Raw genomic sequence first — 63,767 nt, 5'->3', positions numbered from 1 at the left:
GGAAGAACCTAGTGCTAGGCCTGGTGGGCTAAACAGGTGGCCATGGAGGCGGGAAGGTCAATCCTTCTACATCTGTTCCCCAGCACCTCCAGGGCCAGCCTGGTTCCCTGAACTCAGCTAAGAGGTTAAGAAATCGAGCCGTGTTGCACGCCTTTAATCTCAGCACTCGTGAGACAAGAGGCAGGCGGATCTCTGTGAGTTCGAGGCCAGCCTGGTCTATAGAGCCAGTCCCAGAACAGTCAGAGCTACATAAAGAAACCCTGTCTCTAAAGACCAAACCAACACCAAAACAAACAAACAAAAAAAGGTTAAGGAGGATACTGAGGTACGAAATAGTGGGCCAGAATTAGGATTTGGACACTTTTGGAAGTCACGGTTCAAGGAACTAGAGACGCCACTCAGTGACCTCCATTACCAATCCTCAGACCCAGAGATGTTCTGTCTTCACTAGGACGTCCGCCTCTTTTTTTTTTTTCCACCTAAGCCCTGCCGGGCAGCCTCTGTCCTCTGCTCCTCCCTGAGCTCAGAGCCAGGTGGGTGGAAAAGTGACATCTGGTGTTGTTCCAGAGGCACTCAGGTCCCCGGCACCCTCCCTTGCACGCCCCCCCCGCCCCGCCCCGCGCGCCCGGCGGTGCCGCTGCCATGGCCAAGGCCTCTCTGCAGAAGCTTGGTTTCTGAGCCTGGGCGGGGGGGGGGGGGGGGGGGGCGCTCCGCCTCCATGAGTCAATATTTGCCCCGAGCAAACGGGCGCCCGGACAGGTGTGCGTGCGTGTGTGTGTGTGTGTGTGTGTGTGTGTGTGTGTGTGTGTAGGGGCGGGGACTGACCTGGCAGTATAAGAGTGCTCTGAACCCTGGCTAGGGCACAAGCTCCGGGGCGTGGGCTGGGGACGAAGCCAAGCTTGGCTGGTTTGGGCGGAGGGGCAGAAAAGCTGTGGAAGGTGGCCCGGGAGGGAGGGGCGAGCCAGGTGTGCTCCTGTGGCGTCCGCCGCTGCAGCCGACGTGTCAGCCACAGCGGTGCGCAGGTGAGAGCGGGCGGCTAGCGGAGCGGTGGCGCTGCGCTCGAGGAAGATCATCGACGAGACGTCGCTGAGGACCGCCGCCAGGCCCCGGGTCCTCCGCTCCGGCCCCGCGACGAGCCCCTCGCACAAACCGGACCTGAGCGTTTTGTTCGTTCGGCTCGCGTGAGGCAGGAGCGGCTATTCAGCATCAGCCCCGGGGCAGGCCAGATCGCCACGCAAGCACCTGCCAGTCGCCGCCACCGCCACCATATGGGTCGCAGAGACTGCGCACCGTGCCCGGGGGACATCCGGCTCCCGTCAGGCTCCGCCTGCCCTGCCCGCAGACTCTGAGCTGCCAGGGACAGCTCCCTGCCGGGTAATGCGGGCTGAGCAGGCTCCAGCGGGGTGACCGGAATGGGCTGAAGTCCAGAACAGAACCCCTTCTAAAGGTGGAAACTGGGATTCTAACCCTGATGTAACAAAGTGAATTCTGTGGCCTTGGGCAAGTGTTTTCCCAGCGTCTTGGTTCTCTCATTTGAAAAAAAAAAAAATGAGGCAGCGTTATTTCTCATAAGATTGAGGGCCTCCGCCAACCTCTCTATCCTAGTTTCTGGGCTCCTACTGAGTTCCTTTAACCTGGCCCTCTAAGAGCCGGTGCCCCAGCTGTGCGGCTGTAGAAAACCCGGGTGTGGTGAGCCGAGGCTTCTGTGCAGACTCAAATCTACCCCTCCAGCTCTCTTCCATGCTGCCTCGGCCACCCCGAAATTTCACTTCTGCCACCTCCCCGTCTGCCTGTCAATCCAATCATATCTGAGATCAGCAGACACCAAGGAGAACAAACACAGAATCTTCAGACACAGGACAGAGCTCACCACCTTTCTCAAACCCCATAATCCTGTCTTCTCTGCTGCAGCCCAGGCAGACAGGCTAGACTGAGTTTAGGTAGCGCTCAGCTCAGCCAGAGTTCCGCCATGGGTCATTAGCCACCACCCAGATCTGGGATGGGCCACCCCCTTTTCAGTTACTTAAAATGCCTGCAATGGCCTGCAAGAAGGGGATTGTCTTACACTCTGGCAGAGGAGCCCAAACCAAGAGCTGTACACAGGCCTGGAGGAGAGGCTAGGCCAGAGAGGGGTGATTTCAGGCGCCTCCATTCCTGCTTCTGAGGATGGGTGACAAAACCCAGCAGCAGACTGAACGCAGAAAGAGGCTCCTTGTACAGCAGCAAAGGCCCCGGGCTGGTTTGCTATTAGGGTCAAGAAGCAGTGGTGGAGAGTGGTACCCGCACAGATGCCAGGGAGAAGGAAAACAGGGTTGTAATTCAGAACTTCCTAGAAGCGCCGTCTTATCCCATCCGCTACCCCTTTCCCTAGCCCTGAGAGGCCCCCACAGGATCTGCGGAGTTTGCTCCTAAAAAATGGTTTTAAAGTGACTCTGATGAGGATCCCAAGGCCAGGCTGTGTCCACATAGCCCCATGAAATCCCCGTCCTGGCCTCTTTGACCAGGGTCTTCCCTCCTTGCCCTCAGTGGTACTGAGTGATTTACCCTCAGCAGTCTGGACCACCTTTCCCGTGTCTTTGATAGCACACACCCTCCCCCCGCCCCAGTTATAGCATGGAGCTAGCTAGCACTCCTTGGGGGTTCTAGGTCTTGAGTCTGCACACAGAGGTCTGTCCTTGGAATGGCCCCCACATATAAAAACAGCCCTTGGAAGTAGGGTGACAAAGAGAGACCACGCAGTGGGCTGAGGATCTAGCTTGGTGATGGGCATTAATTACTGCCTCTGCTAAAGCTTCCTTCCCACATCCCCACCCCCTGCCCATTTCCAAGATTCACTTTTCCAGGCCATCGTGGGGCATCTGGCCTCTCCTCTGGGCCCCTCCCTGACAGATCGAGGTGGAGTCTGACAGGCCTGCAGGTGCTGGGATAGAAGGGGGGTACCCAGCAGCTGGTGTGCGGGCTGCCCCTCCCCCTTCCTGCTCCAAGCCAAGCCAGAGCCTGCTTCCTGTCTTCCCTGTCAGCACTCCGGGCTGGGGGGAGGGAATAGGTAGGGGGAAGAGGAAAGGGACAGATCAGTTGAAGCGCTGCCCTGGGGGGGGGGGGGGAGACTGGGGAACAGCAGAGGGGAAAAGGCCAAGGGGACCACGGAGAGAGAAGAGGCCCGAGAACAGGGCAAAGACAAAGACAGAGTAGCTCAGAGCCAAGTCAGGTCAGAAGCAGAGCGGAGCGCTCAGGTAGAGAAGGGAGCGCTTGAGAACTTTCAGACGGTGGCGGAGGCTAGAGCTAGCTAGCGGGAAACCAGGGGCAGAAGCCGAGAGAAACCAGACACATGCAGGCGTGCACACACATGCATCCACACACACACACGCACACACATACACAAGGTGTGCGTGTGAAAGAACAAAAGACGGAAACCAGAGAGGAGTGGGATAAGAGGTCCAATGGATGAAAAGAAATAGAAAACCAGAGGTGTGGTGGAGGGAGAAGGGAGAGGGCGGCCTGTGGAAGTGACCCCAAGGGAGGACACAGAGGTGGGCCTCAAAAGGCAACAGCCAGGACTGGTAGGATGAACACCGCCTCATTAAAAAGTCAGAAGATGGACAGGTATGAAGCTCGTGCACGCAGTCCCTGAACAGTGCCGGGCATGACTCCATCTTTCCCTGTCAGGTCACTGTGGAGCAACTGCCCAGCCCCCACCCACTCCGGTGCATCTGGCTCAGCCTTGGAAGTTCTGGGCTCCGCAGCCTCTCAGGGTCCGTGTGAGAAGGGGGCTCACATCCAGGTGCTAATCCCTCTCCAGCCAGGTTAGCACCGGAGCCTTGGTGACCTTCTCGGAGATTAATCCCCATGGAGACGAGACTCGCCCCCTCACTCTGGCTAGGCCAGGTGGGGCAAGGCTGGGGCGGGATGGGGAGAGAAGGGCCTTCCTCAGACGTGGCAGGATCAAGGCTGGAGGACCCCTCCAGCAGCTCGCTTAATTTACAGGCAAAGCAAGGGGTGGGGCTGGGGGAGGCCAAGGAAACCAGAGGAAGCAGAGGTCAGGTCTTCAGCTCCACTCCCCACCCTTGTTCCCTTGCCAGCACAGGGGAACTTGGAACACCTCCCTGACCTGTCAAACTTGAGTGAGCAGAGTGGCTCCTGGAATATGGAAAGTGAAAGGCCTCTTGTGGAGTGTTCTGCTGGCTTCCCTAGAACCAGGATCAGGTTGGGAAAGGTGCTCGCTGCCTTGACCCCTCCTGGTCCAACCCCACCCCATCCTAGAGGAAGTGGGGAGAACCCTGAGACTACACCATTTGAGTGTGTGCCGCAGGGTGGCTCTGTGTTTTACATACATTTAAATCCCCACCGTAGTCAAGACAATGATTCCCATTTTACAGAGGAAAAATGGACTTTGAAACAGAAGAGCTGGCCCGGTGGTGGTGGCACACGCCTTTAATCCCAGCACTTGGGAGGCAGAGGCAGGCGGATCTCTGTGAGTTCGAGGCCAGCCTGGTCTACAAGAGCTAGTTCCAGGACAGGCTCCAAAACCACAGAGAAACCCTGTCTCGACAAACCAAAAAAAAAAAAGAAAAGAAACAGAAGAGCTGGGATTTGATCTCAGGAAGCAGCATGGCTTCAGTGCCTTCACAGACACAGCTAAACAGTGAAGAAGATGCCTCTCTGGGTTACTGCAGGGGGCATGTGTGCCCATCAAAGCATACAAGGGTGTGTTCCGATGTCAGCCCTCCCCCATGCTTGGCACATAATATTCTAATTGACAGAACAGCTGTCTCCCCACAGGACAGGGCAATCACACATCAGGTTGGTGGGATCGTTCCCCTGTACCTGTTACTGAGGATGACTCTACCAACACCTGACTGTGAATCTGTGTGTGTGTGCCCTTTCCCTGCCTCCTGCCATCCTAGAAGAGTGTCATGGCCTTGTGTGGAAGTGGGTGAGTAGGGGTGAAACTGCCTCTCACCCCTCTGGTGGAGGTCAGCTCTCCAGTCCTACTGAGGACATATAAGACAGGGTGGGTTAATGTGGGTGGGGCTCCCATCTGTCTGATGAACTGGGTTTGTCTCACATTGACTTATCTCTGTCTCCTGGGAGACAAGGCTTGTACAGCCCCAGGGAAAGAAGTCCTCGGCTTGTTCCAGACCAGAAGTGAGGTGGGAACCAGAGGAACCAGGCTGCCAAGGAAAGGCTGCCAATGGGACTCGGGTGCATGAGGGCACCACTCACAGAATTTGCATTTTTCAGTCCCCAAGGCCCTGGATAATTTCCCTGTGAAATTAGGGGAAGGGGTGGGATCAGGCCACCTTGAGGAGAAGACATTAGCCACCAGTACCTCTAAACTGTCCGGCAGTACTGAAAAATAGGGCTCTTCATGGATTCAGACTCTACACACAGGCAGTGTCTCTTCCCTAAGCGTTTTTTGGACCTTTACTGAAATGGGGGTGTGAATGAGAACTCAGAATTGGGTCTGGGCATTTATCTGCAGAGTCCACAAGTCCCCACATGGGATGGAGGATTTGGGTGGAGGGCAAGATCCTTGCGGAAACAATCGTGGATCTGAGGGTCAACGTGGAATGGGTATTTTCTTAAAATCATGAGTTGGGGCAGACAATAGAAGAGGCGATGTGGATAAGGTCTTAGGACTTCTGCAGTGTGTGTGTCGAAGGTCCCTGCGTGAGATGATTGCCTCAGTGGGCTCAGAGTGGAGATTGCCTCGTGAGATCTCCATGTGGTTTGGGGGTACAGATCTGAGGTTGCTGGGCTGTTTGTTTTGTTTTTTTTTCCTGACTGGTCCCTGAATGTCAAATCTGTGGATGTGGAGGAGGTAAAAGGGATGGTACTGAGCTGGCAAACAAAGCCACCTGGGCATCCATCCTTCAGGAAGCTCTAAGCTCAACTGGTCTGGGAAAGCAAACAGGAACAGCTGCCCGGGGTAGAAGGGGGCATGACGGAGAAACCAGGGGCTGGAACTGGACCAGCCTGGTGGAAAAGGGAGGATAATGGAGGAGTCTACAGCATGGAGACAGTTTGGTTCTGCCGCACCAGGAAGTAGCGGCTGCCCGAGAACCTTGAGGCCTCCATCCTTTAGGGGTACCTTCCCGTTCTTATTCTCTTGGGGGATACGGACCTCAGTTGCTGTAGGCGGTGCGAGCAGGTGTGGTGGTGACAGGCGCACCATTTAGCTGACTGCAGATGGAACTAAAAGCCGTGGATGTGTGGTGAGAGCTTTGCATTTTCCTGATGAGGAAACCCAGGTGCAAGCAGAGCTGGGGAGGCTGGCTGCTGTCAGGAGAACTTCCAACTGGAAAGGGTAGGCTTCTCTTATAGAGCACCACTCCCAAAACCAGGAGCTCATCTTTCCAAATCCTGAGGACTACTAACCATGGACTGGAAGCTACCCCCACCCCAGGCCAAGCTCCTGATAAACATAACATAATTTCAGAGGTAACACACGAGCCCACAGTCACAACAGCACAGTAGCTTACAGTTACCACCACAGCAATCACACACACACCTGGCTTTTTTTTTTTTTTTTTTTGTCAGTGCAGTCTGACTCTGCCCCCTGATGGCCACCTCTAGAATTGTCCAATGGAAGCAAAAAGATCTTTTATTATCTATCATTTTTTTCAAGCCTTCCTTCTTGTTGCAGCTAGGACTTGTGAAACAGAAAAGAAGCAAGAATAGTAAGCATCCAGGAGTAACTGCTGCCCTATAGGGAGTCTGAACTTTTCCCCATAGTCTGGGGAAAAAATCACAGGCCTGTTATGTGTGTCTAGCCCTCTCTCAGCAAGAGTCAAGCAGCCAAACAGTAATTCGGGCTCCACCCTCAATCAAACCTAGTCAGACTTGTCCCATTTTACCCCCATGTTCTCCTGGCTCGGAGTATAGTCTCATCTCCAGTTCATGTATGTCAATCCCAACAGTCATTTCTTACTGGTGAACGGAGAGGCCAAAGGGAGGTGCTGCCTACCCTGCCCAACCCCCAGAAGCCCAGAACTCCAGAAATGGGATTAGTAGGACAGGTAAACCATCACCCACTCCACTGGAGACTTTCTTGCCTTCCCCACAGACATTTGGCCCACAATTGGTCACCTTGTTAATTCACTCCATTTTAATTGAATTCCTGCTCTGTGTCCAGCACCATGCTAGGCTGGAAGATGACAACTGGGAACAAGGCAGACATAGCTCCTCCCCGTTTGTGTGGGGCTTACAGCCTAGTGAAGGAGGCATGGTGCCTTTGTGAACTGAGGAGGGCATCTTTAGACAGACACAAGCTAGATAGAAAATAGATGACGGGTGACTAGCATCGCCCACAGAGTGGCAGAGGAACTAGCCATGTCAAGAGCACGTGGTTAAAACTCTCCAGGGAGTGCGAAGGACAAATGGGACCAGGCTTAGCAGGTTAGATGAAAGAAGGTGCCTTAGGTAGCTTCCCTGGAGTTGGGGTAGGAGGCAACAGAGAAGAAAGCCTGGATTTTCTTAACTCTGAAACTGGCCAACTATGAGTTTGCACAAAGTTCCACACCAGACTGAGTTTCAATTTCCACGTTTGTGTTTGCAAGTTGAACCCACCAGGCTGCTGTTGAGTCTACAAGGAAGGAAGTTGGCAAACAGTAACAAATTAGTTCACCCTCACTGCCGACTCTCCTGCTGGGATAGCCTCTCACCACCAAGGAGTACTTGTTAAAACAACTGTCTTTTGACAGCTAACAGTGAGGCCCTTTCCTTCCTGCAACCGCCTCTTTGGGTCTCTAAGCCTTTTCTCCTTTCCCCCGCCCTTAACCGCTTCCCAGCCGGCAAATTCTAGGGCTCTGGCGGCCTTGGCACTCTGGCGGGGGCTGGGGAAAGGTTGAAATGCTCTTTCTACCTAGTACAGTCAGCCCCTCCCTTGGCACTTGTATTTCTGAATCCCAGGCAAACCTAAGCGCTCCCGGATTCTTTTCTGAGTTTAGTGCCGCCTGGCGGCGAGGCCTGGTCTCGACCTCGGGACGGGAGAAGATCAGTTGGTAAGCCCCGCACCGGAAGAAAAGGACAGCAATGGACAGATCTCCCAGAGAAAAGAGGCCTGGGGGCTTGACGCTAGAGAAGGGTCTGCTCCTCTCCGGCCTAGCGACGCCCAAAACAGAAATCTTCATTTAGGGAATTTTAACATTGGGAAGAACAGTGCTGTGCCAGGCTCACGTGGTCTTAGAAAGGCTAAACCCTAGGCTTAGCCTTCATGCCTGAGGGTCTGTGCCAGGATGTGCGTGTTCTGCCCTCAGGCTTGGAGTCTCTGCCAGGCTTAAGCCTCACTGAAAGAAAGCGCGGAGTCAGCCTGGGTTCCTGCGGACACGCGACGTGAGCCTCAGCACTTTCCGTTGTCATTCACTCGGGCTGGGACCAGATCGGTGGCTCCGCTGCCTATGCAGACCAGAGCTGACCAAAGCCGGCCAGCTGACTCAGCTTGCCCACCACGTCCGGATCCCCCAGGGAGAGGCAGCTAGACGGAGGTATAAAGCGGTGCACATCAGGCTCGCGCGCACCCTCTCCATTTTCCGTGCCTGCGGTGCTCAACCCTCCGGTGAGTACCTGGTCCTGGAGAAAGGGTGGGAGAAACGAGGGAAAAGCCCTGTCCCGGGGCAGCTTGTTTCTAGAGCCAGGAGGGATCCAGACCTAGGGACCCGCACTGCCTGCACTGCCTATCGAGGACGGGCGGCTTAGGCTAAGTACAGGACTCCTGAGAGCTTAGCCGGTGATCCCGCCCTTCCTAAACAGCAGCAGCATGAGCAGCGCCCCTGTGCCGGGCGCCGTGCCCCCCTGTCTCACGCTCTGGGATGAGGAGGACTTCCAGGGTCGTCGCTGTCGTCTGCTGAGCGACTGTGCGAACGTTTGTGAGCGAGGAGCCCTGCGCAGGGTGCGCTCGGTAAAGGTGGAAAACGGCGCGTGAGTGATCCTGCTGCATCTGTTTAGCTAACTTAAGGGGTATCCGGCTTCTCTCATTCCCACCCCAGCCAAAGTCAGAGCCTGGGACTTCATCCTACACTCCTCTATGCCCAGAGACAGACTCATCAACAAGATAAACCTTTGTTCTCTCCAAAACTCACAACCCTCCCCAAGACAAAGATCTATGGGGCCCGCCCTGAAACCCCAATGGTTTTCTTTGTGCGAAGTCAGGTAGCTTTGTGCAGACAGATCATTTCTGCTGGCCCCCATCTTAGTATCCAAGAAGCAGCTTGGGGACCTGGAGAGAGCTGAGGTCCCTTTGCAGGCCAGAGACTCGGTTGCATCCCTAGGAAGGCACATAAATCCCTGCAGATAGTCCTTGGTCTGGTGATCTTTGTAACCCAAAACATTCCTTCTAACCTGTGGGCCATGAGTGGGAGGCCTAGGCCCTTCCAACCCCAGAAAGCATTTAGTTTGGGGGCTTCATTCGCCAGAGGGACTGGGTGTGTCTGGGAAATGGTCTAGAGTTTGGGTCCCTGGGTTTTTTTCTTTAACCACAGCAAGAAAGTGATGACCCAGAGGGAGATTGCAAAGATACCTCCCAGTTCCCCTTCTCCTTTTTCAGATGGGTGGCCTTCGAGTACCCCGATTTCCAGGGGCAGCAGTTCATTCTAGAGAAGGGAGATTATCCTTGTTGGAGCGCCTGGAGCGGCAGCAGCAGCCACCACAGCAACCAACTTCTGTCTTTCAGGCCAGTGCTCTGTGCGGTGAGCAAGGCCCACTTCCCCTCCTCCCCTGTCGCCTACCTTCAGGCTCCAGCAAAAGCGTAGTGCCTTGGAAAACCTGTCTCCCCCGAACAGTAAATGTGAACAAAATTTTAATGGGGCGGGGGTGGGGGTGGTCTTGGCATTACTCCAGAACCAAGAACCGTTTGAAAATTGGGATTATGGAGACACGGGTGTGGATCAGCACCATGGACAGCATCAAAGAGCCGCTAGTTGTGAGTATGCCCGGGCCCTTCAGCTTTCAAGCCACCACAGGTGTAAGGGAACCTTTGTCAGCACACACAGTCCCGGGAAGCTGAGATGGATGCTGTTAGCCCCATACACAGTCTTAGAAATGAGGTTCAGAGGCATAATGTGACGTCACAAGGTCAAACGTGTTAACATGCCGATGACACTCAAATTCAGTCCAGGGATCGGACTGAGAACAGGGTCAGTGTCAAGGTGTCTCTGAGTGCTGGAATGGTGCGTGTATGTGCGCACGTGTGTGTGTGCGCGCGGGTGTGTGTGCGCGCGTGCGTGTGTGTGTGTGTGCATGTGCACATGTGCATGTAATAATGAGCCAAATGTCCCAAAGAGGACTCGCTCTCCTGCTCACTTATGTATTGCTGAGTCCTGGGGCTAGTGGTGAAGGTCAGAGGACCCAGTCCAGTCCAATTTCTCTGTTCCAAGAGGCTGGAAGGGAGATAACTCTGTAGGAGGAAGACCCTTGTGGTAGGCCAGATGCAGCCAACACCATCATGCCCACCTGTATGTTCTGACTGTTCCATCCAATACCCCTTAGCTGGGTCCCAATCTGAGAGAGGCAGTGATGGGGAATTGAGCAAGGGACTGAGTAGTCAATGAGACCGTTAATGAAATATCCTGGTTAGTGGGCCAGATTTTTTTTTCTCAGAGCCTGTGATTTCCTTCTGAAAAGGAGGTACACGGGGGACAGTGGTACATGCCTATAATTCCAGCTGCTTTGGAGGCTGAAGCAGAAGGATCACAAATTGAAGGTCGACCTAGTATACTCAACAGGGTTTGATCCCTGTTACCACAAATATAACAAAGAGATGACAACAGCAAAGGATTCTGTCACAGAAGTCTCTAGCCTTGAGCTCAAAGAATCTCTGGGAATTGTCTGGCCTTGGCACATAACTCCAAGTCTTGATAGGGCCCAGGTGGAGCCCCTGAGCATCCCAGCGGGCCAGACCCACTAGGAGCTGATGGGGGGTGAACTCCTGAAATGTCTAAGAGGTGGCATGATATGTGCCAAACAGGAACTGGGTGACTAGGGTTAAAATTATATCCATGAACAGGGCCTGACATCCCTGTAACCCCACCCCCTATTTCTGTGCCTCAGAACCACGGGGACAGCCGCATGACACTGTTTGAAGGGGGAAACTTCCAGGGTTGCAAGTTTGAACTCAGTGATGACTACCCATCACTGCCTTCCATGGGCTGGACCAGCAAAGATGTGGGCTCCATCAAAGTCAGCTCTGGAGCGTGAGTCCTGGGGGCTGGAACAGGGGAGGCAGGAAGAGTGGGCAGTCCAAGAGAAGATGGAGAGGTGATGGAGGATGCTAGAAGCCAACAGAGACTAGGGGAGGGGGGAGAGGAAGAGAAAGAGTAGGAAAAGGCAATAAAGACCAGAATCCAGGGATTTGTGTGGGAATGTTGGGGTTTGAAAACTTGGGTAAAGAGGAAATGAAGGGTGGGCGTAGGAGACAGGCTAAAACAGATCACAGGAAGACCCAGAGCAAAAAGCAGGGTTGAAGTGTGGCTTTGGAGCTGGCTCCTGGCAGCTGGGACTATTGAGGGGACCACACAGGTGGGAGCAATGCAAAACCTACTCACTACCATTTTCTTCACTCTCGTAGGTGGGTGGCCTACCAGTACCCAGGTTACCGAGGCTACCAGTATGTCTTAGAGCGGGACAGGCACAGTGGGGAGTTCCGTACCTACAGCGACTTTGGCACACAGGCCCATACTGGGCAGCTGCAGTCCATTCGAAGAGTCCAGCACTAGGCTCTACACTAAGTCATCATCACCCTGAAGATTCTAATAAAAGCTCTTGACTCTACCTCTCCTCTTGCCTCTTTCCTTCTTGCTCTCTCTCTCTTTCTGTTTCTCTCTCTCTCTCTCTCTCTCTCTCTCTCTGTGTGTGTGTGTGTGTGTGTGTGTGTGTGTGTGTGATATGGAACCTAGGACTTGATACATTTGTGTAAATGAGAAGTAATCTCTCCTCCTCCTCCTCCTCTTCCTCCTCCTCCTTCTCTTTCTTCTTTCGACAAGATTTATTTGTGTAGCCTTGACTATCCTGGAACTCTTTCTGTAGTACAGTCTGCAGGTTGCCTCGATCTCAGACATCCTATGGGCCTCTGTCTCTCAGATTAAAAGTGTGTGCCACCACTGCCCAGCAGGCAGGTAATTTCCATTCTTATTTTTTTTTTGAGGATTGTTTCTTCCAATAAGGCTCCAGAACCTTTACCTATCACTTATAACCTAGCGAGGAGCATGGGTGTGCTCTGGGAAGCTAGGGAAACAGCCAGCAAGAGTTGTGGGATCCAATCAGATACAGCCAGCTCCAGATCTTGACTTGGGGCAGGGTCACACATCCGTGTAGGTCAAAGCATTGAAAGCCCAGATGGTGCCTTGGCCATTCTATAGATGGATCAACAATCCCATCATGAATTAGGGTCCAAAACTGAATTTCAACCACCACATACTCCTTGGGTCAGCAACCACCATGCAGGACAAAAATTCTGGACCATACACAAAAGCATTTCTTGATCCTGTATCCCTCCCACCCCAGGCCATCTTCAGTTTGCATCTTCACCCTGGTCTTCAGACAGCCAGGGGAACCTGCCAGTGTCTTTCAAAAGTCACCTTTCTTTTGTTCCCAGAAGAATTCATGGGAAGCCCCCCTGTCCACTATGCCCTTCTACAGAGTATACTTTATCACTTTGAACCCAGGCCCAAGACTATAGCAGCAATCATTTGTACCTCCCATGATATTAAACTTTGCTATCTACCCCAGAATGGAAGTTATTCATGCTTCGCGTGTGTCCAGGGGTGGTTGTGAGGATTTAATAACGGCCGCAGAAGGATATGTGTTGTGCTGTGAAAAGCATTGAAGCAGTGGATGTAGGACCCTCCACCTGCCCTGTCACGGGTCTCAGAACCAAGGGTCCGAGCTCTCAGTGGGTATGAATTCTGCTTCAGTTCTGAATGGGTTCTAGAGTCCACGGCTCCTGTTGCATTTGATCCTCATTCTTCATCTATCTCATTAACAAAGAAACTGGGGTTAAGCCCAATCAGTAACTAAGCCAGGGTTTGAAAACAGGGTCCCAGGTGCCAAATTCAGGATCAATTAAGGCTAAGCTGAGCTGTGGCTAAAACCTCAGGTTTCAACAGAGCCTGAAACATGTGGGTTCCTGGCTGGCCGTCTCTTTGCAGGACAGTAGTATTAACAAAACTAAATGCATACAACTTGGTCCTTGTCCTTATGTACTTACCATGTGCTATCTTATGAAAAGCTCACGATATGCAGATGATGCTTACACCATCAGTTCTAAGACAATAAGACTAAGTACAATACTTCCTCGGCGTCACACAGTTGGGATATAGGCAAGATTTCTGAACCAGAGCTGAATCCAAGCCCCAGGACATCTTGGCTTTAGGCCCCATCTTCTCACTACCTGTTTCCAGAAATAGGCAATGTGTGTGTGTGTGTGTGTGTGTGTGTGAGAGAGAGAGAGAGAGAGAGAGAGAGAGAGAGAGAGAGAGAGAGAGAGCTCTCCCTGGTACCTTCTCTTGGACACACAATTGATCATCCCCCTTCTAGGAGCATCTGTGGTCACCTCTAGGACCTGGCAGAGAGACCCTGGATAGGTTGCTGCTGCTCTTGGGTTTGTTTGGTCCAACTTCTGCCTGCACGGATCTTTTTAGGTTTTTCTGGATCCAGAAGTCACATTCTGCTTCCCACACCTATCAGCCCCTGGCAGCTTGTAAGGAGAGGTTGAAGTTGTCACAACTGAGGGTTTTAGTCTCTGGTTCTCCCATTCTGGACAGGCTGGTGGTCTGTAGACTCAGGAGGAACCATGATACACGGCTTGACAGGGAGACAATGGAGGGGAAGCGACCAAGGAATCTCACCCCTTCAGCACCTGAGTTCTCTTCAGACTGGGCACAAAGTCTGAGCTGTTGATGCTTGCCCAGCAGACAGCTGTTGTGTAGGAACACATCCACAATTCTCCCTTCTGCCTCAGTCTCCTGCTGACAGTACGAAGTGGGTAAACCTCCATGCCCTCCAGCTCTTCCTGTTCTTACCTTCTTGCTGTTGCCTTCTGTCCGTAGTTGTTGGAAGGAGCCATAAGAGGGCACAGGAGGAGGACTGAGATCTTGGCAGTCCCTTAAGGCCCTTTCCTGCGGTGTCCTAAGCTTGCTTCCCCAAAACATCCCAACCTCTGCTTTTGCTTGATTAGATCCCGTATCTGCATCCTAAAGTCTCCATCCCTGTCTCGATAGGATTCTCTTGACTGTCTCATCTTCCATTCTCTCACCTGTGTACCTTTGCCTAGCAAAGATGAACTCTCCCGTGATTGACAGCAAGTGAGGGTGGACAGGGTCCCTGCAGAACCCAAGTAGGATTTTTGCAGCAGTCTTTATACAGGCACCCTGGGAACAAGAACCCTGCAGGAGGCTTGTCCATTTCCAGCTCTCCTAGCTCCTGTGTTTAAGCAAGAGAGAGGAGGACACAGAAAATAGCAATTCTGACAGCAGCTACCCCCTGCCATGTGTGTCAAGTATCACATACCCAAGTGTCAGAGGGTTGTAGAAAAAGCATTGCTGACCCAGGGTACCAACTTCAGTCTCAGGGCTAGGAAGTCTCACAGGTACCCAGACACCCTGCTCTACCTGGAAGCCACATTAGGAAAGACACATGTACAGAGCCTATTGGGATCCCTGTAACCCTGCAGCTGCAGCATGGTTCATACATAACCAGAATGGGAGTGTTTGTGAGAGTGGGGAAGGGAGGCAGAGAAATAGTTGTAGTGAGAACTGGGAAGAGGAATAGGACTCTACAGGAGAGAAATCAGCTTACATCTATTCTGTCTCGGGCTAGACAGAGAGGCTCCAACAGGCAACCAATGTACAGGAACTGAACAGATGAAAAGAGGGGAGGAAGAAAGGATAAAAGAGGAGAAAAACAACAGTCACAAGGCAGCAAGGAGACCTAAGAAGGAGGTGAGGCGAATAAGGAAACGACCAACTCAGAAGTTGCTAGGGGAGATGCCCCAGTGTCCTGCCTGAGGCGTGGGGCCAGGCGAAGACAGGAAACCAATGAAAGGGGAGACCGAGAAGGAGATCGGGTCTCCAGGGACCAACAGAGAGGGAGAAGGCACGAGGGTGGGCAAAGATAAAGGGAGCCACGGCAGCAGGCCGGGAGCGCAGCGACAGGCGAGAGGGAGGGAAGCGGAAATTTAAAAGTGAAGATGCAGATAACGCAGCCTGGAGACGGGGACGGGGGGGGGGCGGGGGGGAGAAAGAGGGTGGAGAGTAAGCAGTGAGGGAGGGGAGGGAGAGGTTGGAAAGAAGGCTCTGGGGAGGGGGCCTGAGGCTATGGTCCGAATTGGGGCCAGCATTCCCACCCAACGATGTTTGCCGAAGAGTCGGGGTGACAGAAAAGAAGCGCGCTCCAGGCTCCCCGTCTGAGCGCGGAGCTGGGGGCCCATCCCCCGCGTGTTTCCCGGGCTGCGGAGCGCAGGGGGCTGCCGGGTGCGCTTGGCTGAGGCGCTGCGCGTTGGAGACTTTATTGCGATGGGAAGATAAGAGGGGCGGGGGCGGGGTCTGGGGGGCCGAGGCGGCCGCACTTTAATTAAAACGGAAATTGCGGCCCCTGCCCGTGCGGGGCCGGAGGGCTGCAAGCCGCCCTGTAGCTAGGAGCATCGCTCCAGGACCCCCTCCCTCCTCGCCACACCCTGGCTGCCCGCTCCCGCCAGGCCTTGCCGGACCCGCTGGCGTCTACTCTTTCCTGTCACCCACAGTCGCCTCGGGCGGGGATCGGCACCCCAAGCGCAAAGCTGACGTGCCCCCCCAGTACTGGTCCCCCCATCTCCCACCGCCCAGTCCCCGGCAGCGATGAGACAGAGCGGCGCCTCCCAGCCCCTGCTGATCAACATGTACCTGCCAGGTACCAGGGACCAGCCGGGGGCTGGAGGCACCAAGACCCTGGGCGGGAAGTCTAGCTTGGGGCAAGGGCCAAGTTCGATGGATCAAAGGAAAGGAATGATTCCAGAGAGTCGCTTTGTGGGTGTGTGAAAGGGACTGATGGTTGCATATTGGGGCATTCAAGGTAGATAGCGAGCTCCGGGGTTTCATTGTGGGTCTAGATAGGACTCGCAGATTCCGGATCCTAGGAGGCTGAAAGCAGGGATCTTTGGCGTGGTGGTCTCCGGGCTCCAGCTTTGCCCGAAAGCTGTTATCCACTGGGCGTCACCTCTGCGCCCACAAGGGTCCTCACCTTCGTCCGTCCTCCGAGCGTTCACACCGGCCCAGCCTTCCAAGCGCCCCCTTCCTCTTTACGAAGGGCTCTGCTAGCTCAGACTCAGCTGGCGCGATCCCCTCTGGGTTTTATAACGCTCCAGCCGGCCCCTTCGGAAAGCGGATTTCCTTTTTCCTGGACGCGTTTCCTGACTTGGGCGCTATGGAGGGGCTCTGCGCAGCCTAGCTTGGGGAGGAGGAGCTGGGTGGCCCGGACCCCAGAGCACTGCAGCCCGGGGCCCTTTCTTCGGCCAAATCCGCAACTTCCGCCTAGGTCTGCTTGACTGTTTTCTTCTGCGCTGCAGATCCCGTCGGAGATGGTCTTTTTAAGGAAGGGAAGAGCCCGAGCTGGGGGCCACTGAGCCCCGCGGTGCAGAAAGGTGAGCTGAATGATACACTGGGCTGATGGAGACACCATAGTAGATGGGGGGCAGGGTTATGAACCCAATAGGACGGGTACCCCTGCCACTAGACAGGGGGCAGAGAGGTGTGCACCCACATTCTGGAAAATTACAAGGCTGTGGGTAGTTTGTGCAGAGGCCCTGGGAAAACACTGATTTGATCTTTGACTCCTGCATTTTTTTGAGTCCTTGCTCTAGGTTTACGGAACAGGTCAGATGAAGGAAGGGGATCTTGGCCCCCAGATCCTTTTTGTCAAGGGTGGATGGTTTTCCAAGCTTTCAAGCAGCAGCTCTGGTGCTTAGCATCTTTTGGGGGAAGGCTCTCTTTGGAGCAAAGTCTGAATACTTCCTGTCGGGGGTGGGTGTGGGGGTCAATAACTACTTTCTAAGCCATCCTAGGCTAGCAGAGGCCTAAACTGCTGGCAGGCACTTCCTGCTATCCCTGCTGAACTTTCTGACTCGCCAGCCACGCCAGCCTTGTGTTTGCTACCCAGGTTCGCTGTGGCAGACATCAGGCCTGTCAGTCAATCATCCTTCTGATGGCTGGCGTTTCAACTCTTTTCTGTAGCTCCTGCCCCAGCCAGTGACCTAATCTTACAAGAAGCCACAAAAGATGAGATGGGCAACTGCTTTTCTTTTCCTGAAGGAAGGGGATGTAACACCCAGCACGGATGGGGGCCCAAGTCTCTGTTGTTCCCACTTGGGGCTGGATGCATCTTTTAGGCCAAAGCTTCCCTTACTACTGCTCTAAAACCAAACCCTGACCTCCCGGAAAACCAACCAGCTCTTCATCAGTCTGGTCTAGAGGAATTGGGGTTGAAACTCTGGAAGAAAGACCTTTTTTTTTGGGGGGGGGGGAGTTCCCACTGAGTGACATGGAAGGAGGAGAGACCCACCAGGCTCCAACTGAGGCAAGTCCGTTTTATTCTCTAAAAGGACTGGGGACAGTTTGCTAAGATTTTTGTCGCTTAAGGCTTCAAAGCCGGAGAGTGTGCGCTCTGGGTCACTCACCACCAAAATATTCAGGGAGATCCTCCTTGTCACTGCCAGCAACCCTCAGATTTATAGGAAGACCAGCCAGGACTCCTGCTCGATGCTTTTGCAGTCCTACCTCTTTCCTTAGAGCCGTCCCCTTCCTTCTTCCCCAGCATCGCGGAGTTCAGTGCACCTGAAGCTGATGAGGCTGGGGTCGCCCCAAGAATCAGCCTCTCTCCTCAGTACCCAGGGCCTCTGTTCTTGTCTGTCCTGGTGTTACTTCAAGTCAGGCCTGTTTTACTGTGTACCTTTGGGTGGTAAAGACGGACTGTCTTGCGCTCCTACGGGTCGGGTCTGTCTACGGGCACACTGCACCGGGCTGTCTTGCACCTCTGTGCAGTCACAGCCTTAAATAAGGGAGTGTGCCCAGGGTCGGGTAGGGTCTGATGTCTGCCCCTTACCTAGGAAAGCCTAATATGATTCACCACGGCTTCTCCACGGAGGAGACAATGCTACTCCACACCCAACAAACCACAGAGCAATGTGTCCTAGCTCTTCCAAAATGAAAGACGTTTCTATTGTGCTCTGCTGGTCTGCACGGGTTGACCAGCTGCCTCCTGCTTCTCACAGGGGTGCTGTCTGAAGTGCCCTTGTCTTCTTCAGCGGGGATTGGCAGTGGTTTGTGTTGTTTTCTTGCTTCGCTTCTCTCCCCCCCCCCCCCCCCCCCGCCTCTGGTTCCAGCCTGCCCGGTCCGTGGCTGACCGCTCCCCTTCCCCACAGGCAGCGGACAGATCCAGTTGTGGCAGTTTCTACTGGAGCTGCTGGCAGACCGTGCAAACGCCGGCTGCATTGCGTGGGAAGGCGGTCATGGCGAGTTCAAGCTCACCGACCCCGACGAGGTGGCCCGACGCTGGGGCGAGCGCAAGAGCAAGCCCAACATGAACTACGACAAGCTAAGCCGCGCACTCCGCTACTACTACGATAAAAACATCATGAGCAAGGTGCACGGAAAGCGCTACGCCTATCGCTTTGACTTCCAGGGCCTGGCGCAGGCTTGCCAGCCACCGCCCGCGCACGCCCACGCCGCCGCCGCAGCTGCAGCAGCAGCCGCTGCCGCCCAGGATGGCGCACTCTACAAGCTCCCTGCTGGTCTGGCCCCGCTGCCGTTCCCCAGCCTCTCCAAACTCAACCTTATGGCAGCCTCGGCCGGCGTCGCGCCCGCTGGCTTCTCCTACTGGCCCGGTCCGAACGCCACCGCCGCAGCTACCGCACTCTACCCCACCCCGGGCTTGCAGCCCCCACCCGGGCCATTCGGCGCGGTGGCCGCCGCCTCGCACTTAGGGGGTCATTATCACTAGACGGGGCGGCCTGGTGAGCCAGGGCCTCTCCCAGACGTCCAGTGGCCAGTCCCACCCTCATCCTGGGAGGAGCCCCGAAGCTTTCCCCGACGTTCCTTCAACACAGATTTCATTGAAGCAGCCGTGCCCAGCCCAGGGAAGAAAAGATGGAAGCTTCTGAGGTCTTTCTAGAACACTAGGCTTCCAGCCCCCCATTATCTCCACCCCAGGAAGGGCAATTTACCCCCACTTTAATTTTTCTCTTTCAAGTCTCCAGATTCTAAAACTCCCGTGGTGCCGCTTTCTCTTCTCACCTGCACCCCTGGCTCCCCCTCTACAACCCCTATTTTTCTAGTTTCTTTCCTGATTTTTTTTTTCTCTCTCTCCGACGACCTGCTCCAAACTCCTGTACCTCCAGGCTTCTCACACTCCTTCTTCCCGGGATCTGAGAAGGCTTGGTAAACATCTCTGCGGTCCCCCATCCCCAGCCCAACACTGGCTTTCTTCTCTCCCACCCCCACACTCTGGCTCAATGACCCAGCGTGTAGCTAACCCTTTCCTCCCCATTAAAGCTCCCAAGCTCTCTACTGCCTCCTTTCTGTTCATTGCTGTACCAGGGCCCTTTTCAGGGAGGCCAAAGACGTAAAAGGCTCAGCGTAGGCAGAGCAAAAGACCGCCAGAGAGTGACAGTAAGCAGGCCTGGGTGTCGGTGGCTGATGGCCAGGGGTGAGGAGGAGCCGGTGGGTGGGATCCTAAGAGGGTTGTCTCTCACCCTCGCCCCATCCCACCCCAACTTTGAACCCAACGGCCACCCCACTCCACCTTTCTCCATCTCACCCATCTTTCTGCTATCCCCTCACCTCATTCCAACAGGCAACCCATAGCCTCTCCCTTCACTCGCTCCCAACCTTCCATCAGCCATTCCATTTTGCCCTTTTAATACCCTTCCCCGCCCCCACTCCCTACTCCGTCCAATTCTCTTAATACCTTCTCTCACTTTCCTTCACAAAGTCCTGCTGCTCCCAGTAGCTTTGGCTCCCACCCTCCACCTTAGATGTCTCTACTCTTTTCAAAGGATTTCTCCCACTCGGTCTTGGCGACTAGTCCTCTTTTCCCGTTAGTGGTGCGCGCCCTCTGCTGGTCCGAGAGAGGGCAGGCCGGGCTACAGCTTAGTCTAGGAATAGTCGGTGGCCCATCAGGCGCTTCACCTACGGAGGACAAGAGGACCAGGTTGCCTCCGTATTTCCTTTAGTTTTCAGCGTGAGGGGCAAAACGAGGAACCCAGACCCCCTCATCCTGGATCCGGCCTTGGGAAGTCTTGGAAATGGGTCTGGTGGACCCACTCACTATGCAGAGGCCCTTGTGACCCTTATCTCTGATCTCTCCTTTTCCAAACCTATTGTCTGGGAAGTGACCTTAGACGTTCTCCTCAGAAGAAAATAGCCCTAACCAGACTTCTAAGCCAAGATCCCTGCCCTCTCTTCCCCGTGGCCCAGGTATTACTTTCCACAAAGATAGCTGTATCTCTCTAGAACAAAGGGTCTTCTTCGTTTGAACGGAAATGCCTTGGGCCTGTATCAAGCATGCATGCATGCAGGCAGGGAGGCAGGCAGGAGATTTCCCCTTAAGGTGGAAGTTGGAGTATGGGGTGAGTATGAGTGAGCATTCCTTTCCAGATGGACCATCCAGGTCCACTTCAGAAGGGAGTCCTTATCCACTACTCTTTCCCCTCCATTTCCAAATAACACATACTTCCCCTAGGGGATCCAGTCAGGCTTGGAGGCACGTGCCTGTGAGCTCAACACTGAGGACGAAGAAGCAGAAGGGGGCAGAGTTTGAGGTCAGTCTGGGCTAAAAGCAAGACCCTGCCTCAATAAGCAAAACAATAAAAAATCTTGAAAAAAAGCATACTAAAGGTCTCCATTAAATACCAGTTGGACAAAAAGTGTAAGGCGTGAGTCTGGTAGAGAAATCATCTATATCATCATGCGTGGGCCACTCTTTTTGTTTGTTTGTTTTTGTTTTTCGAGACAGGGTTTCTCTGTAGCTTTGAAGCCTTTCCTGGAACTAGCTCTTGTAGATCAGTCTGGCCTCGAACTCACAGAGATCCGCCTGCCTCTGCCTCTGAGTTCTGGGATTAAAGATACGTGCCACCACCGCCCGGCTCCAGAGGCCACTCTCTCCCTCTGTCTAAGGCTCTTCCCTTTTATTTGTATTTTGTTGTGGTGTTTGTTTGTTTGTTTTGTTTTTCAGGACAGGGTTTCTCTGTGTATCCTGAGCTGTCTTAGAGCTAGCTCTGTAGACCAGGCTGGACCACAGAGATCCATCTGCCTCTGCCTCCCGAGTGCTGGAATTAAAGATGTGTGCCATTACCTCCTGGTTCTCTTAGCCATTTTAAAAGAGATCCATTCATTTTCTTTTCTGTGCTTAAGTGCTCTGCCTCCGTTTGTGCATGGGCGGCGCACTAGTGCCTGGTGCCTGCCAAAGTCAGAAGAGGGTGCTGGGAACTGAACCCTGGTCCTCTTCAAGAGCAACAAGTGCCCTTATGTGCTGAGCCATCTCTGTAACTCCTATCTATGGCATTGAAATCTCAGGATACTCTGCTCTTGGCATTCCAGCACAGGCACACTCCACATCCTGTCCTATAGCGCTCCCGAGAAAGAGAATGGACTCAGGTAAGTCAGAGAGTACAGGAGCCAGGGGAGGGCTGACCTGCTAGGGCCCCAAGACGTGCAGGGGGGGGTGGAGGACCGTTTGCAGGAATGAAGCCCGCCAGAGGAGACCAAGGCAGGGTCGAAATATCTGAGCTGCCAAGAATTTCCCGGCAAAGGTTAGAGGTCCTGTCCCTAGAGCTTTATATGAAGCAATGGGAGAGAGAATACAAGCCATGGCAAGGCTGGGGCTAGCAGGGGCTGTGTATGAAACAGTATTGTCATAGGAAACACGATGAAATGTAGGAAAACTGGAATTTGGGCATTGATGAGGATGTGGTATTTAGGGCAAAGGAAGGTATCCCACCTCATGGAACAGCGACCCCACCACACCCCAGGAATGAAAAGCTCAGTGTGAGCATTTTTGGAGTAGGACAAAAGGGAGTCACACAGTGTTGTAGACAAGGGAGTGAAGAGGAACAATTTTGGAGAGACAACAGTAACAGCACTATAGTCTGGGAGCTCGACTGGGGGAAGAGTGTGAGAGCTGACCTCACTTATCCAGAGACGGGTCCTGGGGGAGAGGGTCTGCATGAGGATGACCGAGGGCAGTGCTGCGTGTGCCAGGCGTGTGCTGGGTGTGTGCTGAGCATTGCTAGGTGTGTGCTGGGCGTGTGCTAGGCATGTGCTAAGCATGTGTTGAGAGTGCGCTGGGCGTGTACTGAGCATGTGCTGGGCGTGTGCTGAGCGTGTGCTGGGCATGTGCTGAGAGTGCACTGGGTGTGTGCTGGGCGTGTACTGGGCATGTGCTGAGTGTGTACTGGGCATGTGCTGGGTGTGTGCTGGGCGTGTGCTGGGTGTGTGCTGGGCGTGTGCTGGGCGTGTGCTGAGAGTGTGCTGGGTGTGTACTAGGCATGTGCTGAGCGTGTACTGGGCATGTGCTGGGCGTGTGATGGGCATGTGCTGGGCGTGTGCTGAGAGTGCACTGGGCGTGTGCTGGGCGTGTGCTGGGCATGTACTGGGCATGTGCTGAGTGTGTACTGGGCATGTGCTGGTCGTGTGATGGGCGTGTGCTGGGCGTGTACTGGGCGTGTACTAGGCATGTGCTGAGCATGTACTGGGCATGTGCTGGGCGTGTGATGGGCATGTGCTGGGCGTGTGATGGGCATGTGCTGGGCGTGTGATGGGCATGTGCTGGGCGTGTGATGGGCATGTGCTGGGCGTGTGCTGGGCGTGTGCTGCGCATGTGCTGGGCACGTGCTCAGAAGCTGAAGTAAACCCGATGGTACTTTGGGCTAAGAATCTCAGGTGTGGCACATGTCGGGTCTTCTTGGGAAGTTGAGAGTGGAGATGGGTGGGCTGGGAGACTCCCTAACCTTGAGCTCCGTGAGGTTCTATAAGCAGATGAGAAGGGATTTCAGTCACTGTGGTAGAGCTGGAAGATGTTCAGTTAGTTGATCAGACTTGTGAAATCCCATTTTTTCTTTTTTTTCTTTTTCTTTTCTTTTTTTTTTTTTGGTTTTTTTGTTTTGTTCTTAGAAACAGAGTTTCTCTGTGTAACATCCTGGCCATCTTGGAACTCACTCTGTAGACCAGGCTATCCTCAAACTCACAGAGATTCACCAGCCTTGGCCTTCTGAGTTTTAGGATTAAAGGTTACCACCGCCTGGCCTGAAATCCCATTCTTTTTTTTTTTTTTTTTTTTTTTTTTTTTTTTTTTTTTTGAGACAGGCTTTTTCCGTAGCTTTTTGGTTCCTGTCCTGGAACTAGCTCTTGTAGACCAGGCTGGCCTCAAACTCACTGAGATCCGCCTGCCTCTGCCTCCTGAGTGCTGGGATTAAAGGCGTGCGCCACCACCGCCCGGCTTGAAATCCCATTCTTATGCCGACCTAACTCTGTTCTTTTCTGTTCCTATAACTAGTCTGGGAGGCTGATACAGGACTGGGAGCAGGAAACCCACGTTACAGTCGTGGCTTGTCAATAAACCTGCTATGTGATCTTTGGGTAAATGCATTTCTTTTCTGAATTTCCATTTTTATGAAAACTGTGAGCTAAACCATGGATTTGCAAACTGTTCTGTGGGATCCTGGGGGTCACATGGATTCCCTCTCCAAAGCATTTGTTCAGGCGATCATAATGTTCAAGCTAGCCTCGGGATCTTATAAGTGAGCGCCATTTCTCCAGTTGTCTCGGTTCCAGCTGCTCGCTTGCTGCTGTGATACAGCCGAGTGTTGGGGCCACTATTCTACTCAAGCCCCAAGGAAGACCTTGTCTTGCGGTACTGGAAGTTGAACCCAGAGCTTCTAGAATGCTAGACAAGTTCTCTACCTCATTTTCAGTCCCAAGAAGATATACCCTAAACCACATCCAACTTCCTGATCCAGGAGAACAATAATAAACCAAGCCCCACTTTGTTAAATGACCTGGCCAAAGCCCAGGGGCTTCTCTGGGGCCTGTGCTATCTGGTTCCCCTGCCAGACCAATGCTCCTTCCTCTGGTGACTTCTCTCTTAATCCTGGACACCCTACACGGCCTTGCTTTCGTGACTCGTATGTCTCTGATGCCCTGTGTGCTTTTGAAGATGGAGTCACAGCCCTGACAACACACACATGAAGATCTCTGTCCTTGCTGGTTGAGACTTGAGCGACCGTGGAGGACCTGCGCCACCTAGAGCCCCGGAGCTGACACTGCGCTTTCCAATGAGATGTGGATAAATTCTTCCTTCCTGGGATGCACAGTCCTCAGAGCCTTCTGCGCCTCTGGTTTCGTTTTTTCCCCCAGTGCGTCTTTAAGATTCATCCGACCCTCTCTAACTTGTTTGTTTGAGCTGTTCAGGACTCAGTCTGCTGATAATAGAAATACGCCTCTTTCCTCGCGGAACCTGGCTGGGTGCCAGGCTCTGTTTGGTGCTAATGTTTTACAAGCAGTCTGCTCTCTGATTTGATGACACTTGGCCAAGTCACCTCAGGTTTCCAAGTGGGGAAACCGAGGCTTGGAGGAGTAAAGTGAATGGCCCGAGTTGTGTCCCCAGAGTCGAGTTCCTCATGGTTTTCCAAGTTCCTCTCAAGGTGGACCTGTCTGGATTGTTTCTCCAAGTGAGTGTGCCCTGCACTGCCCGTTGCGGGTGAACAATAACTGCCCTACCACAGCCTGAGGCACTTGACTAGAAAGGACAGCAGCTTGTTCCCTGAGCATCCCTCCTTAGGCTTCTGACCCGTAGGGAAGATTAGCCAGCTGTTGGGTAGCTCATTGCCGCCCGCTGTCTTCATCTCCACACTCAGCCCTCTAAGCTTGCGATGGATCCCTACGCTCTGGAACGAGGTGGGGTCTCACTCTGATTACGATGGCGTGTTTGTTTTGTTATGATGGCGTGTTTTGTTTTGGTCAACATGACTTCTCCTTGACTTTCCTCCATCCCAGGACGGTGCACCTCATATTTAGAGGAAAGCGGCTAAATGCTTTATTGATTGTGGCCTTTTCTTTTGACGAGCATTCTCTCTGGCTAGAGTCGGTTTTCCATTTTCTCTTTTCCTGTCTTGTTATTCCTGTAATAAGAGTGGTGTAAGTGCAGCGGAGAGCAAGGGCTGTGCTCTAGACCTGCTTAGTTTGAGTGCTGGTTCTCTCACAGCTTTGACTTCCAGCAATGCATGCCTGTGTGCCTCAGTGACCTCATCTGTAAAGTGGGTATGAAGATAACAGTACTTACCTCATAGGTTACTATAAAGGTTGAATGGCCATGTAAGTACCCCAGCATGTCTATTAATGCTCTCCATTATTTAAACAAACAAATATTGATGTGGGAAGTCCTTCTGTATATGTGTTGCTTTTGTTGGTTAATAAATAAAGAAGCTGCCTTGGCCTGTGATAGGGCAGAGTAGAGCTAGGTGGGTTGGGGGGATGGCACTAAAATGAATCCTGGGAGAAAGAAGGCAGAGTCACAAGATACCATGTAGCCACTTCTTGGGACAGATGCACTGGAATCTTGCCAGCAGGCCATGAGCCTCATGATAAAATATAAAATAATAGAAATGGGTTAACTTAAGATATAAGAGTGAGCTAGAGATATGCATAAGCTAATAGACCAAACAGTGTTGCAAATAATATAGTTTCTGTGTAGTTATTTTGGATCTGGGTAGCTGGGACCCAAATGGGCATCCTCCCCCAACAAAATAGTAACAACACAAGGGTCAGTGAGATGGCTCAGCAGGGAAAACCACCCGTCACCAAGCCTGACCTGAATTCGGAGTAAACTCAGGAGATCTACATGGTGGAAGGAGGGAACTGACTGTCTCGGGTTGTATTCTCACCATTACACATGCACGATGGCAAGCATATGTCACTCACATATGTACATGCACACGAAATAAGTAAATAAGACTGTAATTAAAGCTAATGCTTTCCTCCTACCCTTCTAGTCTCAGCCAGATGTCCTGGGAGGAAACTTGAGTGGCCACATGTACTTCCCTAAGGCAGTCTAGACCTGGTAACTTGTCTCAGGATAAGAAAGGGCAGTGTAGCATCCGAGGTCAGCAGCATCCGAGGTCAGTCTCACACTGGGAAGGGCTCTCCTACTTAAGGAAAGGTGCTTCATACCCTTAAGACCTCCTCGAAGTGAGAATAAGGCCGGCACTGAAAACCTGTGTTCCAGGCATCCTTTAAGGATGTTTCATTCTCTTCGCCATCAGAACACTCTAGGGCTGGTCCTAGCACTGGACTTAGTCTGTAGACAAAGAAAACCAAGGCCCAAAATGAGAGAGAACTCGCTTGGAATCTCAGAGCCTCCTGGTGGTGGGGATGAGATTCAGCTACCATAGCCCAGTGTTTACTCCATTCCTGCCCCTTGGTTATCACCACATTCACAGTGGAGCGAAGACTCAGAGCTTCTGAGAAGTCCAAGAAGCAACATCCCCAGTGGATCCCTGAACAGGTTCCTAATGCCAGCGTTCACCAAAAGTTCAGGACGAATGGTAAACAGGGGAGGCATTTTTAAAAACTTGTGACCATTGCATTTCTCTCTGATGGTGTGGTCTAGTAGAGGTAGCCTAGGTGGGTGCTGCTCCAAACCTCCACACCCGTTCTTTGGGGAGTTAAGCCTGCTTATTTTTCTGAGCCTGAGCCTGAGTGACTTCGTTATAAAATAGAGGTATTCCTGAATACTGAGGGTAACCTGTGCCTGAACAGTTCAGTTCAGAGTACCGCTCCAAGCACATACCGATCAATGCAGAGCAGAGACCAGCTCTGAAAGTTGGGCCATTCCCTACTGTCTAATCCTCTAATTCTGCACCCTAGTTTTCCCATGAATCAGAGAAGTGCTCTCTCTCTCTCTCTCTCTCTCTCTCTCTCTCTCTCCACTGTTTCTTTTTTAAATGTTTATTTTTATTCTATGTGTATGTGTGCTTTGTCTCAGGCATGTCTGCACACCGCTTGTGCGCTCCATGCCTACAGGGTCACAAACAGTTGCTATCAAGGAGGCTGGGGATTGAACTCCATTCCTCTTGGAGGAAAACCAGTGCTTTTTCAAGGTCGAGTCACCTCTCCAGCACCCTCTGCTGTCTTGAGGCTGGAGGTGAGGAAGTAGCTAAAAGAGGCTGGAAGGCCAGGTCCAGAGCACCAGGTTCCTCTTTTTGGATCAGGATGCCAAGTTGCTTAGCAACACAGCACTGATTGTCAAGGAGACTCTAGGCAGTGGTTTTTTTTTTTTTCCATACTGCAGCATGGAGTGATTTGGCTGGTGTGGGTGGAGAGAGAGTTGGAGAGAGTGTAAAAGAGTCTCAGGCTTGGATGGTAAGGTCTGAGATGCGTCCTCATTCTCTGTGGTTATTTCCCCAGTCACCCCACTATTTCCCTGTGGTTTTCTGTGGTTGACATAGTCCCAGGGTCTGTCCTACGTATTCCCTCTGTTCAATGACCACATTTTCGACTCTGGGTCTAAACCACCCTATGTGACTTAAAAGCACATCCATCCACATGATTTCAAATGACATTTGCAACAGCGCATCTTTATTTTTGTTGCATTGCATTTTACTTAGCTTGTGTATGTGTACATGTGTTCATATGTGAGTCTGTGTGTGAGCCCAGTCACAGAGGCATCCACCCTCTGGTATCAGTTGTTACCTTCTGTGGTATTTGACACGGGCCTTTTTCCATTGTTTTTAAATATGTATCTATTCTATTCAAGTGTATGAGTGATTTGCTTTCATGTATGTATGAGCACCATGTATGTCCCTGGTGCCCATGGAGATCTGAGGAGGGCATCAGATCCCCTGGAACTGGGTTTACAAATAGTTATGAAACACTGTGTTGAAGCTGGGAACTGAACCCAGGTCCTCTGCAAGGGCAGGTATTTTCAACCACCAAGCCATCTCTGCAGCATCTGACAGAGTTTCTAGTCCACTCCTATGTTCCCCCAGGTAGCTGACCCTCAAGCTTCTAGAGATTATTATGTTCCCACTTCCCATCTCATGGTAGGAGCACTGGGACTGTAAACACACACACTACCATGTTCAGCTTTTCCTGGGCTCTCTGAGTCTGACCTTAGGTTTGAACACCCAAACAGCAAACACTTCATTCACTAAGGCATCGCCCCAGCCCACAGCAGCCTTTTGCATATGATATAGCCCATAGGGTCTACACCTGCAGATTCTACTAATCAGGGATCAGAAATATTTGAGGGGGTGGGGAGATGACTCAGTGGGTAAAGTACTTGCTGCATAAGCAAGAGGACCTGAGTTTGACCCCCAGCATCCATGCAAAAACAAAACAAAGCAAGCGTGACACACACCTACAACCCTGGTGGGACAGGGAGACCAGTGGATCCTGGATGGAGGCTTGATGGACAGCCAGTCTAGCCAAAATACCAAGTTCCAGGTTTAGTGGTAGAACCTGTCTTAAAACTTAAAAGAAGAAGAAGAAGGAGAAGAAGGAAGAAGAAGAAGAAGAAGAAGAAGAAGAAGAAGAAGAAGAAGAAGAGGAGGAGGAGGAGGAGAAAGGAAGGAAGGAAGGAAGGAAGGAAGGAAGAAAGAAAGAAAGAAAGAAAGAAAGAAAGAAAGAAAAAGAAAGGGTGCTAGGAAGATATCCCAGTGTCAACCTCTGGCCTCCACATGCACCTGCATGGGCAAGCATACATACCTGCACACACACACACACGTGCACATGTGAACATCACTTACACACAAAACCACAGAGCATGCAAACGTCTTCCTTGTCAGTATTCCCTCCAATATTATGCACCGCAGCTTCTCACACAGTATTTACGCTGTATTAGGCACTGTAAGCAATCTAGAGGTAATCTAAAGCCTATGAGAGAATGTGCAAGGTTCTGTGCACACACCACAGCATTTTACATAAGACTCAAGTATCTATATGCTTTGTTATGGAAGGAAGGCCATCCTCGGACGCCCCCTCTCAATACTGAATGATGCATCTTTTCCATAGATGACTGACAGTCTAGGTGTGGGGAACCCCAGGATCCCAAAGCAAGGAAATAGTAGAGCCAAGATTTCCTTCAGATCTCAGATTATCCCTACCACTCCTTATAGTACAGACAATCATTTAAGCACTAGTACACAGGTGTGGATGCAGCCTTTAGGGTCTCAAATTTGCACCTTTTTACCCCTGCTCACAAAGTAGGTCAGTAGGCCAGGCCATGGCGTACTCCTTTAATCCCAGAACTCAGGAGGGAGAGGTAGGAGGGCTTCTGTGGATCTGAGACCAGGCTGGTCTACACAACAAGTTCCGGGCTAGCCAGGGCTACATAATGAGACTCTGTCCTTAAAAAATAGTTGGAAGTGGGGCTCGGCTCTCCATCCTTTTGTTCTGAAGCAACCTAACAGATTCCTGGAGTGAGGAGACTCAGGAGAGGACAAGCCTGTTGCCCAGAGGCCTAGACTCAGGAACGTTGCTGTGCTGGCCTGATAGAAGTCCCTCCTCTACACAGCAGCAGCTAAAGCAGTCCCCCAGTTGGCATTCCAGAGAGAGACACGCAGGTCCCACTGGGCTTCAAGCTTGGCAGCAAGAAGTAAACACATGTTACCCAGGTCACAGGAAAGCTCGTGGGAGGCCCAGTCTCCAGGGTCCCCGCTGCCTCAAGGGCCAGCAGAGCTGATGAGAGCATCCTGGGGCACCGTTCTGAACTCTGTCTCTGTCCCTTAGGCCCCTTTCAATATTTATTAATAGTTCAACTACTATAGCAATAGTTCCCACTTCAGCAACAACCATATTCCTATCACTGGCATTTGATTGAAACAAGAATTATGAAAGCCTGGTTTCTGCATGGTGGGTTTAAACTACAAACAAACAAGCCTGAAATCCAAAAGTGTCGGGTGCTGTCTGGGGGCCGCAGCCAGCAACAGAGGCTCAGCCTCTGCTTCTCATCTTGCTCTGAGCATCACATCCTGCTGCCTTTAAATGTCTTGAGAGATAAAGGAATTGCGAGGACATCCATCCAGCCCCACTTATGTCCCATGTGTACATCTCCAGGATGATGCTGTCAGGTATGGTTCAGTCGGTGCTCAGAACAAAATGAGTCGATTCAGTGATCACACTGACTATATTTTGACAACTTCTAAAACGTGACCCGAGATGATGTACTGCCCACAAATCTGAATACTCAAATTTATTTATTTTTGTTTATGTTTTTGTTTTTCGAGACAGGGTTTCTCTGTGGCTTTGGAGTCTGTCCTGGAACTAGCTCTTGTAGACCAGGCTGGCCTCGAACTCACAGAGATCAAAAGTGTGCGCCATCACCGCCCAGATGAATACTCAAATTTAAAAGACAAATAAGAAGGTAGTTGTTGAAAGACACAAAGCATTGTCCAAGTTATGGATAACGTGCTGAGTATAGTGTCAGACACATGGTTTTAATCTCAGCACTTACAAGGCTGAGGCAGAAAAATAGGAGTTGAAGGTTAGCCTGGGCTATAAAGCAAATTCTAGGCGATCTTGGAGCACATAGAAAGACTGTCTCAAAAAACAAGCAAGCAAACAAACAGAAAACCCACAACAGGTCAGTAGTGAAGAGCACATGTTGCTATTGCTAAGGACCCTGATTCAGTTTCCAGCATTCACACGGCTGTAACTCCAGTTCCAGGGGATCTAAGCCTTCTTCCGGCTTCCTCAGGCTTTGCATGAACATGGTGCACATATATGCGCCTGCAACAACACATATACATAAAATTAAATAAATATTTTTTCGAGACAAGGTTTCTCTGTGTAGTCCTGGCTGCCTGGAACTCACTCTGTAGACCAGGCTGACCTCAAACTCAGATCCTCCTGCCTCTGCCTCCCAAGAGCTGGGACTAAAAGCATGTGTTCCAGCCCCTAAAATGGATATTTGTGTGAGAAGATAATGTGTGGTAAGAGTCGGTCATGGTGGCCAATCCCAGAATCCAGGAAACTGAGGAGGAGGCCAACCTGGATAACATAGATAACTCTGTTTCAAATTAATTACAGTAGTAACAATAATTATAGTAATAAAACCATAAAGGGGGCTGGAGAGATGGCTCAGAGGTTAAGAGCATTGCCTCCTCTTCCAAAGGTCCTGAGTTCAATTCCCAGCAACCACATGGTGGCTCACAACCATCTGTAATGGGGTCTGCTGCCCTCTTCTGGCCTGCTGCCCTCTTCTGGCCTGCAGGCATACACACAGACAGAATATTGTATACGTAATAAATAAATAAATAAATAAATAAATAAATAAATATTTTAAAACCATAAAGGCATTTACTAAGAAAAAAAGACTTCAAAAATGGATAAAACACGCTCTCAATTTGAGAAAAAAAGTTATATTTCAATTTCCCACCATATAAACAATAAATTCCCCGGGGTTGGAGAGATGACTCAATGGTGGTTATGAGCACTGGCTGCTCTTCCAGAGGTCCTGAGTTCAGTTTCCAGAAACCACACGGTGGCTCACAGCCTTCTGTAATGAGATCCAATGCCCTCTCCTGGCCTGCAGATGTACACGAAGAGAGGGCACACATATACATAAAATACATAAATAAATAAGTCTTTAAAAAATAAATTCCAGGAGCTGAGGAGACAGCAAATGTTGTTTTTGCAGAGGACCTGGATTCAATGCTCAGTACCCACATGGTTCTTCAAACCCTCTGTAATTGCAGTTTCAGGGGATTTGGTGCCCTCTTCTGGTCTTTGTGGGCACTAGCACACTCAGTGAGTATTCATAACTGCAGGCAAAACACTTATACACATAGAAGAAAATATTTTCACAAAAATTTTGCATAATAGATGAATTAATGAAACAAATACATATAAAAGTACCAGAAAAAATTCTTAAAGATAAATGCAAAATAATCAATGCTCTGTTGGGCAGTAGTGGCACAGGCCTTTAATCTTAGCACCTGGGAGGCCAGTCTGGTCTACAGAGTTCCATGGTTACACAGAGAAATCATGCCCCCCCCCAAAAAAAAAGCTCAAATATAGCATAAGCATAGGAGAAAATCTGAATACCAAGGAATGGGTCCACAGTTGTATTCTAAGGATGTATTTAGTCACATACTTACTAACAATGGAAGACAAACATAAAGATGGTCACTTTTTTGTTTATTTGGTTTTTCGAGATAGTGTTTCTCTATGTAGTCCTGGCTGTCCTGGAGCTCACTGTAGACCAGGTTTGATGTGGGAGTGATTTCTTATTAATAAAGAAACTGCCTAGACCCATTTGATAGGCCAACCCTTAGGTAGGCGGAGTAAACAGAACAGAATGCTGGGAGAAAGAAGCTGAGTCAGGGAGTCGCCATGATTCTCCCACTCCAGACAGACGCAGGTTAAGATCATTCCTGGTAAGCCAGCTCTTGGGCTACACAGATTAATAGAAATGGGTTAGATCAATATGTAAAAGCTAGCCAATAAGAAACTGAAACTAATGGGTCAGGCAGTATTTAAAAGAATACAGTTTCCGTGTAATTATTTCGGGTAAAGCTAGCTGGGTGGCAGGACACAGGGACACAGCCCGCCGCTCCGTATTTCAACACAGGTTGGTCTTGAACTCAGAGTTCCGCCTGCGTCTGCCTCCCAAACCCTGGGATTAAAGGCGTGCACCACCACTTCCCAGCAACTATAATCTTTTGAAAGCTCATTTATAATTGCCCTAAGGAAGTAAATGAGAAGAGATGCTACAAGCTGGTGTTTACCACAGCCGAGCCGGGTGAAAGCTGCACACATCAGCTTTCATTTATTTAGAGACTAATAGGTGCAGTGCTGTGTCTCTGTCTGGTTTTGTTTGTTCGTTAGCTTGCTTTTTTGCTTTTGTTTTTTAGATAGGATCTCACTGCGAAGTCCTGGCTGACCTGGAGCTCACTATGTGGTCTTGAATGTTGGCATTCTGACTCTGGAATGTGGGCATTAAAAGCGTACATCACCAAGCCCAGCCTACAGCAAGTTTTTATTTTAATATTTGCTATTATGTATTAGTTACTGTTTTCTAACTGCAGAGAATACTAATATCATTTATCGTTGTTTGAATTGTATGTCTGTGTCACTGTGCATGCAGTGCTGCTGGGAGCCAGAAGAGGGCATCAGCTCCCCTGGGACTAGAGTTACAAGGTGGGTGCTGAGGATCCAACCCCAGCCCTTTGGGTGAGCAGCCAGGAGTTTTTAACTCACGAGTCATTGCTGCAGTCCTATTTGTGGATGTTTGAGATGTGGTTTTGCTACAGCCTAGGCCCACCTTAAACTCATGACCCTCCTGTCCCAGCTTCACGAGTGAAGAAGTCGCAGTTGTGTAAGCCAGGTCCACCCAATTCATTCTTTTTAACGGAATGGTGTAAACTTCAGTGAGATATGTCAAAATCTACTTAGCTCTGACTAAGTACTGGTGGATATTTAAGTCAAATCCAACTTTTCTCTTTCCAAGCCATAATAAAGTTTTTTTTTTTTTTTTTAAAAAGAAATCACTGTCTTATCTCTGCATTTCTTCAAGTATTTCTCTAGCACCAATTCTACAGGCTGGAACTTCTGAGTTGTAAAATCTGGATATTTACTATATTACCAGATATTTTTAAATTGCCTCCTTATCTAAATCTGTATGGCATTTTCTTTCTTTAACTCTTTGATCAGATTCAGATGTACTTTGAGGGTAAAGAATGAAAAAGGATTGACCTCTTTCTCCCCTTCATCTTAATGACTACCCGGTTGTAAACAAACCATGGCTCTCCTAGTTTCCCCAGTGAATTCTAAATGCTACTTTTGCCCTGCGCTGGTCCCCAGCATGACACAGTTTATCTCTGGACTATCTTTTTCCCTCTACTGGACTGTCTGTTCATGTGTCAGTGCCGTATACTTGAGTAAGCCCTCTATACTCTCTTCCTCCTGGTCTTTGACAGGCTGTCCTTGAACTGGTGGTGTTTCTGCCTTGGCCTCCAAGGTGCTGGGATCACAGGCGTGCCCTGGCTGATTTCATTCGCTCTTCTTAGGGTTTCCTTGATATCGTGTGGTTTCTCTAAGATAATATGTGAATGAGTTTGATTATATTTGAGTTGAGGGTCTCACTATGTTATGCAGGCTGATCTGGTCCTCTAGGGTCAAGGAATCTTCCAACCTCAGCCTCCCAAATAACTGTAAGCCACCATACTGTTCTGCCCTTCTCCCCCCCCCCCCCCCGCCCCTGCCCCTTGGTGGAAAACCAAGCAAAAAGTTTATTTTGTCATTACGCTTCCTGACTTTTAGGTTGCCATACATAAAATATATAGAAAGACTAGTTTTAAAATCTGTGGTCCTTAAGCTAAACATTAACCACAGACAGCTGACTAAGAGGTGTGAAGAAATGGCAATGGTATTTAAGAGGAGCCAATAATTATTATGGGCAATATCTCCAAGCAGAAAGAGATTTTTTTTTTTTTTTTTTTTTTTTTTTTGGTTTTTCGAGACAGGGTTTCTCTGTGGTTTTGGAGCCTGTCCTGGAACTAGCTCTTGTAGACCAGGCTGGTTTCGAACTCACAGAGATCCACCTGCCTCTGCCTCCCAAGTGCTAGGATTAAAGGCGTGCGCCACCACCGCCCGGCTCAGAAAGAGATCTTAAGAGCAGCAGACTGCTCAGGAGACAAGCTTGGGGTGGGGAGTGGTTAAGTGTGCCACTCACAGCAGCATGTAAGGGAGTGAGGAACAAACACAACTCCGAGCTAGGTACGGTGGTACCTGCCTGTAACTCAGGAGGCAAAGACAATCGGGAGTGCCTCAAGTTCAGGGCTAGCTTGGTCTACAGAGTTTCCGGGTAATCCTGGCTGCATAGTAAGACCCCAAACGGTAGGGAGAGAGAACGCCATCTAAAAAGGGGTGCTCGAAGAAGGGGCCATTTTAAGGATCCCTACCCATGGCTTCTAGCTCGCCCTGATATTCTGTTGGTCTGACTGGGGTGGGAACATTGTTTTGGGAAGCTTCCCGGCAGAGTCTTTCCAGAAGTGCACATCTGAATGCCTGAGGCGGAGTACCAGTGTGCAGAGGCCATAGGATAGATAGCCTCCTGGATACTGCCAGGTGCTCTGGTTGCTGGGCACCCTGGCTGGCAGGCAAAGGGGTTTCCATGACAACCACCCTCCCGTATCTGAACGTTTATTTATTTATATTTTTACATTTCTCTTCTTCCAATAAGTACTAAGGTATTCCGGGGACAGGCAAGCATGACTCTCAAGACAGAATGTCCTTCGCTTCAGCAAGGGCGGCACAGAAGGGGAGAGCACACGTATGTATATAATATAATTGAAGGAGCCTTCATCACTATAAATGTATTCATGTCTGCTTGAAGTAAAATAGTATATGCCTTTGACTGTGTACTGATGTATTCCTGGTGCAAAGGGGTGCGTCTCTCGTTAGCCACCTATTTTATTTTCCAGGGCCCTCTACTCTTCCCAGGCCCTGTGCCTTGGTCCTTTGCAAGGGGAAGTGCTGAGTCATGGCTTCAGTTGGGTTTCCGTCTCCATTTCCATTAGTTTACCCCTAGCTCTTCTGAGCTCTCCAGAGAGTTTTAGGCCCTCTTCACCAACGTGGATGCATTCCCCTTCCCCACCTCAGCTTCAATCTCTGCTCTTTGCTCTTCTCCCTCGTTTACAGTTCGTCTTTAGGCTTCTCAGAGACTATTGTGGGCGCTTCTTCCTATTGCCCTCCACCCAGAGAAAACAGGACTTTGTGCAAATGTAACCCGGAAGGCTCATTATTCCCTGCAATCCAGCTGACCATCTTCCAGAACCCCACCCCCAGTTCTAATCGGATTATGGCAGTATCTCTGGCTTTGGGATCTAGCAAATTGACACTCCTCACTGACGGTTTTTTTTTTTTTTTTTTGCCTTCTCATCTGAGTTCTTCGGTGCTAGACCATAGGTTTCAGGGGGCACATGAGGGCGTGCATGTGTGAGCGCACGCGCGTGCCCTTGCGAGAAGAAAGAACTCATATGTCCATGAGTTCGGGGCAGTATCTTAAGTCTCCCAAGGGCAAGATTTTTAAGGCTCTCCATCAGCTTTCGGGTCTCTTCCTCGTGTCGTTTAGGCTAGTCTAACCCTGAAATTCCAATCAAGTAGCTAGTCTCAGTAATTAGTTCCAAATTAGGAAAAAACAGGATGCTTTCCCTACCCAAAGGTAGGAAAGTGGCAAGGTGGCCCCGCCCGCTCAGTCTGGTTACCATAGCGACAGCCGCGAAGTGACCCAAGTGATCCTCCTTCCCTCCTCCCAAATCCGGAGAGATGACGGCACCGCGTTGACTGCGCCAAATTCCAACCAATAGGCATCTGCTCCCGCCTTCCCTTCCGCTAACTCCCCCTCCCTTCTCTCCCCGCCCCCCCCGCCCCCGCCCGCCCCGAGAACTCGATTCACAAATTGGACCTAGGATTTCCTCCTCCAGGCCGGGTGCTTGGGCTGTGGGTACAGGCCAGGTGAAAGCCAAGTCCGGTCCTCCGAGGAGGGCAAGGGGGAGGCAACATCCCTGGGTTCTCGGGACAGACTTCTGTAACTTGCTGCCAGAATAGCTTACACCCCACTCTTAAATTATTCAGAAGCTCTAGCTGAGGCCGAGTACCCCTCTCTTGCGGATAGTGCAAGCCCCCACCCTGCACGAACGCACTCTTCAGCACCACGGACAGCGAGCCCAAGGCCTTTTCTTTTCGGAGCCCCTCCCGGAACTCTTTCTGGATCTTCGAGGCCTCAGCAGCGATGGCGTTCGCAACCGCAAACATTCTGCCAGAAGTCAGTCCTCCTAAAGCGGACGCAACACTGAATGTGCTGTTTCGCTGTGTAACTAAGAAGGCAATCGGGGAGACTAAGCAGGGATTTATAGCCAAATGGCTTATTTCCTCCCTTCTTTCCATTCGGAATAGCTTCATCTCCCCTTTTGTTTCTGCCTATATGTGCACTGTTCTGGGGGTCAAGGGTCAAGGTCTGAGTCTCAAGCAGGGATGGGTCTCCAAAGCCTGCTCTGGCTAGGCGTGTGTCCAAAGCAGCCTCAGTGCAATTCCGTAGTGACTGGTTACATAGGGGTGGTATCCAGTTCCCAAATGAGCGAGATCAGGCCTGCCTAGACTCCTGATCTAATATATGGTGGGAAGAATGAAGAAAAGAAAAGGAAAAACAGTTATCGTGGCCAGCCCCTTCTGTCTCAAGGATCACCTCATAGAAGGGGAATGACTTCTGCTGTCCTTACCGTTTGTCCCTAAGTAGCCCGGGCATTTAATAAGAAGCTAGGGCAGACAAGATGGAGGTCAGGATGGGGAGGTGGATTCAGCCTCAACCCTTGGCTTATCACGCTTTACTCTAAAATGAAAGCCAGTGGGGGCATGTAGCAGGTTGCAGCTCTCAGGGACTTGACTTTCCCCTCTAGACCCCCATTTCTCACGCTCTTATCTTGCCCCTGAGTTTCACCCCTACTCCGGTTTATTTCCACCCTCCATGGACCCAAAGAAAGGCCGGCGCAAAACCATCTGTAGGCGCTTCCAGCGCTTTATAGTTCTCTCCAGGACAAACGGACAGACAGATAATGCGGCCCGCGCCGTCGGCCCGCATCATTGGCACCTTGGACACGGCCCCAGGCCCAACCCAGTTCCTGGTACTCTCCCAGGAGGATTCCGGTCCCGCCCAGCTCAGCACCTCGGACAATTCCCGGCCCAGCCCCCTCCCCACCCACCCTCCCTCCTAAAACAGCGAAATAAATTAAAGTGTGGGGAGGGGATATAACAAGAAATCTAAGGATAAGGAAGAGGGCACCCCTCCCCCAGGGTAAGAAGAGGTTTCTTTCTCTTTCTACCCATCCACAGAGAAAACACCACCGCTGCAAGCGAGGTACTCTACCAGGTTAGATCTTGCCCTCAAATCTCAGCCTCCTGAGTGAAGGCAGCAGCCTTTCCCCCCTCAACTCCCAGCATGCAACACGTTGGAAAGGTGGGGAGAGACTGTGGGGGTGAGGGAAAGGACCACCCTGATCTTTGCCTGGGCACCTGGGACTGCAGATTCTTGTCTCACTTCAGTCCATCCAAATAAAAAACTAAGGGTCTTTTTGATCTGGGGAGAGGAGTGCAGAATCTCGGGGGGGGGGGGGGTTGGGGGGATGCAGGATGACTCAAGTAGAGAGGGAAGACAAACAGGGGGGAAGGTGGTGACACATGACAGGAGGAAGGAATAAGAACAAGAAGGGTACACAGCAACACAGGTGCGGGAGAAGCAGGGCAGGCAACAGGGTACCATCAGGCTCAGGGTAGGGTGGGGAAAGGTAAAGCCCAGGGAAACCAATAAAAAGGCAGAGAGAGGGAGGCAGCAGACAGAGGAAGGATGAAGACACAGAAAGGTGAGAAACTGGCAAAACCCAGGGTGGTGAACTTCGAGATGGCCACAGCAGGGAAGAGAGGAAGACCCGGGCAGAAATGGAAAAATGGAGGCGCAGACAGATGGAAAGGGTGAACGAAGTTGGGGGTGCCCTTCCCGCGATCATCCCCCACGCCCACCCCACACCCAGAAAATCCAGACACCGCGGCCTCTGGCGTCCTAGCCTCCACCTTCCCCTGCGGGGCAGGGGTGGCTCCTCCTCGGCCCAGCCTGGGCGTAGAGCGGCGATAATAGCGGCGGAGGCTTGATGGTCCCGGGGGTTCCGGGTGTGTGTGAGGGGCTGGGGCGGAGGGCGGGCGCGGCCCCTGGGAATCCCTAGCGGTCCAAGTTCATAGTCCAATGCTTGGCTCCGGCCGCGCAGCTGTCCCTGGCGGTCGAGGAGGAGGTGGTGGACGGGCCTCCGCTCGGTGGACCCCCGGTGCCTGCCGCGGCCTCGCCCTCGTTCTTGAGGTCTTGAAAGACTTGCGTGAAGAAGTGGGGGTCGGCGTTGAGCCGTAGCATCTGCGGGCTGAGCCGCTGGATGAGGCGCAGGCAGCGCTGCCAGAAGCGCTCCTTGTCGGGCTCCACGAGGAAGGGCTTGAGCGGATAAGATATCTCGTTGCCCATGTAGGAGTAGGCGAGGTAGAGGCAGGTGAGGAAGGCGGCCTGCAGTTCGGCGGCCGACGCCAGCTCGTCCCCGCGCAGCGACTCGCGGCACAGCAGGTATACGAACACCAGGTTGGCGGGCGTAATGAAAGCCTGGTCTTGCCAGCCCTGCAGCAGCAGCGAGCGGTCCACGCCGCGGAACCAGCCCACCAGCTCGCCGGGGCTCAGCTCCTTGAGACGGTAGCAGCGTCTGCACACGAAATCGCCGAGGCAGCGCAGCAGCTCGCCCGTGGACGCCTGCACGATGACCCGCCGCGGCGAGCCTCCGGGCGCTGGCGGAGCCGCCTGCGGGGCTGGAGGTGGTGGCGGCGGCGGCTTTCCCCCGCCTGAGCCTGGTGGCGGGGCGGCCGCGCTGCCCCCCGACGGGGGCTCGCAGGTGGCAGCGGCCGCGGGCACCGTGGGCACAGGCACGGCCAGGGGCTTGGCGGTTCCGCCACCGTCGGGGGCGTCGCGGCCCTTGCGCAGAAGGTTCTCGCGGTTGCGCAGCTGGACCAAAGGGTCGGGACCAGTGGACGCTGGCTTGGGCGTCACCTTTTTGCTGCCTTTCTTCTTCTTTGCCGAGGCTGCCACCAGGCGCTTCCAGGTGAGCGCCGAGATGAGCACGGACGGCCGTTTGAGCCGGCTCTCGCCTTTGCCGCCCTTGCCCACCGGTGGCGCACCGTAGCCCCCCAGAGCCTCGTCCCCCGCGGGCGGCGCCTTCTTTTTCTCCTCCGGCAGCCCTCCCGGCCTCCGGCCCTTGGCCGAGGAAGCAGGGGAAAGCGACAGCACCGTGCCCATCCTGCAGAGCGGGGCCGGCGCCCGGGCCCCGGCGGGAACCGCGGGCGGCGCCGCTGCTGCTGCAGCCCCGGGGGACCCGGCGGTGGGGGGCCTAGCCCCGGCCCCGGCGCGCGGACGGGCGGGGGAAGGAGCCGCTCTGCTGCGCCGCGGCGGCTGCTCTGAGCCGAAGCTGCGCCAGCTGCAGAGTCAGCCCCACCCCTTGGGCCCCTTCTTTCGCCACGCCGCGCCCGCCTCACGCAGCCAATTCTGACTCAAGATGTTTTTGATCGGCAGTTTCTCTGACCAATGGAATTCCTCATGTTAATCTAAAGTCCCGCCTTACCCACCGCCCGGAGTCTTCGGTCCCTAACCTTTACCCAAAAGGGGAAAGGGGGAAATGAGGAAAGGAGAAAGGGAGGGGGTGTGATTCTGGGGTCTCTTTCTCGGCCTGAGTAGTGCGGGGGCGAGGGGGGGATTGAAGTGAGATGAAAATAGCTGTTTCCATCTCTTCCTCCAGGTCCTAAAACCGTGGGTCTGAATGTGTTTTGATACTCTGGGTCCAAGCCGCAGTACAGAAGCCATGGGAACAGCCTTCCATTTGCTCACCTTTGAGTTTATTTAGTAGGCAATATGGCTGTGAGTCGAGACACCCCAGCCGCACCTGCTGGCGTCTCCAATCTGGACGTCCAGTTACGTTCCTCTTCGTCGCCTCCCCATCCCCCAGCACTTCCCTGCTCTGTTAGAGAATGCTAGTGGATGGGACTTTGAGCAATCCCACCCTTCCTCCTTAGCAAGAGGAGTCTTTGATTCCTGGGGTGGGAGCAGGGAGTCTCAAGATAAGTCCCTAATGCTTCCCTACGTGATTCCCTGCATCTGCTCCTGACCCCTGGACAGCTCCTTTTTGATTGGTTGTACCACCAACATATTGATCTCACCCTGGGGTGGGTGATAGATGGTTGGACCCTAGGGAACTCTGCAAATTGGATCAGTTGATGACCGCAGGCTGGGACAGCCAATGGGGCCTTCTGTGTGGTAATAGGCCGGGTCCGGGCTGGAGAGATGGCTCAGAGGTTAAGAGCATTGCCTGCTCTTCCAGAGGTCCTGAGTTCAATTCCCAGCAACCACATGGTGGCTCACAACCATCTGTAATGAGGCCTGGTGCCCTCTTCTGGCCTGCAGTTATACACACAGATAGAATATTGTATACATAATAAATAAATTTAAAAAAAAAAAGACCTGGGTCCATGTTGAGGTGGATTTTAATCGTTAAACAGCGTCTTGCTGCTCAGGTCATCCCACTCCCAGATGCTAGCTAGCTGCTAGACCTGGTGCTGCCGATTTCTCCAGATCCTTCCATTCTCTCCGCAGTGCCCATAGGCCTTTGTCCTAGACTTTGGAGTCTTTCAGCCTTACCTGCAGGTTGTGAGCACCCCTTGTTGTGGACCTGTTCAGTGTACCTTGTAGGACCCTTCTCTCCCAGTCATGCTATAGATTCCATGCCAGGAGTCTCCCAGTTTCTTAGGTGTATCTTGGACGCTGGCATGGGGGGTGAGTTTGGTGGACAGAGAAGTCCCTGCCTGTCGATTTTTCAGAATTGTTCTTGAATGTCTCTCTCTAAGGCACCATCTCCACCAGACCAGCACAACACAAAGACTGCCTGCTGTCGGGATCAGTGTGCACCCACAACCACAGTCCTCTCTGTGTGTGTTTCCTATAGAAAGGCTGTGCTGAGTCCCCTTGGCTTCAGCTTTCCTCTGCAGTCTCACAACCACTGCTCACCCGCCCACTCCCAGAAGCTGAGGTCAAATCTCCCTTCACTACAACCATGGTCACGTACAGACTTGGGTTCTCTCTCTCTCTCTCTCTCTCTCTCTCTCTCTCTCTTTCTCTCTCTCTCTCTCTCTCATTCATTGTGGGGGAGGTGCACCTGCTTGTCACAACATGTTTGGAGGTCAGAAGACAGCTTTGGGAAATCAATTTCTGCCTCCCACTGTACGGATGGTGGGGACCAAACTCAGATCCTTAGGCTGGGCTGTGAGTGATTTTACCGGCTCAACTATCTCACCAGTCCCAATGCGCTCTTTCTCAGTGGGGTCTTTCTGTGCCCTTGAGTTTGCTCTTTATTCTCTTGTGCCCAACCTCTCATTCTCTCCATAGCTATAGGGAAAAGTTCCCTCTTTGTGACTCCTATAACGGGCCCCCCTTACTTCTGAGTCATCCTTTATTTGACACCCAAGGAACAGTTGGCTCACTTGGTATTTAAGGACAGGCCCCACCGAGACTGGGCTATGCTGGCCAAAACCTGGCATGTGAATCTGAACGGCACTCGGGTCCTAGCTCCCAGGGTTCTCTCATTGACATGAGGACTATTGCTGGTACCAGTTAGGACAGGGGCTCTGCACCATGGATCTCACAGGTTGGTGTCCCTACTCTAGGCTGTGACCTTCTGTTATCCTGTTTGTCAGAATCAAGAACTCTTTCCTGTTTCAGAGTCACCAGATCACTGCTTCTGAGAATCTCGTATCCCTTACCCCATCTGAAACTCTCTGGCTTACAGGCACTCCTCTTTCCTGCCCTGATTATCCTCCTGGGTCTCTGAGAACGTTCTATGGTCATCTATCAAGCTCTTTAAATCCCACCTCCTGCAGGAAGCTTTTCTGAACTGACTGAAAGAGTAAGCTAGAAGCACCAAGGAGTGAAAGAGAAGCACATTATACAGGGTAGAGGCCCAGGGGGATAAAGATAGTGGAACCAGGAAGACTTCATGGAGGAGGGAGACTTTAGAGAAGGTCGGTGACTTTCTTGCCACATCTGTAACTATTTTCCTGGTTGCATTATGTTTAGAGCCTGTGTATGATTCATTAATTGTGCTAGTTTCTGGATGTTGTATTTCATCTGACCATTTCCTGTATGGCCTCTGGAACCATGCTGAGAGCAGGCTCCCAGGTTGGCTCTAATACTCTTTAGATGCCAAAGCTATGGCAGCAGGTCTAGACTAGACCAGGAGCTACAAGGCCCAGGACTTACTGATGAACGTCCCCACCAATTTACCTTAGAAAAGCCCCTCACTCCCCTCCCTGGGCAGGTGAGCTAGGAATGTCTCCAAGCCATGCAATGCAAACTCCTTATCCATTTAGCTAACCTTCCCTTCTCCCTTTCTGAGGATTTAGCCTAAAAGACAGGAGCTAGGAGGTACAGTCCAGAGCTTGCCATTTACATGACCTTGGGGAAGTCATTCTGTCTCTCTGAGTCTCTGTTTCTTCATGATAAAACTCGGGAATTTGGCATGTTTTACTTTTATTATCAGATAAGAAATCACTATTAGAAGAATAAGATAGTATTTTAGGAATTGCACAGAAAGAGTTCCTACAGCTTCTTCAATCCTACAGCTCTGATTCCAAATCAAATTCGGCCTAAGAATCTGCTTCTCTCTCTAGCTCCAGCTTCCCCCTAATCTGTTTCTGTCTGCTGGGCTCAGGCTTTGTGTGCACAGCATCCATGTGAGGCCTGTGTGTCTGCAGTTCAGCCTGGGAGACAAGGCAAGTGGAGCTGGAGCTATTAGCAATGCAAATTATCCCTCTGTCCCTAGGAGCTCTACCGGAGACCCTGGAAGGGAGGCTAGCACAGGAAAGGAGGCCCAAGCTGCTTCAGAGTCAGGGTCTGTCTCCCCGGTAAACATCAAACCTGGAGATCCCAGACCCTACATGTTGCGTCCACACATCTTTGAAGGTCTCCTACAAAGAGGCTTGCACGGGTTCTTAAAAGAGCCAGGGTGGAGCTGCAGCCTAGGCATCTGAATGCTTGGAGCCTGCTGCCAGCCCCCAGCTCCCATAAGATCCACCAGCTCCAGTCAGGTTCCCTGGTCCTGAGATGTGCTGAGAGGTAAACCAGCCTAGTCTTCCCTCCCTCCCTCCCTCCCTCCCTCCCCCAAGGGCTTACCTCAGGAGACCTGAGTTGTCAAGGCTCAAAGCCTTAGGGAGGTGAACCCCTCCTAAAATAACAAAGTAGAGTGAGAGGGGACATGCCTGGGGAGGACAGGAAACTGACAGGGGAGGTGGGCTAGCTGCCAGGAGCTCCCCGTTCTCACCTCTGTCCTTAATAGGAGGCTGTGTTAGAAGGACTTGATTAAGGAGCCCACATAAAGGTTCCTTAGAACGGGGAATAGAATTGGGAACATGGAAAAGGAATGTGATACTCTGGGATAGAGAAGGGACCAATGCTGAGCTAGGGGAAGATGCAGAAGAGGGAACAGAAAAGGTTGCAGGTAAGTGTAAGCTCCATTGCCCTGCCATGAACTCTGGTCTTTCGGTGATGGAAGAGGGAGTCATGTCCTCCTCCTTATTACCTACGTGGGCCTCTCTCATCCTCATCCCCATTGCTAACCCCAACTGCCTGGGTCCTGTCTTGACCTTCCCTTGGCTTCCTAGTCTTCGAAGCTCTACCCAGCAGTTTTCTCTTAGCTCACCTCCTGCCTCCAACCAAGCCCCTTCTTAGCCTTCTCTCCTTTGCCCTGCACCCCAAGCATCCCCCCCACTCAATCTCCTCACTGCTCCCAGGATAGCACTACAGATGCATGAGCAGATCAAGAAGGGCGGGGGTTGGTGGCTGTTGCTCGGCTGAGATATTCTTAGCCTGTCTGGGGGCTGGAGCTGGAATCAGCGTTTCCATCTCAACCAGGCAGGTGGCTGCTAGAAGCTGCCTCTGCGGCTGGATCTTCATCCAGGGCAGCGTCCCTTACCTTCTCCCCATTCCACTCACTGAGAACAGCCCTTCGGAGAAGCCTACCTTCCCATCCCTGTGTCCTCAGCCAGGAGGCTCCCAGAGAGATACACAAGCCCCACTTCTAAGGACTCTTAGGAAGAAATGAGCGACCTTGAGAATGGTCCCAATGCATCCTAGAGCAGCACACAGACTTTTTGGTGCCCTCAAGTCCACTTCTGCTCCACAACAGTCCCTGAGGGAATTTGGTCTCTTTCTTATCTTGGTTTACAGGGATCTCTCCTGACATGGGCTGACCTCTGGGGTCCAGTGTACCTATGATACTGAATATGAGACTCACTGGCCCAGACTTCTCTTTTAGCACAGTGAGCAGCCAGGAAGAAACCTAGCTGATTCCTTCACAAATAGCTCAGAAATTGCCTGTCCTCTTAAAGGAGACAGAGACTCCGGTGTGAGTTTCAGACTCGCTTGGGTCTAGGTTCTAATCCAGTGGTTCTAATCCACCTAGGAGGTGCAACCTCCAGAAATTGTCTTAATTCCCTTGAGATCTATAAAATATAATCGAGAGCTATTGTAAATTTTCATTCTTTTTGTTTGATTTTTTTTTTTTTTGACAGGGTCTCACTTTGTAGCCCTGGCTGGCCTGGAGCTTAGGTGCACAGACCAGGTGGGCCTCCAAATCACCGAGAGCCACCTGTCTCTGCCTCCTGCACTCTAGGGTCTGAAGTGTACCTCACACACCCAGCCATGCTATCTTGTAAAGTTCTGCAATGCATGTGAATGACATGTGCTTGGTGTTCAAAAGTGTTATGTATGTTATATGACCTCCATTTCACAGACCAGAGAAAGTCTGCCGGGCTCACACCACGAGCACGCATTTCTTCACTGTCATTTTTCCCTTATTAGGTCCTTCTCTGTTAAAATGGTGGAAAGGAATGCACTATTGTTCTTGTTTTTTGTTTGTTTCTGAAGCCAGATTATATGGCTGTAATTTCCTCTTAGCTAGTGCACTGACAGGCACCACATCTTGGACTTTTCTTGGGAGGTTGTTTGATTTGACTCGTGGGGTTATCGACTGTTGACTGTTTGTCTGACCCTAGTAGCCTCGTCTGGTCCCGCTGCGGCCCTTTAGCTCTATGAACCAGCACTGTTCCGGGCACTACCTTCACCCTGTCTTCTATTTAGAAGGTGTTCTTCACATCCCACAGCCTCTCCAAAGATCTCCACACGCACTGGAGAACCTGTTCTGCTTTCCAAGGGCTTGGAGCAAGATATTCTGCAAACTTAGGAAATTCATGTGGATAGTAGACTACTTGAAACACTTGAGTCTATAAAGTATTGGGTACGTAACATAAACACACACACATACACACACACAAACAGGGTCCAGGCTACGAAAGAGGTACAACACGGACCACGGAGACTGAAAACATGGCAGTAAATAGCAGTGCAATGACCTGCACCCTGGGATCATTTGCAGAGGCCAGGCTTTAATGACCCGCTAATCCTGCCCATCCCCCTCTCCCCTCAACATTACAGCTAATCTAACTCCTGCGTGCCCTACATTCTCATATGCAGGAGTTCCAGCAGACTTTTAAGGAATGTCTAGTTCCCTCACTTGATGCTGGGTCCCCTTCAGGCCACAGTTTTCTTGTCCAGTTCGGCAACACCCTGCCCGCGGTAACAAAGGCCCTACTCCCTGAGGAAGGTATCAGTGAGTAGCTCACGTGGAGGGCCCTGATGGGCCTGCTAATTGCTTCAATACCTTGTCTGCATAAAAGTCATTTGTATTTGCCTCTTAATTTGTTCAGCATTAAAGGCAAGTGGGGGATGGGCTTTGAAGCAAGTTGTTAGTTTACACTTTCCTCTTCCAAGTTCCAAAATAGGAAAATTCTTTCCCCACCTCCACCCAAGATAAGGTCTTATCATAAGCCCAAGATAACAGGGTTACTATCACTGTGACCAAAAGCAACTTGGGAGGAAAGGATTTGTTTGGCTAACACTTCTACATCACAGTTCATTATCAAAGGAAATCAGGACAGGAACTCAAACAAGGCAGGAACCTGGAGGAGGCAACCTGCACCGTGGAGGGGAGCTGCTTACTGGCTTGTTCCCCATGGCTTGCTCAGCTGGGTTTCTTATAGAACCCAGGACTCCCATCCCAGGGTTAGCACCACCCACAATGGCCCGGGCCCTCCCCCATCAAAAACTGATTAAGAAAGTGCCATACGGGCTCACCTACTGCCTTATCTTATGGAGGCATTTCCTCAATTGAGGTTCCCTCAGATGACACAAGTCTGCGTGAAGTTGAGATAAAGCTAGCCAACACGCCACCTCACTTTGCTAAGGACTATTTATTACTTCTTTATTTTTATTTTGAGGTATGAGAATCAATTCCAGGATCTGCCAATGCTAGGCAAACACTCTACCACTGAGTTCATGACCATGGCTCTCAAGACAGTCTTTCATGCTGACCTCCTTTGCTTGAAAGCACGCCTAACTTTATAAACTGGATGTTTTCATTTGCTTGTTTGTTTGCTTGCTTGCTTTCAAAAGAGGGTTCATCTGTGTAGCTCTGGCTATCCTGGAACTCACTCTGTAGACCAGGCTAGCCTCGAACTCTGTCTCTGGGATCAAAGGCATGCACCACACCACCTGGCTGAATTAAGGTTTTTAACAATACTGCCCAGCAAAACGCCCTGAGGGAGGTGTGCAAAAATACGGCTTTTCAGCTCCTCTTCCAGACTAGAGAAATATCATTTATCTAGGCTAGTTCAAATACAGAACAACTGAAGGAAAAGGCTAGGAGAGAGAGACTGTATTCCACTTGTCTCTCTGGAGGGTACCATTATCCCCTGCTGCCCATTCGGATCAGCATATCCTGTCCTAATTTGCCTTCAGGAAGTCACTTCTTCCAGATTCTCAACCCATGTGATTTACTTGAGATTAAACCCACCAAAACCCCAAAGGTTGAGTCCTGCCAGGTACCAAGCCACCTCTTATGCCCATCTCAATGGTTCCGGGTTCTGTCCAGCATCTATCTGTTTGGAATCTTCACTGGGTCCCAGTGCCCCTTCCTCACACTAAAAGCTTTGGCATAGAAAAGCCATGTACAGAATCAATCTTCCTTCTGGGCCATTGCCAGGTTGCACGCCAGAGGTGTCAGCTTCCTGTTCAAGTAAGTAATTTGATGCTTCCCCCTGCATAATACTTCTGAATCCCATGTACCTGCCAGCCAGCACTGGCTGTGGTCACAGAACCATTTGTTGTCCTTAGGGCTATTAGCACAGAGCCTCTGGGGGCAGGGGATAGGTGGATTTGGGCTTGAAGCCACCCCAGAGTCCTCATCCAAGATTGCTCGTCTGGTTTGCATCTGGGGAGTATCTGAAGGTTTCCATCAACACAGAGCTACCTAGTTTCAACATGGGCCATCTCTGTTTTTGTTTTATTTTAACCCCCACCCCACAGTTATTTACTTTGATGTGGCTTGTGAACTAGGCTACCATAGGCCAATAATTTCCTATCCAATCTCTGGAAGTCTATGGGTAGGTAGTTATGGTTGTAGTTTGAATCTTGGTTTTGTTGTTGAGAGGTTTTTATTTTTATTTGTTTGTTTTTTTTATTTTGTTTTTGTTCTTGTTTTTTTGAGACAGGGTTTCTCTGTGTAACAATCCTGGTTGTCCTGGAACTCACTCTATAGACCAGGCTGCTTTGAACTCACAGAGATCCACCTGCCTCTGCCTCCCAAGTGCTGGGTTTAAGGATGTGTGCCACTACCGCCAGGGTTAGATTGAATCTTAAATGTTCTCCTAAATCTGATGAGTTAAAGGCTTGGTCCACAGAACAGTAGTGTTAGAAAGTGGTGGAAACATTAATTAGTAGGACTAGTGAGATATCTCAGCTCACTGGAGACAATCTTGGAGACAATAAGGGACTCCAGTCTTTCCATTTCTGTTGCTTTCCCACCATAAGGTGAGGTGATTGATTTTGCTCTAGGCCATGATGTGTCACCACACACGAAACAAAACAACCCAAAACCAGGCCAAACCTATCATAGATGAAGGCCTTAAAACTCTGATGCAAATGAATGTTTTATAGCTTATCAGTTGACTATCTCAATTCTTTGTTGCATTAACAGCAATTTGGTTAACACCAGCATCCATTCATATTTTTTTCCATTTTTTCTACTCAGTCAATACAATTTGAGTTTTAAGATTGAAATGTTCAGGGGCTGGAGAGATGGCTCAGAGGTTAAGAGCATTGCCTGCTCTTCCAAAGGTCCTGAGTTCAATTCCCAGCAACCACATGGTGGCTCACAACCATCTGTAATGGGCTCTGGTGCCCTCTTCTGGCCTTCGAGCATACACGCAGACAGAATATAGTATACATAATAAATAAATAAATATTTAAAAAAAATTGAAATGTTCATTTAGTAAATTAAAATTGGTTTATAAACTGATCCTATTGGTATGGAGCTCTCTCTCTCTCTCTCTCTCTCTGTGTGTGTGTGTGTGTGTGTGTGTGTGTATGTGTATATTGTCTTAGTAGATATCCCAAGCAAGCACTCTACCACTAAACTATATCCTGAGCCCCCAATTCGTTGTTATTTTTTTGTGCATGTGCATGTATGTGGTATATGTGCAAGGGTGTGTGCGCACGTGCGTGTGTGTTGCGTGTGGGGGGGTATGGGTGTGTGCCTGTGGAAGCCAGAAGTCAATGTCAGGTGTTAGTCAGAGAGCTCTGAGGATCTGCCTAGTTCCGTGTGGTTCCCTCAGCACTTGGATTACAAGTTTGTATTATTTCCACACTCAGCCTTTTTAAACGGGAGCTGGGGATCTGAGCAGCTACCCACACTTGCATGGCAAGCACTTTACCACTGACCTCCAGTATTACTTCCTGTGAGGCTTCTGTACCTTTTCCAGGTTCTGGAAATAGCACTAATCTTCCCGCAACCCTACTTCTTCGGTCTCCAGTTCCACACTGCTCTCCCTGCTATTTTTTCATTATCTGTTTTTTCTCCTTGGAATACTCTTTGTGTTGGGGTTTGGGTCTACTTTGCTGTCTTTTTCAAGTTTTGGTCAAAAGTCACAGCGCACGCATGTGTGCGTGTAGACGTGTGGGCATGGGTGCACACACACATTAGACGGGAACTCAACCTTGGGTGTCGTTCATAGGAGCTGCCCACCTTGTTTTGTGAGATGCAGGCTTGGTTGGCTGGTCAGAGTGCCCAATGGATGTCCATGTCTCACTGAGAGGGGAAAAGGAGAACCAAAGTAGAACCGGAACTACCACTGGAGAGGGAAAAGGGGAGATCAAGTGTTCCTTCTCTGGGGGCGGGAGTAGTTTAAATAGCATGTGGGAGTGGTCTTGACCTTCCCCTGGGAAGGGGTCAATATTTGGTGAGCTTTCTTGGAGGTGGAGTTTGGACTGTAGCCACTCCCAGAGGAGTGTCAGGAGCCAATTTCCTCCTAAAATCATTACAGGAACCATCACCCTGGGGAGTCTGCAGAGAACCCCACACCCTTAATTGTGTTAGGAATAGTTCTATTGACAGAGCCTACCCCACACCCAAATTGGCTGTTAATGAGAGCTATCTGTAAGCGGAACCCACCCCACATTCCAAACTATCTAGGGATCTAGGTGTGTCAACTCGCGACTTCTTGGCCTACAGTGACCTGACCAAAGACAACCTCCTGCCTACGTGACCAACTCGGACCATGTGACCAACATGAACCACGTGGCAAGAGCCCAGGCCCCTGCACCCACCCCCCAACTCTTTACCCTATAAAAGTTGTACCCCGTCTCTAATAAACAGAGGCTTTGACAAGAATTCTCGCTTAGCCTCATTCCGCTTTCCTAGCCCATGTCTTCCAGGTAGTGCCTCTCTGTGACCCTGGAATAACTGATTGCAGGGTGGGTTACAACCCCTAGACTGAGTAGCCCACCCCAAGGCAATCGACAGAGGAGGGGGCTTGAAATGGAGCTTTCCACCCAACATTTCAAAATGGATGTTGGAGCGGGGCTGGGGTAAAGCCCTCCAATCAAACATTCCAAACTCTCTGAATAAAGGGATGCCAGGGAACTGAGGTGACGCTTTTAACCAAACATTCCAGACTCTTTTTGGATAAAGGGGGTACCAGCTCAAGTCTGGTTACTTCCTGTGACGGTCATGGGGCAACGTGGGAGAGGGGAGAGCTGGGAGTTAGTGGGCTCGCGCTCAGCAAGAGGTGTGGCCAGAGCGACATTTGGTTTACTGTCATCCTGGAGACCTCAGGCAGTTGTTCTTTGAGGGAGAGGAGAAGGCAGGTGCTGTGGGAGCTACTTCCGCTCCTTCAGCCAATAGCCTTTGAGATACCAGTCCACTTGGGCGTGGTCTCTTGTACTTTAATGCAGCTGTAAAGCACGCGCTCCCTCTCTTGCTTCTGGCTCTCGCTTCCAGCTACTAGACTCTGTTCCTGTTCCCTGTCCATGCAGAGGACTGTGATCTAGGACAGTGATCTGTAAGTTTCTCCTAAATAAATAGCTCTTTATTAGTCATAATTCTGAACTAGTGTGGGATTATTTTTTGACTTCTGACATCAGGCGGGTGGCTAGGAGAAAAACATATTGTGACTATTGGCCCTATGAATGGGACTAGCCATGGGAAGTCATTAACTGCCGGAAAGAACGGGATAGAGAAGTGCCCTGGTTGTACAGGAGAGGCTCGGGTGAATAAGTGAGACATGAGAGCAGATATGCTTTTTAAAACCAGATTTTAGGGGGCTGGAGAGATGGCTCAGAGGTTAAGAGCACTGACTGCTCTTCCAGAGGTCCTGAGTTCAATTCCCAGCACCCACATGGTGGCCCACAGCCATCTGTAATGAGATCTGGTGCCCATTTCTGTCATGCAAGCATACAGACAGACAGAACACTGTATACATAATAATAATTAAAAAAAACAGATTTTAGTTGATAGGTGTCCTTTTGAGCCAGGAGAGTTGGTACCAATGGTGAAGTCCCAGGAGCTGGTGCAGGTGTTGGCGTTGTCTGGAGGGCCATTTGTAAGTTGGTCTTGGCCCAGACAGCAGGAGCGACCTGTAAAATATGCTTGAAAATGCATGGGGTTAAAATAGGCTCTGGAGCCTGTTAGTTTTTACCAGACCAGATTTCTTGATAAAGCAGCAGAATTTTTAGGAACCTGCAGGTATCTCTAAAACAACTAGACAGGAACATTTTAGATGACAATTAAAGGGAATTGGGAACTCTGGATCTCTGAAGATACACCTGAAACCTGTTAATCCTGGACTATGAAGCCTGTGAAAGAGGCACATCTGTCTGTATTTTTCTCAGGAAATTTAACAAATGAAGTAATGAGTTAAGTCATCAAATGTCATTAGACAGATCTGGGAGGGATACATGAGCAGAAATGAGACAGCTTTTTTAGCTACGCAGGCAACCTCAAGTCTCTCCGTAGTCCTTGGCAAACACCAGCCTTCGAAGCAGTGCTTGTCATTAGCTGCTGAATCCAGGAAGCACGAAGATTTTCCTGTGGGGGGAAGACCTAGTCTACCTGTCTTGAGACAATCGATTCCTGGTGCGGTGGTCCAGGAAGTTGATGAAGTAGAAGACCATTTTTTTGCTGTGTGGGTGGTTTTTGCCATATCCAGAAGCAAGTGGAAGGTCTTCTGTAACCAAGCATCTTCCTGGAGGAGCTGTAGGATGCTGCAGGAGCTGGCATGTCTCTGTGTTAGAAGCTATTTTGTTAAATGCCATACTCTCAGATCTGTAAAGGCACCTGAGAATTGGGTACCATTACCTGTTAGTTATATTTAAACTAGACATATAGGTTAAATTTGACATGTACTTTACCCAATTAGTTACAGCTTACCAATGGTAGTAAATGAAGAAATTAAAAGGACTATTTTAATAAGTCAAAGAATATTAGCACACATGGGTACCCTTACCCAAGATGGCAGTGAGGTCAAAATAGTGGCTACCCATGTGTTTGTATTTTTTAGAGCTGTCGTAATCTGGAGTTATATGTTTTACAAGTCTTAAAACACGCACACATACACACAGAGAAATAAGACAAAATAAGACAAGCATACTATGGAAACACCCCCCCCACACACACACACATAGACATAAAAGCATAGTGTGGCCACATTATTTTAACAGACAAGACAAATAAAACTTTTTTTTTTTTTTAGGAACCTGTGTCAGCTGACCAACTTAAAAATCCTGGTGTAGGCAGCAGAAACCAGGGAAGCACATAGGTGGTCCCATTAAGGACCAGATTAGCAAACCCTGTCAGAAGGAACAGAAACAAAGGATGAACACCTATACAGTTTTAGAGTGGAAAGACGGTGTGGGGGGGGGGGGGAGAATCCAGATCCATCGTAGAGAGTCCCAGTGTGACCAGATTAATGCCAGGAATGGAGACAGACAAACAGGTAGAGAAAAGGGGAGGGGAGTGGGAGCAGGGAGTGCAGCATCCAGAAAACAGGGGCTTTTGGAGCCTTGTTTGTTTTATGTTAGGTGTTAGCCCCAATTTAAAAGGATTTTTGTAAAAATCAGCCCAAGGGCATTAGAGGGTCTGGCTTTGAATTGCAAGAGCCCATTTCCACAAGTCTATGCCAAGACTTAGAACTCAATGCCTATCACAACATGTCTACTGTGATCAGACTCTTGATTCAAAAATAGAGGGGCGTGAGAAATGTGTGAGCAGACCTCTCCATCCCACACAATGTCACCTCAGCAAGGACTGCCGTGCCGTGTGGGGTCAGGGGCCTGGCACAGACCGTAGTTTCCACAGACGCCCTAACAAACAACAAACATAAAGGTAACGGGCCCTGGGCCCTAGCGGCATGTACCTGAAAAGGGGGAACTCACTAAGATGAAGCCGACCTTAGCCTGGTGGAGAGCATGGGCGAGAAGGGCGTTTTCCAACAGGTAGCCCTGGGCCAGTGGGGAAAACAGCCCCCCCAACATTGGGACCTCCATATGCTAAGTTTTTCTAGCTCACAAACCTCTCCACTGATGTAATAATTCAAATCAAACCAGATCAAACAGAATTAGAAGATGCTCAGGTTTAATGGATGCCAGCGCTCCCAGGTGTCCCCCAGAAAAACACGGAGAGATGAAAAGGAGAACAGGAACAGTGGGGTGGGAAAAGGGGAGACCACCATGCCTGGCTTTTTTTTTTAAATATTTATTTATTTATTATGTATACTATATTCTGTCTGCGTGTATTCCTACAGGCCAGAAGAGGGCACCAGACCTCATTACAGATGGTTGTGAGCCACCATGTGGTTGCTGGGAATTGAACTCAGGACCTTTGGAAGAGCAGGCAATGTTCTTAACCGCTGAGCCATCTCTCCAGCCCCCCATGCCTGGCTTTTTAATATGGGTTCTGGGGACAAAACTTGGGTTCTCATACTCGCCTGGCTAGCACTGTGAGAAACTGTCTCCACAGCCCTAAGAGTCATCACCTTCATATCTATTTTCATTTGATTTATGTGTATGTGCGAGTGTCTGCCACATGCGTGAAGGCACCTGGAGACCCGAAGACGGCATCTGATCCCTGGAGCTGAAGTTACAGGTGGTCGTGAACCACCTGACATGAGTGTTAGGAACCAAACTTGGGCCCTCTGGAAGCACTCTTAGCTGTTAAACCATCTTTCCAACTCCAAATTTACCAACTCAATGCTGGTCACCCCCACCCCCATCAGCCTTCTACGAACTGAATAACGCCCCTCCCCAACATTGCTATGTTAAGGCCCGATTCCCAAAGTGACAGTACTTGGACACCGAGACTTTGGAAGCGAGTTAGATGAGACTGAGCAGCCTCATCAGAGGGGAGCCCAGAGTCCCCACCACCATTATACTGTGGGAACACAGTGAGCTAGTCAGAACCCAACCATGCTTGCAGCTCCCCAGTAGGTAGCTTTGCCCGCTGAGCCATCTTGCTGGCCCTCTACCAAAATGTTTGTGGCAGGGTCTCTCACTGAACCTGAAACTCGCCGATTGGGTAGACAATGCCGCCCAGAATTGTGAGCACATCTGTGAACTCTTAGCTCTTACACTGCTCATTTAATCAGTATAAAAAACTTTTGCTAGGACCGAGAACCCCAGTGAGTTACATGTGGCCAAGGCTCCGGCTACTGCGTTTTGTGTTGTCTTCTTCCCAGGGCAGAGCCACTCTCTGGATATCTCATTAGGAACTGGGCATCTATGTCTTCCTAGGTTTGGTGACACCGGCCACCATCATCGCCACTGCTCAGAGCCCCAGCCTATCCTCAAAAGCTCTGCGGCTTTTCCTTGACAGTCCTCCCCCTTGAAGTTATGTTTTCACAGAAGACAGGCCCAGAGCCAGCCTGGAGCTAAGATCTGGAGCGTGGACCTTCCCCAAGGTGAGGCAAAGGGACGGTAACAAGCAGATTTGAGGCCCCACTCCTCCCTAAGGGACAACTGGAAGCTACTGGGGGAGTAAGAGTCATTTTCATCAGTGGTGTGACCTCTGGTAAGTTGCCCATGCTCCAGGAAATATCCCCCTCCCACGGTGAGGTCTTGCTGGAAAGCGGGGGGCGTTCTGAGAGATTGGAAGGGAAATAGAGGTGAAGATCATGAAAATATACTATATGTGTGTGTGCACGCATGTATGTGTATATATATGTGTGTGTATATATACATATATATATGAAATTGTCAAAAAATAAAAACAATTTTGAAAGGTTATTTTTCCTGGTTTTATGATGTTTGTGGTATTTATCCACTTTTTAAAATTTATCATTTATTACCATTCCTTTTCTCATACTAAATATTAAACATTCCTGCCTAATTTTACACTCACAATTTTATGATCTTTCTTCCAAAAATATTTTTACTTATGTGTTGACAATTTTGTACACATATTTAATGTGTCTTGATTATATCCACCCCCCCAACTCTTCTCTCCCACTCTCCCCAGCCTCCCCTAACACCTGCCCCTCCCACATTCATGGCCTCTTTTTCTTCTTTATATAACTCACTGAGTCCAATTAGTACTGCCTGCAAAAGCATGGGTAACCCACCAGTGGCCATACTCCTGAAGAAAAAGTGGCTCTTCTTCCTGCACCAGCCACCAAGTGCTCAGTGACGGGTGGGGCCCTATGGCATCCTCTCTCATCCATGACAGAATTGGTGACTGGCTTTCTCTCGTGCAGACCCCTGCAGCTGCTGTGAGTTCGTGGGTAAGATGGCCATTGGGTCATGTCTAGAAGATGGCATTTCATAGTGCTCCTCCATAGCCTAGGTTCTCACACTTACTTTTTCCTTTTTCTGCCATCTTTTCTCATGGCGTTCCCTAAGTCCTGTGGAGGTAAGGGTGGGGGTTGATACAGATGTTCCATTTACGGCTGAGCTCTCGATAGTTACTTATTCTCCGCACTTTGCCCAATTATGAGTCTATTATTTGACAGCCATCCAGTGCAAAAAGAACTCTCTGACTAAGGTTGAGGGGTAACGAATCCCTAAATATTTAAAGGCAGTTTGACAATATGTCAGTTTAGCAAAACGATAGTAGCCGGTTTCCCCCACGAGATCCTCCATGTCTTCCCCAGCCATGGGCTCTACCAGGTGAGTTCCTGGCTGTGGAGCAGGCCTCAGATCCAATCAGAAAGCAGTCGGTTACCTAAGAGTCACATCACTACCGCGCCATGGACGCATCTTTCCCGGAAGGTCAGTTACTGTGGCGTGGACGGTCCATGACTGGATGCGTCCATTGACCTCTTTTCTCCCTGCAGCCTGCACAATAAAGCTAACCAGCAGTGAAAAGCTTCCAGGTCAGTTTCTACTTGATTTCTCTGCCCTGCAACCAAACTATGTTGTATCTTGAACAACAGGACCGTACCATCTAGTGATGGCAGATAACCAAGAGCAGTGTTAATAGCCTCTGTTGTCCTAGGGATCCTCTGTGCCTTTCTGATCAATATTTCGTAGGAAGATGGACCATACCTGACACTGACATTTTCATTTAATAACCACTGTCTTCTAGAAGAAGCATTGTCCACCCATTCAGGTAATTCAACGCCTTTAAAAAATTATATATTTACCGGGCGGTGGTGGCGCACGCCTTTAATCCCAGCACTCGGGAAGCTGAGGCAGGCGGATCTCTGTGAGTTTGAGGCCAGCCTGGTCTACAAGAGCTAGTTCCAGGACAGGCACCAAAAACTACAGAGAAACCCTGTCTTGAAAAAAAAATTAAAAAAAATTATATATTTAAATTAATTTACAAAATAATGGGTTTCCATAAACCTTTTATACATACTTAACTTAGTTATCTTACCCCAAACTCCCTGCTAAACTCTGTTTAAAGAGGTCCTTGAGATTGTACAACATTCAAGTTCTTTAAAACTAACCCTTGTGCTAATAAGACAGAGGCAGCACCTGAAGAAATGACTCCATAGTTAAGAGCACTTACTGCAGAAGGACCTGAGAGAGGCTTCTCTTTGCAGTAGACGATGAACACAGAGAGCCATAACTGGCCAAAGTATGGAGAATAGAGACAGGGGTTATGCTCAGTCTTAAATGGGACACCTGTATCAATTCACTGCCTCCCAGGGCTCAGGGATCATTTCAGAAGAGGGGGCTAAAAAGGGAATAAGAGCCAGAGGTGGTGGGGACTACAGATAGTGTCCCCCAAGCCCAGTGGGGCAGCTACACAGATGAACTCACACTGATGTGGCAGTATGTACAAGTGCCATGTAAGCTCAGTCCTCAGTCAAATCCCAGCGTGGAGAAGGGACACAAAGATAAAGTGTCACCCTTAGCAGAGGAACTACTGGCAATTGGAAGCTACTGGAAGACGGAGGCAGTTTTCTTTAGGAATGCAGTCTCCGTCAGTTGACCACACTGCAGGGGACGGCCATATATCCAAGAAAATGTGGGCAGCACAAACTGAACTTGATGGGGGACAGATGGGCGAAATGAACTGGGTGGATAAGGAAGGGAGGGTAACTCTAGGAGACATTGAGGAAGAATGAATGATCCAAAAATAGTATACAAGTTCTCAAAGAACTAATGGAAAATGATCTTTGTATCTAATTGATTATGTGATCTAACTGAATCTGGGGTACCAAAACGCATCAAATACAGTTGGGCATTGATGGTGCACACCTTTAATCCCAGCACTCGGGAGGCAGAGACAGGTGCATCTCTGTGAGTTCGAGACCAGCCTGGTCTACTAAGAACTAGTTCCAGGACAGGCTCCAAACCTACAGAGAAACCCTGTCTTGAGAAAACAAAACAAAACAAAAAAAGCAAACAACAACAAAAATTTTCATCTTCTTTAGGGCTGAAAAAATCCTATTATGTTTGCATGCCATGTTTTCCTTATCTATTGCTCTGCTAGGTGGGCTCCATGACTTAGTTATTGTCACAAATGTTTCAGCAAACATTTCTGTGCAAGTGTCTCTGTGATATGTGGGTGCATGTCTTAATTACTTGATGTGTTGAGAGTAAACTGGCAACGGGACACCCTGTGACCCTCAAACACTCTCCTTTGAGTTTCCTTACTGTCTTAGTTCCTTCCAGGCCCTATAACAGGATACAAGAAACTAGACCGTTTATCACATCAGAGGCTTACTTCCCATGGTTCCAGAGGCTCTGACAGACTCCATGTCTTCCTCATGGATGGTCATCTTTCCGCTTATCTTCACACGGAGGAAGGGAAGGTGATTTCTAAGCTATCTTTCATAAAGGCACTAGTCTTACTCATGAGGGCCCTACCCTCATGACCTCATGATTTCCCAGAGACACTGCCTCTTTAGACAACTGTCTTGGTGGTCAGCATTTTAATGTGTAGATAACAAGAAGGGGCATAAACACTGAATACCTTCCAAAGACTTTCTCATGCTAACCACAGGGCCACCACCAAAAATCAGGAACTTAATGTTGATGCATTACTTCTCAGAAACTTGCAAAACACCTCCAGATTTTTCCAATTTCACCAACTGCCCATTAATGCCCCTTTCCATGTCTGGAGAAATAAGATGAAATCTACATTGCGTTTAGCTGTGTCTTTCCCCTGGTGATCTTAACCTTAGTGTTTGATGAACATGGTCTCGGCTAGCTCCTTGGTTAAAAAGATACTTCTTTCCCCGCTTTGAGACTGTATTCCATTCCTCATAAAATGTTTGAATTAATTAATTTATTTATGTCATTGAATTTACGGATCTGTTTTATACAGTGTGTTATAGCCTGTTACTATCTTTATTTCCATGTTCAGATTGTCCCAGATTTAGCCAATGGGAGCTCCTTCGAGCTAGCTCCTATGCTCCTTTGATAGAATAGATAAAATTCTTTGAATCTTTGAACACTTTTATTCTGACACAGTAAGATATTCTAGGCTTATCTTATAATTTCCCTGTTTCAGATCCGGAACCAGCCATTTCTCTGAAGAAACCTAGTTTCTGCTAAGGAGGGGGAAAAAAAAGAAGAAAATTAGAAACAAATATTCGGCTGTTATATGTGTCCATGGCCATAGGAGTGCTGTCACTTTTAGCCCCTTTAAGTGGCAAAGCTATGAAATACTGAAGTGGCTCCCCCCCCCAGTGTGTGTGTGTGTGTGTGTGTATGTGTGTGTGTGCACGCGTGCACGCGTGTGTATGTCTCTCTGTGTGTCTCTGTCTCTCTGTGTGTGTGCGTGTGTGTATGTCTCTGTGTCTCTCTCTGTCTCTCTGTGTGTGCATGTGCGTGTGTCTCTGTCTCTGTCTCTCTGTCTGCTGTCTCTTTCTGTCTGTCTCTCTCTCTCTGTCTCGCACACACACACACACACACACACACACACACACCCCTCTACATCCGCTTGGACACATTGGAAACTTTACATCCTGACTAAACTCTGGGACTCTATCTATGGTTATCCCTCTTGTCTTTTTCTCTGCTGTGACTTCTTTCTCCAGCAGTGAGAACCCAGCCCCCAAGTCCTCAGTCTGTTTGCTCACAGCATCAATTCCTTTCTACAATTCCTGTCTTGTCTTGTCCCTACTGTCCTTCTTCCCCAGCCTTTCCACGTGGGTTCTGATGTTGTGGATTCTTTGGAAGTGATGGCAAAGCCTTTTTCAGCTCTTAGTGGGTTTAACTCTGCATTGCTAGAGTGCCAACCACGGGTCATTAAAGCCACCTGAAACTAGTGGCTTCTGAGTTGTCTCAAAAAAATAAAGAAATTTGGATAAGAAGAAGAGTGAATGGAGAGCCGGGCGGTGGTGGCGCACGCCTTTAATCCCAGCACTCGGGAGGCAGAGGCAGGCGGATCTCTGTGAGTTTGAGGCCAGCCTGGTCTACAGAGCTAATTTCAGGACAGGCTCCAAAACCACAGAGAAACCCTGTCTCGAAAAACAAAAAATAATAATAATAATAATAAAAAAGAGTGAGTGTAGGAGGCGCTACAATGAAGAAGCATTGGTATGCTCCTCTGTCTAGTTGTCTTTTATGGATCTTGTGATGGGAAGTGGATGGAGACTGAGTAATATCTCCTGGAACTGAACATGTTTGTTTTTTTGTTGTTTGTTTTTGTTTTCTGAGACGTGATTTCTCTGTGTAGCTCTGGCTATCCTGTCTAGATAAGGTTGGCCTTGAATTCAGAGGTATCCCTGCCTCTGCCTCCCTAGTACTGGGATTAAAGGTGTGTGTTACCACTACCTAGGATAAATGGTCATTTTTCTGTTTATTGAGTCCACGCACTCTATGCATACTCTGTAGGCCCAACACAATTACTCCTCCATTCAAGGAAGCGGTCATGTATGTGCACTATGTGGCTAGCTCATGGTCCACCATGATCAACCTTGGTCCCTGACCTTACTTTCTAAAGGATACTCTCTCCTGTCTCACTGACACCTGTGCTGGGTCATGCACGATGGGAAAGCTCTCCTGTGCTCTCAAAGAGTTAAACGCTTTTTGCCATAGACGGCTCCTTCCTCTGTACATGCTGGTAACCATGTTCCCGGGCCTTGGCATCCTGAACGGTACCGTGTCCAGATGATGCTGTCCACACCCCACACAGGCTCCTACACCCAGGCCAGGCTACCTGCTGTGCAGCTGCCCTCCTTGCCCGCACTCGGGCTCAGACACCATGTACACACCTTAAGTATTTTAACCATAGTGAAACTTTGTTAGATTTCTCCATGATAATTAGGACCAAGACAAAAATGCTACTACTGTTATTTCTAATCAACATTAAACTGAGATCAGAGCTAAAAATAAAAGATATTGAGATGGAATAGAGGAAATAAAATGTGTTTATTATTCAGAGTTTACAGGATTTTGTTTAAGGAAAGTAAAAAGAGATTGGAGAAAAATCAATAATGAATGCAGCAACATCACTAGATACAAGGTCAATATTTTTTAAATTGTATATATAAAACAATAAAACACTGTAACATTTTAATAATATCATTAGCATCCAATATGCATTACCAGCCAGGTCTGATATTCAGGGACCTGGGGCAGAAGGCAAAAGAATCAAAAGCTCAAGGCCAACCCCAGTAATTTATGGGGTTCATTTTTAAGGTTTATATACAAAAAAGGGGGATGCATAGACTGGTACTATACCTTAGAGTGCTTCTCTAGCAAGTGTGAGCTATTAGATAAATCTGGATACTAACTAGATCTTGCAAACCTGGTACACCTGCTACATAGATGCACACACACACAAGGAAGTGAAGGGGTGATGGTTAAATATCTCAATCATTTAAAATTGTTTATATACATTAAATAAATATATTGTTGATTTAAAAGGAAATATATCTATACATAGGGAAATGCTGCCCGCCCCAGAAAAAAAAATCAAAGTAGTCTAAGTAGGAGGGGGAAGTAAACCACGTTAGTAGACAATTAGACTCGAGTGCTAATTTTCCCCAAATTTACCAGCTGATTAAACGATATGCTGAATAAAATCTCAGGGGCTGTTTCAAGCAAGATAGGCTAATTCTAAAATTTCCCTGGAAATCAGAACTGAACTGCAAAGATGACACTGAAGGGCAGGAAGCTGGATTTAGCAATGCGTGACGGCAAGGAAACCAGGCCAAGTTACAGAGCAAGACCCTGTGCCCACCAAAAATAAAGGGAACGGGGAGAGGGTGAAAGGGAGGGAGGGAGAGAAGAGAAAAGGAGAGAGGGAGACAGAAATGGTTAATCTACCAAATATCAAGACTTATAAATCAGTAAAACATCGATATTGTGATATTAGTCCAAGGGACAGTAGTGCAATAGAGAATAGAGTCCAGAAATGATCCCAAAATTTGTGGGTGTTTGGTTCATCCCCTGGTATGTGGCAAATATCCCCAGCACTTGGGGGACTGAGGCAGAATGGTCGTAAGTTCAAAGCCAGCTTAGTCTGTATAGTGAGACCTATCTCGGAGGACTCAAGGAGCCAGGGAGACAGCTCAGCTGGTAAAGGCACCTCCCGCCACGCCTGATGACCGGAGTTTTGTCACACAGCGGATAAAGAGAACTGACTCCCGCAAGGTGACCTCTGACTTGTAGGTGCAAAAGCCACAGCATCTCCCCCAGATAAATAAATATATGGAACAAAACCCCGAAAAATAGGCTGTTCCAGTGCCCTGGGGAATTCGTGTTTAATTTCGTTTGTTTTTGCAATGAGTGTTGCTGGAGCAATTATAAATTTATTGTCTACCTCATACCACAGGCAAAAAATCTATTATAGATAGGTCATAGAGTAAAACATCCCCCCTCCAATACTGAATCCAGGGCCTCCCACTGGCTAAGCAGTGTGTTCCATCACTGAGTTCCACCCTCAAAATTGAGTAAAACTTCTTTAAGGTAACAAAGGAAGATGGATATTCTTATGCCTTGAAAGAGACAAAGACCTCCTTAACAGAATACAAAATCACTAAGTCTATGGGCTTTGTAAGTCGAACTACGCACACTGTAATGACTTCCAGTGGCCACAAGTCACATCTGAGGGCTGGGGATTGAATGGAAGAGTGCCTGCCTACTCTGTGAGGCTTAAGGTTCAATCCTCAGTAAAGGCTGGGTGTGGGGGATAGACATTCCAGAAGTCCTATTTTATGGACCTGAGCTCGAATCCCCAGCATCCAAGTAAAGATTGGGTGTGGTGTCGCATCTGTAATCCTAGCACTGGGGAGGTGGAGACAGGAGGATCCCTGGAACTTGCTGTTCAACCAATCAGTGAGCTACAGATTCAATGAGTGAGACACAGCCTCAAAAAATAAGGTAGTGGGTCAGGATGACTCAGCAGATTAGAGTATTTGTTGCTCTCGCAGAGGACTGAGGCTCAATTCATAGCACCCTTGTGGTGGTTCAGAACCATCCATAACTCCAGTTCCAGGGGACCCAGTTTCCTCTTCTGAATAGGAATACACATGGTACATATACACGCAGGCAAAACATTCATACACATAAAATAAAACTTAAAAATAGGGTGAAGAACAATAGAATAAGTCATCCAAGATCACTTTTGGCCTTCACACACTTGCACATGTGCACATGGACCTGCATGAATACAAGTGAGCACATATATGTGCATCCACCACACATACACCAAAAAAAAAAAAAACCAAAAAACTAAAGAAAGAAAAGAGAAAAAATAAAAAGAAAAGAAAGAATAATAAATAAATCAGAAAGGGTTGGGTGGCAGTGGTACACGCCTTTAATCCCAGAACTCAGGAGGCAGAGGCAGGTGGAGCTCTGTGAAGATTTTATTATTGCTGTTAATTTATTTGTTCTTACTTTATGTACATTAATGTTTCACCTTGATTTCTGCATGAGGGTGTCAGATCTTGGAGTTACAGACAGCTGTGAGCTACCATGTGGGTGCTGGGAATTGAATCCAAATCCTATGGAAGAGCAGTCAGTGCTCTTAACCGCTGAGCCATCTCTCCAGCCCAATCTCTTTGAGTCTGAGGCCAGCCTGGTCTACATGGTGTGTTTCAGGACAGCCAGAGCTATATAGTGAGACTTTGTCTCAAGAAAGAAAATAAAACATCAGGAAAACCCAACCCGACTTTTACAATGAGGTTAAAGACTTGACGAAATTCAGTACTTTACAAATGGAGACATCTAAATGACCCTCAAGCTTTTGAAAAACCACTAAATTTCACTAAGCATTAAGAGAAAAAAATCTAAATTAAAACCACAATGCGGTGCCACTGTTACCCATGAAAATGGCGAGGATAAAAATGGAGTAAATTGGGTTGGAGAGATGGCTCAGAGGTTAAGGTCGCTGACTGTTCTTC

General features: G+C 49.8%; 3 protein-coding genes across 4 annotated transcripts; 2 read left to right on the top strand and 1 right to left on the bottom strand.

Moving 5' to 3' along the window:
* The first annotated feature begins 8,084 nt into the window (after positions 1-8,084).
* Cryba2 (crystallin beta A2) lies at positions 8,085-12,149 on the top strand. Of its 2 annotated transcripts, none has more exons than XM_041650833.1 (5): positions 8,085-8,557; positions 8,755-8,919; positions 9,545-9,686; positions 11,047-11,189; positions 11,564-12,149. In XM_041650833.1, the coding sequence occupies exons 2-5, from the start codon at positions 8,759-8,761 to the stop codon at positions 11,709-11,711; spliced, it is 594 nt and encodes a 197-aa protein (XP_041506767.1). In that variant the 5' UTR covers positions 8,085-8,557; positions 8,755-8,758; the 3' UTR covers positions 11,712-12,149. The 2 variants fall into 2 exon arrangements, with proteins under 2 accessions (XP_041506767.1, XP_041506766.1); XM_041650832.1 differs by having other exon boundaries at positions 8,752-8,919.
* Positions 12,150-15,709: 3,560 nt separating this feature from the next.
* Fev (FEV transcription factor, ETS family member) lies at positions 15,710-20,842 on the top strand. Its single transcript, XM_041650492.1, has 3 exons — positions 15,710-15,879; positions 16,535-16,609; positions 18,386-20,842. The coding sequence occupies exons 1-3, from the start codon at positions 15,828-15,830 to the stop codon at positions 18,961-18,963; spliced, it is 705 nt and encodes a 234-aa protein (XP_041506426.1). The 5' UTR covers positions 15,710-15,827; the 3' UTR covers positions 18,964-20,842.
* Positions 20,843-37,515: 16,673 nt separating this feature from the next.
* Positions 37,516-40,023, bottom strand: Cdk5r2 (cyclin dependent kinase 5 regulatory subunit 2). Its single transcript, XM_041650812.1, has one exon. It carries the CDS (start codon positions 39,832-39,834, stop codon positions 38,728-38,730), a length of 1,107 nt encoding a protein of 368 aa, XP_041506746.1. The 5' UTR covers positions 39,835-40,023; the 3' UTR covers positions 37,516-38,727.
* Positions 40,024-63,767: the final 23,744 nt, after the last annotated feature.

The sequence above is a fragment of the Microtus oregoni genome, unplaced genomic scaffold (genome assembly GCF_018167655.1).
Source record: "Microtus oregoni isolate MIOR12 unplaced genomic scaffold, Mior012 000004F_ref0000308, whole genome shotgun sequence".
NCBI lineage: Eukaryota > Metazoa > Chordata > Mammalia > Rodentia > Cricetidae > Microtus > Microtus oregoni.
The sequence above is the reverse complement of the archived record's forward strand: the minus strand, read 5'-3'. Positions and strand labels throughout refer to the sequence as shown.

Bases quoted from the DNA above. Each gene is read 5' to 3' on its own strand.
- Cryba2 (XM_041650833.1), top strand. From the start codon at position 8,759: ATGAGCAGCGCCCCTGTGCCGGGCGCCGTGCCCCCCTGTCTCACGCTC. The intron at 8,920-9,544 runs GTGAGTGATCCT...CTCCTTTTTCAG, and splicing joins GTAAAGGTGGAAAACGGCGC to ATGGGTGGCCTTCGAGTACC. The intron at 9,687-11,046 runs GTGAGCAAGGCC...TCTGTGCCTCAG, and splicing joins TCAGGCCAGTGCTCTGTGCG to AACCACGGGGACAGCCGCAT.
- Cdk5r2 (XM_041650812.1), bottom strand. From the start codon at position 39,834: ATGGGCACGGTGCTGTCGCTTTCCCCTGCTTCCTCGGCCAAGGGCCGG.
- Fev (XM_041650492.1), top strand. From the start codon at position 15,828: ATGAGACAGAGCGGCGCCTCCCAGCCCCTGCTGATCAACATGTACCTG. The intron at 15,880-16,534 runs GTACCAGGGACC...TCTGCGCTGCAG, and splicing joins GATCAACATGTACCTGCCAG to ATCCCGTCGGAGATGGTCTT. The intron at 16,610-18,385 runs GTGAGCTGAATG...CCTTCCCCACAG, and splicing joins GAGCCCCGCGGTGCAGAAAG to GCAGCGGACAGATCCAGTTG.